Consider the following 64,934-nt stretch of genomic DNA (forward strand, 5'->3'; position numbering starts at 1 on the left):
TTTAAGCCCGACACGTGGCTAAATAAAGCGTAGATAGTTTTCACCGAGGACAGGTAAGCTGTATGTTAAAGCAGAAAAAGAAAAAAAAACACTCAAGCTGAACGCAACTGATAAAGGAGCTTAACAGTAAACAATGATTTCAAGAAGCACAGAATCCAAGTTAAGTCGCATATAAAGATGAAACGCTCAAAGAAATGTAGTCAAGAGCTTTAAGAAGCTAAAGGTTAACGTTTGCCAAGCTGAAGCTGAAGAGGCTGCAAGAGCTGCAGTTTGTAAAGGGAAGTCTTCAGAGTAAAGTCAACCCGTCTGAATAAATGTGAACATCTGTAGACATTAAAGCATCAAAAGAACTTGTAAAAGACAACTGAATTATTTATAGTAATGAGCAACATTTTGTTCTTATACAGAAATTTCTGTTGTTAATTTGTTTATAACAGCCTGTGAATTTGAGTGGTACAGCACCGTTAATGAATGCACACACACACAGAGCGTGCACACATGTAAACAGTTATCCAGGGGGCCTCTTATGTAAATGTACACAGTGCTGTGTACACACACAGCACACACACTCACACACACACGCGGAGCCATCTAATCGCTGCATCCTAAACGACTGAGCCAATCAAATTTGCCTAATGAGACATCTGGCATTCTGCCTGCATGTGGATGTCAAGCCCAGAAACAGCTGGACCTTTACACACACGCACACGTGCACGCACACAGACGCGCGCACACGCATAGACACACAAACACACACAAATACTTACATATTCTGTTTCTTTCCTACACTTTATAAGCACTAGAGCCTATTGAAGACTGACAAAATAATTTAGCTAATACACACAAAATAACATATTTATTGCTTGCATGTGCCTGTGCACATACACATACACACACACACACACACATGCATATACAGACCTATGTGCACACACTCAGAAAAGGAAAAATTTCATGTCTAGACTAAACTGACCAGAACATAATCTCACAAGCCGACTCTCCCACACGCAGTACTTTCACACTTGTGATATATTATGCATACATGAGTGTCTAACACACTCACCACAGCCATAAATTAGATATATAGGAGTGGTGACTGCTGTGGGGGAGGGGGTGCACGGAGAAGAGATGAGTGGATGTGAAATGAGGAGGGAAGGGGGGCACAGATGGCTGTGGCCTGAGGCGTTTGAGGTACTGCAGCAAAACACGGAGACTGCAACAAACATGCATAAATACTTAAGAATATGTGAGTGTGTGTGTGTGCTCTCATATACAAAAACATATTTATTAAATTAAAGACCTCTGTATATCAAGTTAAGGACTAAGATCATCTTATCTTGAGAAACAACAGAGTTGCAGCCGTTTTTATCAAATCTTGAAGATAATGTTGTGTGTGAACGCATGTGATATTGTGAGAAGTTAATCAGCTGTAGATGCACATCCACTGATTGCGCTCTGAAAGTTTCATTAAAATCTGTTCAGTGGTTGGTGAGATATTTTGCTAACACAACAGACAAGCTTAATTCCAACAGTTAATGCCGAAAACATAAGCAAAGATGTTGCACGATGTGTAGCGCTCAGAGTATGTATTGAGATTGATTTCCAGCTACCACCACACCAACTTTTAGCTTAATTTCTGTAAAAACTGACTGAGTTTGAGATATTTTTTGTGTTGGCCATGGTGACTTGGCTGTGGCGGCCATTTTAAATTGGATGAACTCCAAAAGTTGATCAGTTGTAAGACTACACTCAATGGTTACGTTCATGAGATATTTTGCTAACAGACAGTTTTAAACAAAGCTCTTGTGGAGTCAGGACGTTGTTAAAAGTATAATTTAAGGATGACTCTCAGCCACTACCATACCAAATCTTAGCCCAACATCTGTAAAACATCTGTAAAGCCATATTTATGACTGCTCAGGTTGCTTAACTGTGGCGGCCATCTTGAATCAGGTTGTCTCTAAAAGCTAATTAGTTGTATCTGTACATCCAATACATTCAGTGATTAATGAGTTATTTCGCTAACATGACAGACAAATGAACACTCACCCAGACATGCACAAAACCAAAATTGCCCTTTACGTATGTGTGTGTAGCAGAAACATGAAGAGGCATAATTTCCTTAGAGAGAACAAGTCTTGAGTCAATAAACTAATAAAACTAATTTTAAAAAAATCCTGCAGCAATTGACTAAGCATGAGATCTTCATCTGAAATCCACTCTCCTAACATTGTAAAGTGGAGTTCAAAAGTTGCTCTGATTTTCTGTCAGTCTAATGAGTTTAGTGTGTTAAAGACAAACTGAGCCAGAAATATAAAATGAACCATTTGTTTCAACTTTTTAATTAAGGTTAATTATGATATTTTGTTCAATTTTCGAGCAAAACGGTATTTTGCTGACGCTTGGCCACGTAAGACATTTGAACCTTCAGACTTTAGGTCTCGGTCTTCAGTGAGCTTCACCAACAGAGCAACAATCAGCGCTCGGAAACAGTAGAATAACAGATTTCTCCTCATTCAGTTCACCGAGAGACATCCAGTGTCCTGCCACATGATGGCATCGTCACTCACTGCTTCATAATAAAGATGCTCTGCTTGAGTAAAATCACCGGTAATGAAGGAATGGAGTGACAGGTGAAGACAGTAGTTCTGAAACTTTCACCCAAAAGGCCCCAAGTTTATAAACTCAAATACACGGTCCTTGTTTGAATTAAAGCGAGGGGACAAAGTGTCTCATTGTCCCACCTTCTGAAGGACCTGTGACCTGTCCAGGTGGATCCTGGGTCTTACAAAATGTTAGCTGGGAAATCCTCCAACCCTCTACAAACTGTAACGGACAGAAAAGGACTGAGAGGACAGAAGGACGACGCTGTAAATAATCAAAATACACTTTACTTGATTAAACTATATAAACATGTCAGACTTAGTTGCAGAAACGTTGCTCAACAACATTTGCGTGTCATTGTTCAGTTTCTCCTTGTAGATTTAGTCAGAAAACGCCTGATTAACTGAGTCACTGTTTTAAAGAACAAGAAGTTGATAAGTTTGGCAAAAATCTGTTACTTTTGGCTACAAGCCACAAAAAGCTACCAAACAAAATTTCACTCTACACCTGAAACGAGTGAAAATTGTTTTTCTGATTATTGTTTGATCTATACGTTTTATGTAATCAAACTACTTCTTTCTGCTGCTTTAACCATATCAAAACATGAGGCTCGATCACAATTAATATGCTGTGACTTTTGGTTTCTGTAACTTTTAATACTTTTAAAAATATTTACCTATATTAACAAAAACAAAAATGTCCCTATAGAAATACATAAAGATCTCTTCAGTTCCTTTAAAAACATTGTTCTCTAAAATTTACTTCAATGTACCTGCTCTACTTTTGCTCCTAGTGCTCAGCTCCTGTCTTGCTATTTTTAGTTTTTATCTGCAGTTTTTAGGTACCTTTTTTTGTTGCTAATTTTAGTTTGTAGCAACAGTTTAGTTAATTTTAGTTTTCACCTGATTTCAGCTTTTGTTCTGTTTTGTTTAATTTGTCAACAAATTCTGTTAAAACCATTCAGCTCTCAGCAGCCACTCTGCATTTTTTTTTTCAGAAAATATCAATTCTCAGGTTTGTTTTCAGACAAAAATGTAGAAACATTAAGTGTGGTGAAAACTTTTTTTCTTTCAAGAACTCAAACTTTTTTTGGAAACAAAACAAGAAACACTACTAAGCTTTTCCACAGGACTGTCTGCTGTTAATTGTTTGTTCTGAGTCGCTCCGCAAAGCCCTGCTCTGTCTCACTCTCAGCTCAGAAACGCTCCTAAATCAGTGTAGATGACATGAAGAGTTTGGTTGCATCTTTACTACCCTGCCCTGCTTTGTTCCCGTGTGTCCCTCGCCCTCTGTGCTACATGTTTGTGTTTTTGTCTTTGCAGGGACCTTTCAGAGTCTGTCACCCTCCAGCAGCCTGCCTCTGTCACGGGTCGTTCACACGCCAACAATTAAACTTTCTCTTTTTCTTCTCAGTCCTCCTTAAGCTCCTACATTCCCTCTAAAGTCATTCCTCCCTGAGTTCTTCCTCCTTTCTCCTCTGCATTCCTCTGTTCATTTCTCTCTCCCTCCCCCTCTCCCTCTGTTCCTCCTCCCCTCTCTCTCACTTGTCTGAACTCTGACAGGTGTGTAATCGAATGATTAATGACCACCAGAGTAACCCTCCTCCCACACACACACACACACACACACATACACGTTCATTTTGCCTCAGTAGTCTGAACAGTCAGAGGCAGCAGGAGTCTTGAAATGACGGAAACATTATAAGGACTGTTGCAGCGAGTTCAGTGTAAAATATACCGAGACATGTTGCAAAGAGACCACACACAGAGAATCTTTTTTTTTTTTTTAATCTTGTAGAACAGTTTTCTTTCCATTGAGTTTTATAAAAATCTAAAATGTTTCTTTTTCACACCTAAGAATATGGCTTTTATCTTTGATTTGTTCAATGAGGTAACATGTACCGCAGGGCTGCACATCTCGTGCTTGAAAAAAATTAAGTAATGAATAATAAAAAATAATGTAAATCACTGAAAATAATGTTTGGAAATATTATCTTGTGGCAAATAGACAAAACTGCATTAAACTCACAGGCTCCACTTGAAAGTTTTTCTCCTGGAATTTTAGTTCATTGAAGGGGAAACAAACTTTGCTGCAAATACGTTACCAGTGGTAATTAATGCTCTTTCAGGGAGACTGCTGCTGTTTGTACTAGAGCTACTTCAGTTCTTCTTCTACACAGTAGATGTCACCACTGAGATAGTAGTTCCACCAGGAATAGCACCAGAAGAAGACTTGAACAGGAGATACAGCATCAATATACATGTGAAAAACTAGATGTTCTGTCCACACCTCTTGTTGTTGGGACTTGCAGAACCTGGTTTGAGGGAGCTGCCATGTTGCATTTTTGAAACCAGAGTCTGCTCACTAGATGTGGGGCTTTAAGTCCCGCCTTCTTTCCCCCTTGTGACACAGTCACTGTGTCATATAACTTTCTTTTGAGCATGAAACAAGTAATTACAACTAATTACTGCAGAGATATATGCCAGCAGCCTTGAGATTCTGTTACTTTGTGTTCCCATTCACATAAATTATTGATCTGGACCCCCATACAAGATCCTGGAAGTTGAAGCTGGAAGGGGAACAGTGTCCCCATAGGCTGGTCCCAGTATAAATAACAAGGCATTGCCCTTATCAAGAAAACAGACAAACAAACAAAGCAAACAAATGAACACCTCAGATAGTTTTTTTTTTCTTGTTGATACGCACAGTTCTTATCTTGCTGTTGTATGTTCATATATTTATTTTTAATATGTTTAGTTGTAATTAGTTATTTCATATTTTTAAAAAATGTCATGTGACACCATGAATATGTGCAGGAAGGGTAGGCAAGACTTAAAGATCTACATCACTTGTGAGCAGACTCTGGTTCCAAAAATACAACATGGCAGCTCTCATAGACTGGGTCCTGCTGGCTTCAAGTCCCAACAACAAGAGAAGATGGAGACACTTAGTCAAGTATAATAATACTTTTCTGTGACCAGTAGGGTTTAATGATTGTTGTGCTCAGTAACCAGACTAACTACGATTAGCAATATAATCCAATAACAATGAATCTCTCTGCACCCTAAGCATTCAAACACAGTAGCAACACATTCACTTTCAGAGGCTGTTCAGTATTATGTTTGTGACTGAATTACTGAGATACAAACTAACTGAAATCTAATTAAAATGTTTATCCCTGCAGCTATCACAACTTTTACTAAAAAAGGTGATCATGTTGGGTTATGAGGTCAGGGCCAGAAAGGAATTTCTGACATTTCAAGCATGAATCCTGACTTTTGGGGGGCGTTCCAGCTGATTTATCTGTCTTGGAACTCAGAAATTCCTACTTGAGTAAAATGGAATGTGGCACGTCTTCACACACGAACGTCTAATCTACTCACATATTTGACTTATCAGCTTTTAGGCAGATGTTTGTAGATCGACCATGCTTGCAGACTCATAATATTTAAAGACCTTCAATTTTAAAGACATAGACAAACTTTTACTTCCAGATTTAATCTCCGAACTGTAACTATCCATGGCTGCTCTTTCGATACAGCCACTTTAGTCACATGCACATCTGTAACCCAACCAAATAATGGACAACTGATGAACGAATGTTCAGGTTCACATTATGAACACATTTATAAATTAACAATAAACCGATTATTTACAAAACCTTCCACACGTAAATATGTATGAATTAATTATAAGCCCTTCTTTAAGAATTACAGATGAAGAGTCCATAAACGATCAATAAATAATTTATTGGTTACCATTACTTACAACCTTACAAGCACAAAAACATAATCACAATCAAGCTGCTTTAAAATAAACAGTCACTGATTTGTTTAAAATCAATAAACATGTATAAATAATTTACAATCATGGACGGGTGGATTTGGTGGGTCTCCTCACCTGCAGCTGAACAAGTTTAACCCTCCGTGTGTCGCAAAGCTTCTCATCCACCTACAGGAGCATCATGTTCCTCACCAATGACGAGTCACTGTGAGCGTCAGTCATTGACAGAACCTTCTGGAAGTTTTTAATTCTGTCTGAAGCAAAACTTTTCTTACATATAATTTTTTTAAAAATATAATCTTTGAATTAAAATGAATCTTTCCATTCAGTGTTACTATAAACAAACACTGCCATTTAACTGCTGCAAAATACAATGTTTTTCATCTGACAAACGTTTTGCAGGTAACATAAATAAAAAAGATTTTGTTGTCTTCAAAATTATAAATTTAACTGCATTCATCATAAAACAGACAAATAAATGACATTTTCGAAACCTCTTTGTTGGCTAAACAACATGCAGCGTCAATTAGACTGCAAACCTTCAAGTGATATATTATTATAATATATAATGTTCCACATCCTTTCATTGTTGAAATTTCAAGACAGAAGATCCCGTTTACGTTCACTGCCATGTTCTACTTTAGGAACTAGAGTCTGAGTACAAGAGATGTGGGGCTTTAATTCTCATCTATTCCCCGATGCCCATTCATGGTGTCAAATGACCTTTCTTTTGAGCATAGAATAATTATTTACAGCTAATTACAGCTACACCTATAGAAAAATGAATACAGTACCTATAAAAGTATTCACCCCCTTGGATGGTTTATGCTTTTATTGCTGTCATAAATCAATCATGGTCAAAATAAATTGGCCTTCTTTAAAAAAAAACCCAACAACAAACAATTAAAACTTTAAAACCATTTTTAAATGTCAAAGTGAGATCCAACTTCTACAGAGCAATACCAATTAAATAAAAATATGCAATGTAAAATAAGTGATTGCATAAAATTCTTAATTGACTGTCCTAATTAACCTCAGAGAAAAGATTATTGTAATATACAAGTCTTGGAATGGATAGACCTAAACATCCCCAGGAGTTCTGTTAAATCCATCATCAAGAGATGGAAGGAATATGGAACATCTGTAAATGTACCAAGAGCAGGCCGTCCTCACAAACTGAGTGACCGTGAAGAAGGAGAAAAAGTCAGAGAGACCACCAAGATGTGACTCTGAAGGAGCTTCAAGCTCCAGCAGGTGAGATGGAGAGACTGAGCTACAGCACAGTTTCATTTTCATTGTAGCCTCTATCTTTACAAGCCTTCTAGGACCAAGAGCCAAGAAGCACTTGACCATGGGGCCTTCCAAATAACTTTTGGCAAATTCTAGTCTAGATTTAATCTGAGTTTTCTTTAACAGTGTATTTTTCTTTGCCACTCTCCCATCTGGGCATTAGTTGTTGTAGCTCAGTCTCTCACATCTCACCTGTTGAATCTTGGAACTCCTTCAGAGTTATGTGGAATTCTGTTGTTTATTGAGCGTTAATAGCAGCAGCAACAAGCTGTAGCACTTCCGGTGCAGTCTTGGGAAATAAAACATTCCTTGTGTGACTTAAAACTGATGTGGATGTAAAGTTTAAAAATTAGCATTTGCATAAACTTATTTGAAATTTGAAAAATGAGTCTTTACAAGATGCAAAATCTGCTTTGGAAGTGGGTCTGCTCAAACCCACAACAGGTAAGATACTGATAGTTTCTAATATTTTCACAAAATCGCACAAAAGAGCAGATTTACATTGTACATATTGACCTATTAAAATTTGTATGTTACTATTTTTCATTTTAGTTTGAGTAAGCATTGCAATGGTTGTTTTTTGTATTATTTTAATTTGACACATTCCGAATGTAGACGATATGCACAGTATGTGAAGTGTTCACAAAATTGTCTAATTTGTGGAATGAGTGAGTTATTTTATCATGGTGGACTTTTGGCCTAAAACTAATGAAAGGTAAAGATAATTTCCCTCCTTTTCCCACAAGAAGCTTCGCCTTGTTCTCCGAGGTCAGACTGAAACAAAACCTGCGCTGCTTTACATGACAGAGCGGGGAAAAAGATGAGCGGACAAACAAGAGGAGGAAAAGTAAAAGTGTGGCCAATGTGGTCGAGGGGTGAGCGTGTGAAGGGACAAAGAAAAGAAAAGGAGAGGGGCGCTGAGGTCAGGACCTGGGTACCACAGAGAACAGCCATTTCCTGTTGACCTTCGTCTGAACTCTGGCCCCTGACCTCCTTCCTGCTCCAGGCCGAATGGGGGCAGGGAGAGGGTGTGGTGTTTAGTGTTTGTTGTTTGGTAGTGGATGGATGGAAAAAAAGTGGAATTGCGTTCTGAATGCTTGATGATGAAATGAGTGGAAGAGCGGTAAAGACATCTACCATCTACCGTGCAAAACCTGAAACGATTAAACATAAAAAGGCAGAGGAGGTTCAGAACCAGAAAAAGACTGAGTTTAGAGCATTTGAAGGTATCTGACTGGTTTTCACTCTGTGATAATCCAGCCTGTGTGACAGATCACTGCAGCTGCAGCCTGAGGCCTCCATCAGAGATAAAACACACAGCCACAGAGGGCGCAGTGACATGACTTATCACTGCACAAAAGGAGGAAGATCACACTATTTTTCAGGAAGAGGTCCCTTTGAAGTGAATGTTTAAATCTCAACATTTTCCAAGCAGCAGAGTAAATCAGGAGCACATCGGAAAGAAGTCTGTTTCTACAGCATTTCTATTAGTTCTTCTATAAAAGGCACTACGTTTCTTGTCCACACCTGCTATCTTTATAGTGCAGCTTATAAATCATAATTCCTAACAGACTGTAGATCCTCCCTGCAAATCTCACCCATCAAGCTGCTGGTCAGTTTTTAAGTGCCCGAGACGGAGAACAGATCTTAAATCGAAGTGGAGAGAGCCAGTTCAGAACCAGAAGATGTTTGAAATCATTAAAGGTTATTTGCTGAGCACGGGGCAAGCATTTTACAATCACCTGTCAGCGCTGTGCTTTTCTAAAAAAGATTCACACCCACATGCAGATCATTTAGGCTCCAACTCCTTCAGTGCAATAAGACAGGAACTAAATCGATGTTCACTGTAAAAGCTGATAAATCTGCCTTAGATCAAATCTCTCCACAAAATCCTGAGAGTCCAAACTCAACCAGTGTTAATAATCCACAATCCAAATAATCCAAATTAAAACGTTTACGTCTAATTCAGCTGGATGGATTTGAAGTTTTATTTTGAGTTTGTCAGCTAAACTATACAATTGCTTCTAAGACTAACTCTGTAAGAACCAAAGGAGGCTGGAAGAAAAGGCAAGAGGAAAAACTCTCCACATTTGGTGCAAGTTTTTTTTTTTTGCTTTCGTTTTTGTTTTCAGGAGTGGTAGAGGATATATTCTCAAAGAGTTTTCTTTCCTTCTCTTGTTGTTCTCAGGTTTTTGTTGCTTGACTACAAGGTTGTGCAAAGACGGGAACCTACAGAGATGCTGCAGAAAATGCTTTGTTTTTACTTTTCATTTTTAAGATGGTGGGTTATTGCTTTTACAGTACATCTTTTTTGATTTATTACATACTGTTTGACAAATTAGGCAAACATCACTTCTATGATTCAATTTTATACTAAACATTACGGCAGAATCTTGAATACCCTTTCTGTGCAGTTTGCAGTATTTTTGCACATATCTTTTTGTGGAGGATATACAGTTTAGCAACTGTTTTAATGACATTAGACAAAGCAAACACATGTGGCATGGAACAGTGTTCATTTTAAATACGTTATGTTGTTTAAAAGTGTTCAAGAACATCAATGAGCAGCAGGTGGACTCACGCCAAACGACAAGCAATTTCATATGCAGCAAAAATAGGTTTGGCTCAATGTGAGAAATGTTATCATTGCAGTGGGGCAGTAAAATAGTTATAATATTTAAAATAAAATATAGTCATTTACTAGATGGTCCATTTTTAATATCAATTAAATTAATCAAAAATATTTCAACCTAATGCATTACCCTTCAAAAACCTGATTAATGTAAACTCACTGACAAAAATTGTAAGTTCCCAGACAAAGTGGAGGAGATGAAATGAACCTGTGCATGGTGAAAGCTCATGTGACTGTGTTACAATGATTTTAATATCAAATCAAATGGAGAACAGAGTTGGCAGGTCGGCCCACAGCTGCTTTAACTCAAGACTCAGCAGATCAGCACTGGGATGGGGTGAAAGACCAAGCTGGCCTTACAGAAAAAACCTACAAGAACTTCACACAGTGAAACATGTTCAATTACCATAAGACACATGTAAAACATATGTGAAACAAATTTTTCTCGTGTGGATTTGGGGCAGAAGACTCCATAACTTCCCATGATTGTTAACTGAACATGTTAGCACATATTTCAGCATGATCTTGTGATCACAGGTGTCTTGTTGAATGATTGTACCAGGGTGATGCTTAACGTGTCTATGAGGCGTCCTTTGTGTCTGCTGACCTTCACTGACTGTTTTTAATGATTGTTGGACATTCGGGAAATGGCCTGATAAAACTATTGCTCCACCTGAGATGCCACCACCTAATGTTCTCTGGTTCCTGTTCTACATGTTCCTGCTTCTTTACAGTACACACATATCACTGATCTGCACATGGACCAATGCATCTTTCATTTTAAGTGCCTTTTTTCTGTCAGTCAGTGCATTTATTTTTCGTGGCAAAGAATGAATTTAATTTTTTTGTTTCACTCTCTGAGTCTGGAAATAGTTTTAAGTTTTGGTAGGTTAGTACCACAGTGCATGTTGCAGTAAATGCTGGGTATCTTAGCTGCTGGGAGCCATTTTTCATTTAATTTAACTGAGAATGCTTCAGTTGTAGCTGTGCTACTTGTTGGTGAAGTAGTTTTCATGATATTCCATTGAAATCCTCTTTCTTTTCTTTTCCCTTTAGATGTAGTCAGACAGCAAAGATAATGAGTGGCTAACTTGACCCACACATCCTCAGTTTGACTGTGTTGACATCAGATAAAAAAAATAAAAAAAATTTAAAAAAGGGAGAGAAACCAAATTCAAATCTGAATCATCTGTGGAGTAAGGCACAGCAGCACCCAAGATCACCAAACACACAAAGAGAAGACAAGTGACAAGTCTTACAAAAAACATTTTAATACTTTAACTGTTTCATCATCATCATCATCATCATCATTATCATCATTCAGAAATATTTCAGCGGTCCGAGTAGAGTAGAGGGGGAGCCGAATGTTTAGAGTCCTTTGGCTGCAGCTCCCCTCTCACCCGGCTGTGACACTCAACAATGTACTAGAAATGCTCAGAGAAGTCTGTAAGTGTATGTGTGTGTGTGTGTGTGTGTGTGCAGGAAAGGCGTCTTCAGGAGGTCGGTGGTACGACGGCGAGGCAGAGTGGAAGTCATTCAGAGCGTTTTGCTTCATGCTGAGGAAGAGCACTAACGTTTCAACAAGCTTACTTGAAGCTGCATCTGCCTGGAGTGGCACACATAAATATAAAAATAGAAAACAAACAAACAAACAAAAAAGGCTTTAAATAAAGTTTGTGTGAACGGTTATGCATGTGTGTGAACGTGTGTGTTTCTGCAGGAAGACCAAGAGCGGTTCACAGGATCAAGTCCCATTCAGTAACATCCGTGTGTGCTGAGGAATAAAATATCTGTGGATTTATCTGTCATCCTGTCATCCTGCGCTTCGTCAGGCATGATGGGAAATGTTGTTTAAAGCATGTGTCTCGCCCACAGAACACAGTGGAGACATATAAAGAGGAGGAAGCACTTCTACTTAGAGAGAGGTATGGCTTACACCTGTGGGTCCAGACTGAAGTGTGTGAAGGCAAATGTTTATGTCTGTGTGTGTGTGTGTGTGTGTGTCTTAGTAAGTAGAGCTACATCGAGGTCAGTGTCCATCAGTGGGGAATGTAAACTTTCTGAGCCATTTGTCTTTAAATAGTGTACCATATGAGTCATTACACAACCCCACACACAACCATGAGCACGCACACACACACTCTCATACAGTAAATTTTCCTCACACTCATTCACACCCCCACCCACCCCCCTCCACACAGCTAGTGGGCGTGTATGTCCAGTCCTTGGGTGAGGAGCGGCTCTGCGGGGTGTGCGTGTGGGGCCGGGTGAAGCAGCATGGCGGGGTGAGCGTGCGGGCCGGGGTACGAGTGGAGGGACGGTCCTGGGTGGGGAGGGTATCCAGGCTGGGACAGCAGAGTGCTGGGATAGTCCCCCTGCAGGGAGGACATTCCCTGAAGACCTGCTGGGGAGAAAAGCAACAGGAATGAGGAATCACTTTTATCACGTGGCTCCTGCGACGTGTAGATTTAAACCACTGGCTGTCTGTCTGCACAACGTCAGCATCAGCTGTGAGTCTTTGTTAAATCCGTGCTTTCACCTGATTAAATGACCTGCTGCACAGAGCTGAGACTTCACTGGTTTTGCCACATGTGTGTTATGCTCAAAAACACAAAATGAATCCACCTAAATAATAGTTTGAGACGAAGATATTCAGCAGACTAAAGGTTTTACTTTCTGTGTCTATTATTTTATGCAGAATTTCTACAAATAAGTGATCAACAATCTCTTAAAAGCTGCTGCATTTAGGAGATTTTTAAGTAATTTCATTAAATATACAGTTTTGTTCTTTTCTTTACATTGAAATTGCAGATTGCTTCCTTAAAACTTCATCATCATTAAGAGCATGCTGATTGGTTGACTAATCGTAGCATTGAATGAAAAAAAATAGGAGTTTATTAGTTATATGTTATATGTAATTCTTTGAAAAAATGTTATACTCTCACCTCACAGCCATATCATTTGTAGGTGTTATATTTTTGTCTTTAGCTAATCTGTGGCATGTAGCTCCAAGCCAAACCGGCTCCTACTGGGAACTAAAGTTGTAAAAATGTATTTTTAGTTAAGAAAATAAAAGTAAAAACAACGTCTTGGAACATTTAAGTCACTGCAGTTTCTCACAAACAGGAGTGAATAGTGCGCATGTCGGGGACTATTTTCAGCGGCAGCTAATCTCCCGGTCTGTGGTCTGGACAGTATTTTTAGTCATGATGGTGTTTTTATTTTCCTTTATTTGAGAGGGGGTCTGAGACGCAGGAAACGATAGTGTTTGTGTTTGTAAATATCACATGCGGCCGAAGCCGAAGGCAAAATGATAATGAGCAATGTCTGTGTGCGTGTGCTCATTTGTCTGTTGTGTTAGCAAAACATCTCATGAACCACAGGACAGACTTTAATAAAAACTCCCAGAAAGTAATCACTGAGTGAACATCTACGACTGATTCAGTGCATTTCAGGTTAGTGTGGTCTGGATCAGCAGACCTCCTGCTCTCAGGCTACTGTACCTGCTGTCCGAAGCCCGAGGTGGGCCTGCCCGTCGAGCCCGTAGCCCCCGAGAGCTGCTCCCTCTGGACTGTAGGGACCCCCCTGACCTGTGAGACCACACACAACTTCAACTACACACCCAAAAACACACTGCCATACAGTATGGAGCGAAAGTTTCTGGTTTTTCTTTGTGTGTCCTAAAGAACGGTGATGCCTGACCTGAGCGGTTTGACTGGTCAATCATCGGCTGAACTATTCTCCTCCTGGCGTTGATGAACCTACATGGGGTGGGTGGGAGCGAGGGACATAAAGAAAGTGTTCAGAGAGTAGCAGAGAGAGAGAGAGAGAGGCGGAAAAGGCCAAGCGTTAATGGAGAAAAAGCCTGAGCGGGAGACTATTAACCTTTTCCCTTTTACAACCACTTAACCCTTTCAAGGGGCAGAGTAAATCAACGTTAGGGCAGAGCGTGTATCGATCGGCCCCGTGATAATTGATTGATCTGCATTGATCCTGTAGCTCTGCGTGTGCTGCTGCAGAGTCGCAGATAAAGATGTGTAAGCGATAAAACGATCAAATCATCTGTTAAACATGAGGCACAGAAACAAGCTGTGACGTACCGAAAACCGCTCGTGAAGGAGTTATTCAGAAAGCAGCACGAAAGGTTTCCGTTTCTGTTCTTCAGGCTGACATGTGCTCCGAGAGTAAAACAGGAATTGGGCGGCAGTAAATAATCTGATTATTGGATATTGATTTGCAGTTCTGTTTTATGGAGCAACAGATTTTACTGCTGCAGCCTCAGAAAAAAAAAAGCCTGGCAGGACATTTTTCTCCCCACCATAAAATATGCTCCAATAAACTAGATTATAATCTTCTCTGAGACTCTTGTAAAAGTGTGATCCCTTTTTTAATTCACACTGAACGTGCACAGTAAAAAGCAGTTTATGAAGGTAGTAAAGTACGGACGGGGTGAATGTCAGCGACGGACGATCGCACCGATGTCTCATTGACACGGCTGCAGCCACGTTGTTCATTTAAAAGTTGATGCTTTACATTTAAGCAAGACAGTTTAATTGATTATTGATAATCCAGGGGGCTGAAATTAGTGTATTGACTTAAGGAGAGCACTGACCAGTTGTTGACCTGCAAGATGGTCAACCCTGTGTCCTGCGACAGCTGCTTCTTCTGCTCCTCTGACGGGTACGGGTGCTGGAAATATCCACAAAGATGAGAGGGGGGGTAAGAATGGGGTGGTAGCAATAAATAGAAAATTTCTGAATGTTAAAGAATGCTAATAAAGGTACTGCCCGAAATTCCAACATTCATCAACTTTCTTTTCTAAAGCCCAGCAGTAATTTGGGATTTAATTTTGTAATAGTCTAGGCGGACGAAATGTCTACGTTTTGTAGAAGAGAACTAAGGTCAAATATGTAAGCTGCTGCCAGTGTCATCATAGAAACCTACACCTGTGTCCGTCACTACCTGACAGCACTCCCAATAAGACAGGCAGACGTAACGCTGAGCAGAAATTAAGCCTCACACAAGCAGTCGCTGAGTGAAGATGGCTATCGGCTTAGTGAGAGACAAACGGGGTGAAAGAAAACAAAAATGTCCAAGTTTTGATGTATAAAATATACATGAAGTGTAAAGAGTGTAGAAAAGAGAAGTTTGTATGTTTGCAAAACTTTGCAAAGTTTTTAACAGCCCAAATGTTAGGGTGACCATCACACAAGTTAAACACTTTGTGGTAAAATGTCCAAAAATCATGAAACTTAAGCTTTGATTGTGTTAAAACCATTAAAGATACTAAAACGTTGGTTTGTTTTTGTGAAGTTCAGCTTTCTGTGACCCGTTCACACTTTGAATGATGTTTCTATTGTAAAAGACGTCTGCGCTTCAGAGCTCCAAAGAAAGCTCTGTTTGCTCACTGCTTTAACCAAAATGCTATTGTTGTCAGTTTTATTTTTTATTTTTTAATGAATTTCATCAATGTTGAAAAATGTACTGCTACTCTTGTGCTAAGTCATAGCACACAAGTCTCAATCAAGCTGCAAGTTTCTTTCAAAAACTGTGGGCGGCGTTGCACATTAAAAATCCTGACGAAAATGAAAGAATGGGCTGTTAAAGGCTGCTTGGATGCTTCAAGATCTGCAATAAGAAAGTTTAAGTTTGATCTGAAACCCTGACTAAAATATGCGTGTGAGCTCTGCAGACCCTCCATCTGAATTCCCATCTGATACTTAAAGCCTCACTAACCCCCCCCTCTCTGTTCGCCTTCCCCACACACACACACACACCACTGTAAGAACTGCAGCGGAGCAACATTTGACCTGCCTCATTTAGCTGCTAATTACTGATCTAACCACCTCACCAACAATTACACACTCCATTTCTATCACTTCCACAATTATTCATCAGCGAGCATATTCTCATAATCACTTAATCCTCCATTTTTTCATTTAATTTAATTGACCTCCATTTTACACTCGCTTCCCCTCTTTGTCTGCTCTTGTACTTGACGTTTTTCCCACACTAACTTCTCCTTATCTGTAACTTTTCTCTCAACCCTGAACACAGGCTGTCTTTGTTTGGGTCCACACCTGCAGGGTGAAATGGGCCTGATTCATTTATTGTACGGGTGATGTTTGACTTTGGTGAAGGAGGAAGCTCACTGTGAGGTGCTGGAAGAGCCACGCTCTCATGATGTTCGTGGCCACTTTAGGGAAGATGCCTCTCTTCTTGTTGTTCCTCCTGTCTCTGTCACACTCGTCCTCCTCGCCTGTGCTGGGGGAGGCTACTCCTCCATCAAGACCATCGCCTGCAGGAAGACACGGAGACGATGCATTCAAGTGAATGAACATAAAACTTCATATTTATTATTTAACACATCAGAAACTGATTGATCTGCTGTTTATTGGCGAATGAGTCAAAAGGTGAAATGCAGGCGATAATGTTTCAACACTTTTTGTCTGTTAGCAAAATATCTCAAGAACTACTGAATGGATTTCATACATCTGCAATTGATCCACTGTTGAAACCAACCCAATTCAAAATGGCCAACTGATTTAATAAAATGCAAACGTTGCTATAGTTTGGTCCATTCTACTGATATTGTGCTAAATTTTGATGTGAGTATTCCCCAAAAGGTACTCCAAAAGCTACTTATTGCATTAAATCTTTGCCATAAAGTTTTGCACTAACTGCTGGAGTCAAACTTTGTCAGATAGCAAAAATATTTAATGAAGCAGTTGGCGGATTTTAATTAAACTTTCAGAAAGTAATCCTTGGATATATATTTACAGCTCTTTAGTTTTTGGAGTCAATCTAATTTAGGTTGGCCGCCACAGCTAACTAACATTAGCCAACAGAAAACCGGTTTTAACTCAGACAATTTTATAAATACTGAGCTTAACGCTGATGTGGTAGTAGCTGAGAGTGTTTGTTAACATACACTCTGACCTTTAGTTATTTGAGAAAGGCTCAAATGGCTCAAAGTTATTCCCAAAACTGAGAAGAAAAAAAACTGCTATTTAAAGCTATTTTGTTTTTTGTTATATTGTTTTTGAATGAAAATAAAAAGAAGAGATGAGTTTCTTTAATTATTTATGCTGTAGACAAAGACAGACATGACTCTGGTAATTCAGAGGGATACCTTCTAATTACAGCAATAATATCTCTGTCTTGACCTTTTTTTAGTTCTGGGGTATAACACTGAACCTCGAGTTTCATCCGGCAGCAGCTCTGTTGCTGCTACTGAGTGATTTGGTGAATGAAAAACCCTTTTAAAACATCTCATGCAACCACAAAGGTTAAAAGTTGCCACATAAATGTAAACCAAACACTTTACAGGACTTAGCAGCTGTGTAAAACGTTTACAGCATGTGTGGTCGCACCGTCTTTCCCCTGTACAAGTCCTTCCTCTGCAGTGTAACACTATTTTTGACCCGAGCACATGTTTCCGCGTGTCCGTACCTGCGTCACTGCAGTTGTCGCCTGTGCCGTGTGAAGGCAGCCCACAGGTGCCTGGTGTTCCCAGAGGGGTGGTGGCACATTCATCCGGCTCGCGTAACCACGATGCATTCTGGAGGGGAGGGTGGAGAAAGAGACGTGGAATTACAGAGGATATCCCAAAACACGATTAGGTTTGTCTTGTCCAGAGACCGACCTGCTCTGACAGACTGGTGCAGGATCCACCAAAGTCCTCCATGTCGGACTTGGAGCCCCCCTCCCGCTCATCCAGGACCAGATCTGTCGGCATTTTCCCCTTCAGGCAGGTGATGTAGCGATGGCAAAAATTATCACACAGGTCGTGCACCTTCAGAAACAAAGTTACACTCGTCAGTCAGTGCCTTAAAGGGACATTTTAACCATTCTGGAATAGGGTTCTGTGTAAAAGATATGAATAATTAATACCTAACCTGGTGTAGCTGGCTTTTTGAACGTCCTCAGTTTGGAGATATAACACAGAGTTTAAATTTGACCAGATTGACAAGTTCATAATGACTCCAAATGAGCCATTAGCAAAGTGGATCACTGACATCTTATAACAGCTCTAAGCTCACATATTTAATAGCATTTCATGCAGGCCCTGTTTCATAAACATTTACTTTTAGTCAGTTTCACATTTGTTATTTACACTGAATTCAATGATTATTGCAAATAGCAGCAGCAGGTCGCTATAGCCCTTCCTCTGCAATCTGAGGTCACTTCATGCAGGAATATTACAATATTTCTGGAAAAAATAAAATAACTGTGTAATGTGAAATACAATGCAATATTAAGGTTTAAAAAAAAAACGTTTGCATGACTGCTACACATTTTTGGAGAATGGGTATTTTTCAAGATGGCATTTTGTTTGATCTATACCAAGTTTGGGCTAGCTGTTAGCATGTCAGTCCTGTTAGAGGTAAACTCTGTTTCTCCAAACTGAGGCCGTTCGAGGAGCTATCTACAACAGGTAAGATATCAATTGTTCATGACTGTTACACAAAGCCCCACAACAAATGGGCCAATATACCGTTTTGCCAACTCATAAAATAATAGTTTTATTGGGTTCTTGTCACTTGGTTGTGAAATTTTAACATTTGTTTTTGTTTTCTTTACATTTGCCAGTTTTTACTTTAACCAACTATGGAAATAACTCAGCAAAGAAAAGATATTTTAAAACAAACAAACCAAATGATTTTTTTAAAGATCCTGATCAGTTTTATCACATCTTAAAACTGGAAATATAAATATTTTTTCAAAGTGACTTAACATAAATATTTGTAAAAAAAAAAAAAAAATAAAAGTACAAAAATGGTAAATAAGTGACACAATTAAACTAGAAAGGCCTGAATAAAAACACATTGGGATCTCACCAACCTTCTCCAATTCCAGTAAATGAAAACGAAGAACCTGTATGGCCTGGATCATCTAAGGGAGATAAGATGATGAATAATTACACAGGTGTATCCCACAGTGCATTGTGGCAAAAGTAAAGGTTTGCATTTTAACACAGTGTTGTTTGGTGCGTCCTACCAAGTTATCCAGCTCAGGGTTGGAAGAAAAAATGGGTTTCTCTGAGCGAATCTGCAACACAAATTCATCTGTCAGAAACCCTCGAAGCGTCGCCATCATCTGACACCTGTTTTCTGATTGGTCCTTACGCTCGTCGCCCACCTGCTTTGCGAAAGCGGCGATGTCGTCGTTGAAGGACTCTGAGGAGCAGACGTCGCTGTGACTGGCCATGCCGGGGAGGTGGGAGGGGACGGACAGGGAGGAGGAGGGGTCTCGAGGGGAGCAGGTGGCCAGCTCGCACTTCTCAAACACTAAGGCCAGCAGTGGAAAGAGTGGGTGACTGCACACACACACACACACATAAACAGTTAACATACTGAACATAAACACAGTAACAGTTGGTACAGAGTACACCTGATACATTTACAGGATATGACACAGCGGAACATGAATCTACGAAGCAGACGGCTGTAAACACTCCTCGTGTATTTTCACATTCAGCACAAACACTAAATATAATCCGGGGACACACAGTTTGCTTTCCGCGCCACATCAATCACCCAAACGTACCCGTAGATTTGGTCTTTGTGGTGTTTGAGGGAGTCGGGGATGGCAGGGCCGTACTGCGGGGGAGGAAGCGCCCTGACATCGTCCCCGTACCCCCCCACCGACATGCCCTCCGACCCTGAGTACTGCACCAGCTCTTCATACTGAAACGCAATTAGGTGGAGAGACAGAAAACATGAGACACGTTGGACATCTGCGGCTGTCTGACATCAAATCTTACAGTGATTTTATTAGGAGCTGCTGTAGAGGGGGAGGTGGGGGTGGGCCTCCAGCTACACACCCTGCACTGGACCGACTCACGGTCACCTGATGGGGTTTTGTAATTTAGCAGTTTGTGTGACCGTGCTGCTGTGGAGGACTTGGAGCTGCCGTTTGATCAAAAATTAACTATTGTCGCTTCTGGTTTTTTGTTTTTTGTGTATGTGTGTGTGTGTGTGTGTGTGTGTGTGTGTGTGATTTTTTTAGACTTTCTTGATACATTTTTTTCCCACTTTAGCTGAAGAATGTGACGCTTTCCTCACTTTAAAGTGCAACAAAGCCTTTCAAAAGCAGCAGCAGATGCGTGCGTTGAAGTCTTTGGTTCCTGAAAAGTCTCCTGCGTTTGATGCTCTGAAGGAGCACAGAGGAAGAGACGAGATCTGTGGAGGGAGAACGCAGCCCGGAGCTGCAAACTTGGTCTCCTCCCTCCTAAACTCAGACTAGACAGGAGCCATGCTGAGACATCCCTCACCCTGCTGTGACAGCCTGCTCCCACACACACACACACACACACTGACACAATGAATCAGACACACATATGCTCACAGACAAATGTCTCACACAAACCCTCTTTTTTTTTAACAGAAAATACATTTCAGACTGAGGCTGCCCGTGTGTGTTTTGGAGCTGCTGCTTCAGTCTGTGAGGTCAGCAGATCTGGTTCTGTTTCTGCTGGATTAAAGAAAACCTCTGGACTCGGTCCCGGCGGGCCATGAGGATCACAGAGACAAGCAGCTCCTGCAGCGTGGCCTCGCCCGCACACCTTCCACTCCACTCCAAACCATGAAAGGTACGATGTGTTCAGGCTACAACAAGCTGCACCGAGCAGATTGTGGGGATTTACAACAAAAAATGTCACACAGCTACTTTATTTTTTGTCCTTTTTGGTTACATTACATCAGTTCATCTAGATTTAAAGTGAAAACCCAACATGGCTCTCAAGCAGCAACAAATACGTCCAGTTTTTGTTCATTTCTGGTGTTTCTGTGGACAGCAAAGCTATTTAAACTGTATAAAGCGAGGTAAACTATTTTTTATATTTTTCATTCAAAATACTCCCTTCCTTGTGTGTTCACTCCTCTTCAGGAGGACCCCACTTTGGGAACTGCTGTCCTCCTAAATGGCTGATCAAATTGTTGTGTTTCAGAGTCCCATATGGCCCCAGAGAGCACCTGCTCTGAGGCCCCGTCCCGGGACACCTTCTAGTTTTTATGGAGGCCGGGCCGGCTATTAAAACAATCACCGCTATCAGATGGCACGTCTCGTTTTACGCACGGCCCCTGACCGGGTTTCTGTGCGTCAAAGCGGATCAAAGCGCGCGACTTCACTTGCCGAAATTCCCCAATCCCCCCCCCGTTTGTTTTTTTTTTAAAGTCATGAATCTGACAAACAGGCTTCAGATGGCAGAATTGAGGGGTTTTTGTGTGTTTTTTTTAACAAGTTTAAACTTTGTTCATCCAACCGGAAAGGTGTCACAAGCAGAAATAAGTTGGATCGGGCTGCGGTTTGACGCAGGGGCCTGGTCCTGGATCTGAGTCAAACAGAAAATAAAAAGGACGACTGGAAAAAAAAAAAAACAGTCTTTTTGCTCTGTTTAATGTCTGGAGTTTACTGGAGGTGGAGCTGATTTAACAAGACTTTCTAACAGAGACTGTTGAACTTTACAATCTAAATTGTGTTGTTTTATAAACAAATATTTCTCCCTCCTGTTAAAGTTAAAAACCACAGAAACTTTTTTGTTATATTTCAGGGTATTATGAAAAATTAAAACTATATAATTTTTAACAGTTTGAGGTAAAAACATTACATAAAGAATTTATTCAAATTCACACTAAAATTAACAACTTTTATGTCCTTTCATTAGAACCAAAAGATTAAAAACCACCACATCAAACTACCAAACATATATTCAAATGTAGCTGGACACTTGGAAACATTTTCAATGAAATCCTCTCCTTTTCTCTGAATGAACAGACCTAAATTATTCAACCAGTGTTCGAATAACAAATCACATGTCTCCTGAGTGTCTAAACAACCAAACCTTTTGATTCTGAATCAGTCATTCACATCCAGATGACAGGAACAGCGTTACACTAACCTATAACTGTAAGATCACCTCTTCATTCAGAATATCCACCTGATTATTCTCCAGGTCTCTATAGGTGTGGAAAATTCAGTTTTTCTGTTACCGTGTGATGATTCTGGGCGTCCTCTCTGCTGTGATTTTCTGTCTGCACATCCCTAATTGCTCTCTTCTTAAAGGGAAGAGGGTTCAGTCTGCCTGCTGCCCATCAGCCTCTTCCTCCTCCTCCTCCTCTTCGCCACCAAGCCTCTGGTTCACTGTAGCAAAAACACTGACCTACTTACCAAGTTGGAGAGCTGCATCCCCCCTGCCTCTTGACTCTCTAGCCCTTAACTGGCATCAACCCTCACCTCCCAGAGTCTGTTATCTTAGGGAGAGGATGGACATTTGTGTCATTCTGCAGGTCATCCATGCTCAGAACTGGACTACATCTCAACTTATGCATGAATGAAAAGGGAGACTTATAAGTTGCTGTCCATTGCTCCATTAGGAAACTTCAAAATGTCCAAACAAACCTCAGAACATAAAGAAATAAAACTGCCCTGCGCTGTTTGCCCCCTGAACACGAAGTCCATCCCAGTAACATACTGGTCACTTACTGGGCCTTGTGTTTGTGTGGCAGCTGCAAACCGGGATCACACATGTGCTTCGTTCGTGTTTTACTGATTATACAACCGGTATAAGCAGGTGGTTGTGGATAACACTCAAAACAACAACAACAACAACAATAATAATAATAATAATCATAGCCTACCCTCTTCTCCATGCGACTCGCCAGCCAGGTCTACGCCGGAGATGATGATGCGCTGCTCGGCTACAGTCCTGCGATCCTGCCCTCCCTGCCTCTGCCTCCTCCGGGGCTCCTGGAAATGAGAGTGGATTCGTTTTTTTGTTTGTTTGTTTGTTTGTTTTTGTTTTCGTTTGAATGCGCATCAGTAATCAAGTTTTGAGCAACACGGAGACAGAAACAGCCCGCGAGGGATCAACAAAAAAAAAAAAAAAAAAAAAACAAGATGTGGTGACTTCCAACGGCTGCCACCGGGAGTCAGATGATGGCTGTTTTCTTTTTTTTCCTTTTTTTGCTGCTTTGCTAATGTCAAGGACTACATGCAAAAAGAAATGAAAAAAAAAAAAAAAAAAAAAAGAAAGAAAGAGAAAACACGAGCAGCGGAGAGGAGCTGCTCCCGTGTTTTGACTCCCCTGCGCGTCCGCCGCGTCTTATGTTACATTTTAATGATGCTTTTCTGCTCGGATGGGAATCCGTAAAGGGTGCCTCTGTCTGCCAGGCTTTTAATACTTCCCTGACGGGCTGGGGAGGGAGGAAACGCTTTAAGTAATAATAATCAGCATTAAGCGCTGCAGCCGGAGGAGGAAAAAACGTCCCACCGAGAAGATCCAGTCCCGTTCGGCTCGCGTCCGGCAGCGGCTTCCTGCAGCGCCTCGCCTCCGCCTGCTGCGCCTCTCGCTCCGGGTAGGGGCGTCGGGGATGCTCGGTGCTGTGGACGGAGGATCCCCCCACCCTCTCTCCTTCTCTCTCTCTCTCTCTCTCTCTCGCTTCTTCTTCTTCTTCTTCTCTGCCTTTTTGGCTCTCTGCGCTCGCTGTCCGCGCGCAGCGCACGGCGACAGGCAGGAAAATGTCACGGCCCGGGATGAGCGATGGTGTTTTCAGCCTCCAGAGAGGGGAGAAGAAGAAGGAGGAGGAGGAGGAGGAGGAGGAGAGGAAGATGGTGATGATGATGAGGAGGAGTGACTCTGGTGGTGGTGGCTAGGCGGGTTGCGGAGAGGTTTCTGGGGGTCAAAACGCGACGGGATCCCCCCCCTCCGCCTACACCCCACCCATCACTCCCTCCCTCCCTCCCTTCCATTCTGCCTCCTCCTCTTCCTCCTCCTCCTCCTCCTACTTATCACACACACAAAACACAGGCGAAGATCACTGCTCGACTGTTTTCTTTTCTTTTTAATCTCTCCCTTCGCCATCCGTCCTTCCTCCCCTCCCTGCAGCTGGGAGATATTCCTGTTTGGAGAGGGGAGAGTCCTAATAACTCACCCTCTGGAGCTCGTTGTTCTGGAGAACCTTTGAAAATTTGGACCGTCATAATCCTACATTTAGCTATTAAGAAAAATTGTATTTCTAATATTTTTTAGGTTTAATTGTTTTATAACAGCCTATTTAAATGCTGAGAGGTCCCATTTCGGTTAATTTTCAGGCTTATTGTGCTTTAATGGCCTCATCTTTGGGTCATAAATAAGTTTGAAGCGTGCTCAGAGACTGGTGCGTATTGTTTTTTGTTTGTTTTTGTTTTGTTTTTTGTTTTGTTTTTTTGGGGGGGGGGGGTTCAGCCTTTTGATTTTAAAGCCCGAACCCTTTGGTCCTCCTGTTGATTGGGAAATAAAAGAAGGGAAAACAAAACCCCCGCAAAGTGGGAAAGTTTCATTTTAACCAAAGAGCCAGCGAGGAAATAAAGCCTTTCACATGTTAGTGCTGAACTCCCGGGCTTGTGTTGTAAATGACACCTCAGTAACATAATAATTATCCCGAACGCTCCCTCCGTGGCGGGGCCCCGCTGTGAGGGGCCAACAGGCGGCCGCACTTCAATCAGCGGGCCGGGCCAGGGCTCTCCGTGGGCCCGCCTGGGTGCTGGCCCCGCACCGTCCCTGCAGACGGGGGGCCTTTTAACTCTGCTGGGTGCGGGGTTCCTGCGGGGGGGGGGGATCACAGCGCTCAGCCCCCCCCTCCCCCGCACTGAGCCTGAATCCAGCCGTGGAGCTGCGTCAATGGGCTGGAAAAGGCTTCGGCAGGTTGAATGAGAGGGATTAACACTGAAGTGTGCAACATCCAAAGGAATCTGCAGGATTTACATTAACCCCGAGTGTCAACTTCTGTGTGACAAACAGAGTCTTTTCTTGCCCCTGATTGATTGTCTTTATTGAGATGAATTGGACCATAAATCTTCAGGCTTTACAGCATTTGTCTAACAAGCTATTATCTAAACATATAGATTACTCTCATTAGCATCAAAACCACCCAAAGCAGCACTCATTCTCATCATATCCACTGTTGAATACAGGGTGACACAGCAACATGTACCTGTTTCCTTGGAAAAATAGTTGAATTTTTGTAACCACACAAAGTAAAATGAGATCAATCATTTTTAATTAGTATAATTCATTTCCTCAGTCGTTCTTCTACAACAGGTAATAGAGTTTTTTTTAAAATAAGTTTATTATGAGTATTTCCTGTGAGATATAAAATAATATATGAATCAGAGTATTAGTATCTGAATAGAAGTAGGAAGAAGTATAAACCTGCCTCATTAATTCACCATAAATCTTTTAATAAGTGCATTTGTGTATTTACATATAAACTTTCATCTCTCCCTATTTGTTCAACACGGGCGGTTCATTTTCACTTCAAGCTCAGGTCCTCTACCAGAGGCCTGGGAGGGTTCTCTTCAGTATCTTAATTGTTCCTAGGACTGCTCTCTCTGCACAGAGATCTCTGAGGTTGTTCCTGGGATCTGTTGGAGCCACTCTTCCAGTTTGGGGGTCTCAGCATCAAATGCTCTGATTACCACTGGCAGCACTGAGGCCTTGACTCTCCACAACTTCTCTATTTCCTCTTTCAGCTCTTGGTGTTTCTCTGCTTTTCGTGCTCCTTCTTCTTGATGTTACAGTCGCTTTGGACTGCTACATCTATCACCACTGCTCTCTTCTGTATCTCATCTATCACCACAATGTCTGGTTGGTCAGCCATCACCTGTTTGTCATTCTGGATCTGAAAGTCCCACAGTATCTTAGCCCTGCCATTCTCAGAAAAATATAAAAATATTATATATACATTATGGCTTACTTAGAAAGTGATCAGAATATGTCTACACCTGAATAATTTTTGGAGTCACCCCAGTTCAAGATGCCTGCCACAGCTATAACTCTGTCAGCTGTGCAGGCACTGAGTTAAAAGTTTGTGTGGTAGTGGCTGAGAGTCATTTCTAACCCATGCTGCACTTTGCGCACTGACAGATTGCATAACATCTTTGTGTAAAACTTTGGCATGCACAGCAATGGGCGATATGCATTCCTTCAAGAAATTCTACTTTATTTTAAACGTTTGGACATTCTTGTAGTTCAGCTGTAGGGGTATTTTATAGTCTAAGCCCACTAAAAGAAACAGAAAACGTTGTCATCATTGTTCAAACCTTTAAAAAATACATTTAAACCTTCCTCTAAATCAGCGGTGCCCCAATCCTGGTCCTGGAGGGCCTATATCCTGCATGTTTTAGTTGTTTCCCTGCTCTTCAGCAGGTCTCAAGTTCTACAGGTCCTGTTAATCACTTAGTCAATGACAATGTCTCAAGTGGCATCCAATCCTGGCCCTCTAGCCTCTCTAAGTATAACCCCCTTCTCCATCTGTAAACAGTTCCTGTATATTACCTGCAGCAGGTTGTGTGTATCTTATACAAGGCTTGTTCAGTTTGATATTTTTTGAGATCCTTGAAATTTAATAAACATGAACACAAAACTCTTTTGACGTGTTCATTATGGCTGTAAAGAACCTTTGTAACTGTTGCCCACACACAACTAGACAATAACTTTAATATGATGAAGTAAGTGAGCAACAAAGTGAAGTGAGTCCTGATTTAAAATGTACCTGAGATCCTTCTTAATGTTTCTGATTGGATGTTTTTAATTTGAAGTTTCCAGCAGATTTTGTTACCCATTATTTGTTCAAAAACAAGTGTTTTCAGTCTTTTTTTTACATGAACATATTAAAACCTTCAACCTTTTGTTTGGTTACCATCACCCTGAACATTTAAGGCTTGTTATTTATGATGAGGAAATGACCGTAAACTTATAACTGTATGGCATTTCTACTGGTCTCTTTAGATAGAGTGCTGTATTTCCTGGAAGTTAAGCACCTTTAATGTCAAGCCAAGTCAAATTTATTTATATAGCACTTTTCAGCAGCAAGGCGATTCAAAGTGCTTTACAACACGTGAATACAAAAATACAGAGTCATAAAACACAACAATATCTAAAATATGAGCTTAGGTAATCTAAATGGAATCATGAAACTAAACATATGTAAAACGTGAGACACTAAATAAGACACAAAAGTACAGAGTAAACCAAAGATAAGCTGAGGAGAACCAAACTATGATATAACATAAACTCAACTAGGATTTAAAAACCTCAGCCGAACGAATCCGACATGATAAGAGATAAACTACTAAACTAAAATAAGTTTAAACAAGCAAAGGCAGGATAAAATTGATTAAGTCATACTAAAGTAAACTGGGGTAAAACCAAACTAAGGTATAATTATATTAACATAAAGTAAACTTCGATTTAAAGACCTCAGCAGGACACACTAAGATAAATTATGATAAACTATACCTTTGCTAAAGCTAATTCAACTAAAGTTTCAGATAATTCAGCTGTGCTAATGCTGATTCAGTTATAGGTTAAGCTAATTAATAAAAATGTCTGGATAAATAAATGACAAATACCTTACATCAATTTAATCAGAGTGTTTTACTGAAAATAGTAAAGCTGCTGATTAATAACAAACCATCAAAACTGTCATAAATGCAAAACATGGCTAAATAGACTTTGCCCACCGTGCAATCAGAAAGTAAGTGATTCAAATGAATTATTCAAACTAAATTAGAGAATAATTGTATTTATTTTGGCCTGAATTAGGCACTGACCTGTAACTGGTTTCTGTGTCACGGTGGTGAAGAAGAACACCAGTTCCAAGGGCTCCAATCACGAAAGATCTCAAAGTTCCTGTTTCATCAGCTGTGGCGATATCACAGGCTGTTCCAGTAAATATGTATGAGAACATTTTCAGGAACTGGCACTTAGAAGAAACCTATAAATAGTCGCCAAAGTCAGTGAAAAGTTGGTGTTAATTATGTTCAGAAGTCATGAAGAGTCTGAGGCGGATGTGGAGCACAATACGCTGCACACTCAAGTTCAAAGAGGACATTAATATTGTAAGGAGGCCATAAAAACTGATGTTTGTAAACACGACCAGAGTCTTTAAAGAACAATGTGGGCTGAGGAAATCAAAAGTCCAGTTCTGATGGTGCAACAAGTCAGCTTAAAGCCAGCTGTTAAAGAGTTAACCTGGTGTAAAACATGGAGGAGGTTTTATCATAACATGGGCCCAGTTTCCTCATATCAGATCATGTCAAAATCAAAAGGCTGATAAATCATTTCATAAAGAGATGTGTCCGCCATTATTTAAACAAACACACACATGGTTTAAGGGTTGCGATTCACAGCATCAGTAGGAGCTGAAAAGAGTAAGTACAATAAGTCTTGTATAAAACCTCTTTAATAAAACTTGAGGAAGAGCTGTAATCTGCTCTTCCAACAAATAAACAAACAAAAAGGAGGCTCCTGTAATCTGTAAAAACGTGAACACTGCAGAAGTAGACTAGACAAACTATTATATCTGATATCCTCCAGTGAGCCCTGGGTCAAGCTAGGAGGTGAGACTAGGTAACTAGTGAGCATTAAAACCATCACAGGTGAAACAATCAACAAAAATTCTGCCTACTAGTTAGTTAGTGACTGTCAAATGTGCACATTGGTTGAACAGTGCGACCAGGAATTTAAACTATTAAAGAGCAAAATTATCACTAGTCAAGTTGTTAAAGCTTTTCTGGTCATGTAAAATGTCAACTCATCAACAAGTGTGTCTAATGTATTGACTAGTTTATTAGTAATGTCCAGATTTAGTGGCTCTGCTTAACTAATGGATATTTTGAACTGAAAAAGTCTAAATTGAAGATCTTGGATGTCCAAAATAAGCCTACATTTTTATGGCCAGAATAAAAAGTTCAGTGTTTTTGATGGCAGAACTATTTATAAAGGTACAAACTGTATTGATAAAAATGCTTAAAAAAATCATCATAATCATTTTTTTTAGCTGTAATAAATATTTTGTCCCAAGTTCCAATTCAAACAAAGAATGTCTGATATTCAAAGAGTGTACTGCTATGTTCAGGGAGACTACAACTCATCCTTATAGAAATGAGAAGAAAAAGCCTGGAAGTGTCTTCCACATTTTCTGTCTGGAAGATTTTTTTTTCTTCCAGCTCAAAGCTGATTGTTTTAATTAAGTCAATGTGACTCTCAAAGGTTGCAAATTTACAACCTTTACAGTACAATTACTGGCTTTTATGTATTGTTTTCTATAAAATATTCACAATTCTGTATTTGTAGTTTAGTTCTGGTTCCAGACCAGAATTCCTCTGGTACAGCCCATTGCTCCTAGATGTTCAGTCTGTATTTCTTTATTTTGTGTGGATTTTACTTTCTTGACGTTACAGATGAGTGAAAACCGCCTGACTCTAAGAAGAAGCAGATTCATGTCTCAGAGCAAACCTACAGGTAATACAGCTTTTCGTGATTACCTTGTGTTGTGGAGACCTCCTGTAAAAAATGGGCTCATTTTCTGCTCCGCAGACTTGGATATATCAGTCAGGCAGGTTCTCTGTGCGGGGGCCATTCTGCATGTCAGGGCTGCTGCAGTTATTTGTCACTCCCTGTCAAGGCCCGAGCGCTCGCTGCTCTGCACCACCAAGGCCAGGTGAATGTGAGTGTGTGTGTGCTCATATTAGCATGAATGTGTGTTCATGACAGCAGACTAAGAAATGCATGAACTGTCTTTGGGTAAGTGTGTGTGTGGGTCAGTGTCTCGGTTACTTTCTAAGTTGGGCGTCACTGCAGGCGATACCTAGGGCTAGAAAACAGGCCGAGCACAGAAGTGTGTGTAGATGCTCCAGTGTTTTAACATTCCTCTCATTAAACAAATGTTTGGCTCTATTCATATCAAGCTCTTACGTGAAAACTTTTCCCGTCTTCAACACTTTCTTGTCCTCTGTAGAGTCATATCCACGCAGTGCTGGAGCCACCCCCTCTGCCAGCTGTTTGCCACCCTCTGCAGTTCGATCATTTTGCCACAAAGCTCTAGTTTTACTTGACTTCAGAAGGCCACCCAGCCTTGTTGACTTCAGTGACTCAGCCATTAAGGAAATCTGGTCGCTTTGACCTCTGGCAACGACACACAACCGCCCAAAACATCAGAGAACAGTGAACCTGCTTCAGAGAGAAGGATCAGGGTGATGAAGGGGGGTAAGAGAAGACGGGGAAGGAAATGGGGGGTGGCCGTGCCTCTCTAGTTTCTGTGTAGCCTGGCTGTGTAGGTATAAATTTTTTCACTCCCTCCGTCTCCCCTGTTCTCCTCTTGCTACCCGGTCAGACAAATCCACCCTTATCGACCTGCTCCTGCCGCCTGTTTGCAAACTTTCCCCTCCAGTTTCTTTTCTTCCAGCCACCTGGGTCATTCATCTTCTGCTTCTACCTGGCGAGGCAGAAAACGTGACCAATTTTCCTCCTCTCCTTCCTCCCTCCTTTTTTTTCCCTTTTTGTTTTCAGTATTATTTTCTTCTCTTCCATTCCTCCTCCTCCTCCTCTCCTCTGGTCCCACCACCACCACCACCAGCTCCATAGATGGAGATTAACTGGGGAGTGCAGCACCATCCGTCCTCATGACTGTTTGTTGTTAAGGAGATGGATGGAGGCTCCCTCTGCCAGCCCCAACGCAGCCGCAATTACACCAGCCGCCATGATGGATGGAATGGAGGGGAAAAGGGGGGGAGAAGATGGAGAGAGGGAGATACAGAGAGGGGCATTTATCACACCCCTTAATCTACCTATCACTGCACAGGCCAGGATGGAGAGGGTGGGGGAAGAAGGGAGCCGGCTTTACCTTGACTCCTGGTCACAGGTTCCTTTTTTTTCAGAGGGGGGGGGGGGTTCCGACCAGATTTGTTTCATTGCTTCAGTATAGAATTAAGCTCGCCACGACTGGATGTATTAAATGTTGTGAACTTTCCAATTCATTCTCCAGAGCTGATTGGATTTGGTTGAGTATACTGAGCATGTTTGTGTATTTTGGGCAGGAATCAACAAGTAAGACATAGCTAGATACATTGTTTTTACTGAAACACCTATGTAGCATAACTCTGCTTTAAAACTCTGATGTTAAACAGGTGACCAGCACACACACACAGCACATGAAGCTATTGTGTGTTCAGACTCAGAAGTACTGAAGTACCTTTATTGCTCTCTTTCTTCTGTTTCGTCACATTTTTTTGTTTTGCTACTCCTTTCTCAGCTTTGGAAAAACTCATGCAAAGAATACATCAAGTCACGAGGCTCAGAATACTGAGCTATGAGTTCTGCTAGCAGCACACTGTGTGTCGTAGATGAAGTTCATGAAGAATTGCAAAAATAAATTTCCACATACCAATGGGATTTTATGTGCAAAAAAAAAAAAAAAAGAGTGAGAAAACCAGCCCTCCTTGGAGCTCAGGCGTACTTCACAGTAGAAACATCTTTCAGAGTTTAAATGAGTCGCAGAAAGTTGGACTTTATGTGACTGAACTGACATTTGTTGTCTTTAATGGTTTTTTACACAATCGCAGTTGAAGTTTTTACGAGTTCAGAAAGCTTTTTCCACTGAATTTTCAACTTCGAGTCTAATGATGTCACACTCTAACTTTTGAGCTGTCGAAACTTTCCGAAAACTTTTTCGCAAACTCTTCTTATTCCCACAAACTTTACACTTCTTACACACTTCTTCCAGCAAAACAGGCATTTCTGTCCTCTTTCTCTGAGTGTGTATCTCACTGCTATAGGACTTGTGTTTTGTTTTATTTCTCAATTCCCCCTCAGTGCAGACTGCACACATTCAGACTCTCATTGACTTTCATTGTATCTGAAAATTGAAAAATGGGAACATGTCATATCTCCTACATAAAACATTGTAGGCACACAGAAATCTGCACGTGTAATGTCCAGACAAGTAAAAACCAGCCATGGGGTACTTTCTGTGTCCTTTTGGTGCTGGTTCTAAGCTCGGATTACATCAGGAAGAGCATCCAGCGTGAAACTTGTACCAAAACAAGCATGCAGATCAGCAAATGTCCTACTGGGTCGAACAACAACCTTACCAGGTTGCTCAGCAGGGTGACGGTGGAAGTTGGACTTGCAGAGGATCTGCTGTGGCAACCCCTGATAGGGGAGCAGCCAAAAGTCAAAAAAGAATGACCCGACATGTCTGCCACTAATGGTTCAAGAAATCTTTCAATATTACTAATGTTTTTTTCCGCAGTAAAATAGCCCCAAATTACCATTGGGCTTCAGACAAGAAAGTTGATGGATGTTGGAATTATTGTATAAATCATAGTCTTCCATTATTTTCCAGAAACGTTTCAGTTCATCGCCCATCTGAACCTATAACGTCTCTGTGTTTCAGCTGCTCACCTCAGCTCCTCCTCAGACCTGTTGAACACTGCGCACAGCACCTGCCACGCCTCATCATCCTCTCCCACCGTTCCTGCAGGAATGTTATGAAAAGTAATCTGAGGCCTCCCACCCTCCTCTTCCTCATCCTCCCCCGGTCCACGTGCTTTTCTCCTCCACCTACTCATCTGTCCACCGGAGTGAGAGATGGGATGGGGGGATTAATACTCTTCCGCCCAAACCAAGCCTGGGAATGATGGATGGGCAGATGCAGGAATGGAAAGGAGGAGGAGAGGTAGATTAAAGGAGAGAAGTCTGGGGGTTCATAAATCCAAAATGGGGGGTGGGGTGGGGAGAGTGTTGGTGGTGGGGGACCTGCACCACATCAGGCTCTAATAAGATCTGCAAGAAATCTATGAGGAGGGAGACAGAGGTGCAGTGGAGAGGAGGGAGAGAGATGGGAGCGGTGTAATAGCATTAGATGTAATCTAATCATGGCAATAAGATGTGAATGGATGAGTGCAAGCATGGTGATTATGCAGAAGAGCGATGGTGGCGCGCTGATGAAGCTCTGAAGTGTGAGGACAGGCCACAGAGTTGGACATTAGATCAGCAGAGCTAAAGTCCTCAAGGGGGAGCGTTCTGCAGCAGAGAAAACATGAATGATTGGACTTTTTGTCAGATCTGGTCACTTTATCACAGCCGTTGGTGCAAAACAATCTGGTTTATGTATAAAAGAAAATGTGTTGATTTACGGAAGTCACTCTGTCATGGGGTGTCAGAGCCCCTTGGTGCACCGCCACGTGGAGGCCATCGCCGTGGTAAGTGCTGGTGTGCAGCCGTGACCTGACTCGGATCAGATAGAGTGCTCCTTCACCTCCCTCCTCTTCTTCACCTCCGCTTACACCTCATCCCCCTCCCAACCCCAAACTCCCCTCCATCCACTGGGGCCACATTTTTCATGGCCCAGCTGTCAGAGGGCCGTGATTGGTTGGCTCAGCAGACAGATACCCGATAGGCTCTGATTAATAGTTGAGGCCCAAGAACTTCCTCATTGATCAACAGGACAGGCTGCAGAAAGAGGAGGAGGAGGAGGAGGAGGGAGCAGTGGAGGGAGAAAAAGCATACCCTGTCGCTCTGCAAGTACTGGCTGATAATCCAGATAAGAGCTTTTGGTGTTTGTAGAAGTGTGTGTGTGTGTGTGTGGGTGTTTATGAGTGTGTTTGTTTACATGAGTAAGGAGATAAAAGTTGTCAGAGTTAAAGGCCTAGCATTTCTTGAAAGAATTAACCACTACCTTATATGCCAGAGTTTTAGACTGAGATCATCTTATGATAAGAATGAGTTGTAGCTGTTTTGGTCAAACCTTGAAAATAGTGTCATGCGTGATCTCATGCAATACTGCAAGATCTGTTAACGCTCAGAGTATGTGCTGAGGAGAACTCTCCGCTATTCCCACACCAAACTTGAGCTCAGTATTAATTGACTGAGTTACAGCCATTTTTCCATCCATCCATTTTTTTTACCTGCTTCTCCTTTTTGGATCCCGGGGAGCTGGTTCCTATTAGTTGAGATGCCCATATTGAATTGGGTTGTCCCCAGTTGAAGATGTACATACAGTAATTACCTGCTGAGAGTTTAATTAAAATCCATCCAGTGGTACATGAGATATTTTGTTAACAGACAGCGTTAACTCTAATATTTAATGCAAAAGTTCTAGGCAAAAATGATGTGCAATGTGTAGCATTTGGTTTATGCGTTGTGAATAACTCTCAGTCACCACAACACCAAGCTTTAGCTCAGTGTCTGTAAAAGTGACTCAGTTTTAGCCATTTATGTGTCCCAATGTCAAGTGATTGTTGCAGCCATCTTAAAATGGGTTGACTTCAAAAATTATTGACTTGTAGATGCTATCATCACTTTCAAAGAGTTTCATTAAAGTCCATCCAGTGGTTCATGAGATATTTTGCTTACAGACAAAAATAGATGACTTCAATAATTAATGGTTAAGTTTTCACAACAGACCATGTGCAATCAGTTACCATTTGGAGTATTAGGTGGGGATAAGTGTCCGCCACTACCAAACCACATTTTAGATCAGCATCTGTAAAACTGATTGTGTTATCATTTGTGTTTGTTAAGGTTGCTTAGCTGTAGCAGCCATCTTGAATGGGATTAACTCCAAAAGTTAATGTAATGACTTGTAGATGTACATCCAAATATTATTTTAGGAAAGTTTCATTAAAATCCCTCCTGTGGTTCATGAGATATTTTGCTAACACACACACACCCACATACACAGAGACGAAAGCATTGTCACCATTTTTCCTTTAGCGGCGGCCAATATAAAGGACGCAAATGGCTGTAAAAAAAGTGCTTCAGGTATCACCTTTTCTCCTGCCCCAGCTTCTCCCTGTGCAGAGGTGTGAGTTTCCAATGAGTGCCCTTTTAGTCTCAAAGTAAACAGACACATCATTCATTTCATCAGCAGCAAACGTCCTGAGTGTGTTATCAGAAACTCCACTATATCATATCTGGATTCTAGGAGAAATTTCTGCTCTGACGCCATAATGACGTAACTCATTTATTCAAATGTGCTTTTAATGTGATCAGTACCACATGCTTCTTTCTTAGATATGCGTGTGTGTGTGTGTGTGTTACAGTATTTATGTGTTTCTGTGTGTGTCCCCTCCTGCTGCTCTGTCCAGCCTCCAGTTGATTGATGATCTCCACTCCCACAGGGTCAGCAGGGTCATGACCTCCCACTTTTGACCCCCATGCTGAGAGGTTTACGCATAAACGTGCGCGCACAAACACACACACACACACACACACACGCACACACACACACACACAGAAACAGATGGCCTTGTGGACAACTGGTGCTCCTTCACCTTTCTCCCACAAACACATCCCATATCTTCATGATTTTTCTCACTGGTAAAATTACAACAACACAACTACGTCACATCCATGAACAAACCATGACAAAAGAAAAAAAAAGAAAAAACATTTTCCCTTTGGAAGAAAGCAAGTACAAAATAAAAAGAAATGTTCTGAATAGACTGTTTTATTGTTTTTAATTAAAAACAGAAGAATGACGCCTGTGAACTTTGGTTTTGAGTGTTTGAGGAGCAGGTTTCCTGCTGGTGCTGCAACATCACACCCTAGTGATAAGACAAGGGAACGACAGCTGATAAATGTGACATAAAAGAATGACTATCAGCTCCAAAAGATTAGTGAGCTGGAAGCAGACCCAAAACAATGTTATGTTTAGTGTTTAAGCAAAGAATCAACCAGTTCACACCTCAGAAATCTCTCCAGCTAAATCCACACATATTAACTGTTATTGATGAAACACAAAAAGTGGAAAAAGGAGGAAATGGAAAACGGAGAGAAGCATAAAGCGGAGGACAGATTATTAACTACATCTTATCGGTTTTAGAGGGCCTTGATAAGAGCTGATCAGGTTTTAAAGGAACTGGCTTGTTTCTTCTTCCCCAGAGCTGCTGTCCTCAACCAGCTGGCAACATGTTGCTCAATCTCCTGAGACGCAGAAAGACAGGAAAACAGTATTTAAAATCTCCAGAGATACCAGCTTTCGTTTGGTGTAGCGACTCATTTGTTGGCTTTAAAAGCCGAATTTACTGTAAGCAATTAATTCTTCCAGGGTTCCACAATTTCCTTGTTATTCCAGACTCAGCATTTTACATTTTCCTGTCAATGTTTTGGTCATTTCTGATGACTAGGTACAAATATTTACTGGTAATATTTATCATAAATTTACATTTTCTGTAAATTTACAAAAATCTTTACATTAGGGTCAGATTGTTATTATTTCTGTGCTCCAAAGGTTTTTTTAGAAACTGCATATAAAACATAGAAGGGTAAAAATGAGGCTCATTGTCTTAATAACAGTACTCAGGTCTTCTAATTGTTGCAGAAATTGTTATACAGATTATAACTGACAGTATACTTATTTATAAATTTCTAAATAATTGGAGAAAACACCACACTTTTAAAATGTTTAATTGGGAACTATACGATCATTTTGCTTTTATATTCTGTACATTTACACATTTAAAAGCTAAATCACTTTACAAAAAGTCTTTGTTCTGTGCATTCTTCCTTTAAATTTGGTTTATTCGTGCGTCTCTGAACGTTAATTCTTCCAAACCTTTGTTTTTCCGCAACAAGTAACTATTTATTACCTTTTGCTTATTCTGTTCCAACAGCAGCATCTTTATTTAAAGGAGTTTAAGGATTGTTTTTTGTTTTTAAATAAGGACAAAGTCAGTTATAATGGGCTCACATTAGCTGTGGCTGAACGTGAAAATGTATTTCTGAAGAGAACAGTGACATTTGCTGTTGTCTCATCTGTTCATTACACTAAAGCTATATTAGAAGAGCACTTTTTTAAATACAGTTTATGCACAGAGAGGCAGACAATAACAAATATTCAGACCTAATAGGGCTGAACTATATATCAAAAGTTATTCACATAATAATATTGCAAAGGGTTGCTTGATCTGCAATATGTGGCCTGTCAATATATTATATATTATTATCACAAGTGATGATCCAATGTTGGTATGATGTAGAAAATGTTAAGCCTCTCCTTCCAGTGATCATGCAGACTCACAGGCTGACAGGCTGACCCCGCTCCATGAGGGACATGTACAAACCTGTCTTGCTGTCCTGAGTGAGCGGCGGTCTGTGAGTCTCGGGCTCGACATGTCAGCACAGTGTGCAGTGTCCTTAATGAAAACTGTCCGCACCTCGTCTCCCTCCTCACTCCTGTCCCGGACCACTGACAGCTCCTTCCACGGGTCCACTCCTCCTGCGGGGATGGTGACACACACTTTAATAGTCCTGCTTTGCTGTTCTAGTTTCTGGCCATGTTACAATAAACAGCTCTCTTGTAGTTTTTGGCAGCTCAGAAAATAAAGGATTAAAGCTAAAGCCTGGTGTTTGATCTGCTTTCTGTTTAATCTCGTGTTTTTTGTGTCCGGTGAAACAAGTCCTACCGTTGACATAAAGAACCCTGCGAGTGCGTGGGTCGTCTCCTCCGTAGTAGCTGTTTGTGAAGGTGATGCGTGCAGGCAGGGAATGCTGGGAAATCCCAAACACCTTGGCACAGAGCTGAGTCTGAGTTTGCAGGGTTAACATCCCAGAGAATGGACAGGTTGTGGCCTCACAAGTCTGGTCTACAAACACACACGAAGGGAAGTTAGAGACGGTTTAATGAGTGTGTTTTGCTCTGTGTGTGTGTGTGTGTGTGTGTGTGTGTGTGTGTGTGTGTGTGTGTGTGTGTGTGTGTGTGCTGTACAGAAGCCAAACTCAGTGCAGGTCTGGTAGGTCCACTGTCTCTCAGCTCTTCTGCCGGAGTGGAGAGACGTGTCCATAAGATCTTTCACGGTTTTCTCATGAGAAACGTCCAGACATGGCTCATCAGTGGTGGAGCGGTAAATCTGCACAAATTTACACGTTAAAGAGGATCGAGAAGACACTTAACCCGAGAGGTACACCACTTTGCTTGAAAAGAGCCAGGTGCAGGGGGAGCAAAAGCCCTGTGGGAAATGGCTCGGTGGTGACATCTGGTGGTGATTCATGAACATTTCCAAAATGGAAAACGTCCAGGAGGGGTTTTCATACCTTTGACAGTTTAACAAGGTGACTATAGGCACCCATCTCTGCTTCATTTTCACCACTAGAGTTGGTCATAACATCACAGAGCTCACTGATAGACATGAGCACCCCCTCTTCATTATACTGCACTGTTCCCATTATGATGTCGGCCAAGTTTTGCATCAACTCCATCTGAGAAAGTGTGGTGACAGTGTTACGTTACACAAGATGTACTGATCTGCATTCTGTATCAGAACGGAATATATTAATAACGAGTCAAATGACATTAAATATTACAATATTAAAGAACAGGATGAAACTATAATTACTAAGTGAAAAAAAGACAGAGACAGACAGACAGACAGACAGACAGACAGACAGACAGATAGACAGACAGATAGACAGACAGACAGATAGACAGATAGATAGATAGATAGATAGATAGATAGATAGATAGATAGATAGATAGATAGATAGATAGATAGATAGATAGATAGATAGATAGATAGATAGATAGATAGATAGATAGATAGATAGATAGATAGATAGATAGATAGATAGATAGATAGATAGATAGATAGACAGATAGTGATTGTGACCAAACTGAGCAACCAACAGTAACCAAAAACAAAGAAAGCGTTCAACAAATAGCACCTAGTCGTGTATACTTAGTCTAAACTGAAACATAATCTGTGTAATATGTTCTGAGAGTCGATGTCTAAAACCTGTGGAGGTTTTGGAGAGATATAAATGCTCCAACATTCTTGGCCTATTTAGCTGATCTCATCCTGTGATTTTATCCAAAATATTCAGAAAAATAAGTTCCTGCAGCCATCGCTCTATTTTCTAAATGAAACTTCAAAGTCGTTTGTGTAATCATCCATGAACAGCAAAGGAGCATTTCAGACAATTTGAAGTGAAGTTTGGTGTAAAAGTTATGAACTATTAATGTCTTACCTGTTGTAGATAGCTTTTTGAACAACATTTTTGAGAAAAAGAAAGAAAAAGAGTTTCAGTCTGACAGGACTGACGAGGTAACAGCTAAGCCCGAAGTGGGTTGCTGTCATCTTAAACAGCTCCAATCTCAAATTTAATATGATTCACACAAACACTATTTTAAAAAACCTTTTCTGAAGTTACTCACAGCACACTTACAAATAACCACGAATTCCATGTAAATAACCATGCAATGCAAAAATGATATTTTTGTGACAGGTAAGATATTACAGGTTCATGACGTTTCCACAGAATCTCACTTCAAAATGACTGAACGATGCCTTTGAGTTCAAGCTCAACGTGCTTCTAAACTTAGCCTTGATCTAAAAACTAGTTATTTTTTAAAGTATAAAAGCCAGAGCTGTAACCTGATCATCAGGATTCTTAGGGTTCTGACAGCAACCAAAGTCTTTGGCCAGCTGGCTGGAGTTTCCACTCATCAGCGCTGCTTCAACAGCAGCAAATGCCTCCTGCACTTTAGCTCGACACTGGAGGAGGAGGACGAAATGGATGTTAGGACCAAAATACAGAGAATGTCAATGGATCATATAGGAAGCACCGTCAGGAAGCAGCTGTCACACCTTCTCTGATCCGCCAACCTCCTCGTTCATCAGACTCAAACCGACGACCTGCAGCAGAGGGGAAGACAATGAGTGAGGAGGGAACTCTAATTTATTAAGCATATCACCACTTGTGCTGCATGCACAAGGGAGAACACAGACGTCAAGCTCTTGAAATTATAATTGGAGAGTTTGTTCAAAGCTTAAAGACTTGTTACCACGTGAACACGGGCTGCATGCTTACATTGGTGTATGCAGAGAAGTCCAGCTTCGCCTCGACCGGAGCCGAAGAGGCCACGGCTCCGTACACCAGACTGGGAAACTGCAGATGGAGGCAGGGACAAAGGGTCACCAGTGAGCTAAAAATAAATCCACACACAGCATGTCGCACTCATGTTAAAACTGATGTCTGGTCTAATTTCTCACATGTGAAGTACCACTCAAAACCTTCTGAATTTATTAAAAAATATATATATTTTCTAAAATCTACAATGCTTTCTTTTTCTTTAAAAAAATAAAATGGCATTTGTTGGATTGATTGTCGGCAGAAAGCAGAGAACCACGTACAAAAACCGAAAACCTCTGTCTGTTTTTGATCTTTTCAGACTGGCAAAACGTCATTTTTATGAAGACAAGGCAAATCTGAGAAATCTGAGAAAACAGTTTCAATCGATGACCTGTGAGGAGAGCTAAATGAGTGTCTTACGTTGGCTGGAAGATAAATACCCACCAATCAGAGACAGACATCATATTGTTAAACATAAATCATTGTTATAAAGCTGCATGTATTTAAAATTAAAGTTACATGACTTTTTTAAGCATCATATAATAAATACAACTAGCTTTCTGAGAAAATGAATATTTGACTATACAGCAGTAAATAAGAAATATATGAATTAATAATGGTCAACACCTGGAAAAACATTTAGGAGGTGGATTTTTGTTAATTTCTTTTTATAGTTTTCCTTTCAGACTTCTCATATGGAGTCTAATAATTTAATGCATGTCTATGGTTTAAATTTAAACCACACGCTCAGTTGAAACAATTCTAAGTTGTAAAGAATTTAAGTTTGTTGTGATCTTCTCATAAAATATTGTCTTTCTACAGAAACAGATGATTGAGATCGTGGTGCCTCCTCATCCTCTCTTACCTATAACAAAGTTTCATTTCATTTTCCGGCACTGTTTTACGATGAATCTAATTTATTTTGCTCACCGCTGAGGGCAAAAGGATGATGGTTTTGCGAGTGTTTGTCTGTCTGTTAGCAAAATATCTCATGAACCACTGGAAAGATTTGAAGCGAATTCTCAGAGGGTAATCACTGGATGTACATCTACAGCTGGTTGACTTTTGGAGACACCGTAATTTAAAAAGTCCGCTACAGCTTAGCAACTGAAGCAAACACAAGATTGGCTAAAGTGCAGATATTTTACAGATATTGATTAAAAATTTGGTGAGGTAATAGCTGAGATCAATCCCCAACTTATACACCAAGCTCCAATTGTCCAATATCTGGTTGAAAAAAATTGTGATTAATTATCCATGTCAACTCTATCTGTCTGTGAGCAAAAAAATACCACAAACCACTTGACAAGTTTTAATGACACAGAAAGTAATTATAATGGGCTGTACCTCTACAACTGATTAACTTTTAAAGTTGACACAATTAAAGATGGCTGCGCCAACCAACTGATATTAGGAAACCCCAAAATAGCCGTGACTCCGCCAGTTTTACTTTACTTAGCTGAAGTTTGGTGTGGTAGTAGCTGAGAGTCATTCCTGATACATACTCTGAGCGCTAACACATCTCGAGATACTGCATGAGATCGTGCATACTGGTTTTTACAACCAAAACGAGTATAAAATTAGTTGTAAACAAAGAACAAAACGAGGCGTTCCTTCAAGGAATACTTTAACTATGTTGTCTTTTGTCTTTTATCATCCTGGCTTTAGGCGCGTGAAGCAGCACGTGTTTAGTGCAACACTGAATAACTCGAGGCATTCATGTACAAAGCCTCTGCCCCGCACCTTTCCTCTGAACCAGGCCGACAGGGCTCCAGAGTACGAGCCTCCAAAGCTGATCCAGGTGTTCCCGCCGCTCAGGTTGAAGCTCTGGCTGATGTACCGGTGAAATCCCGCCAAGTCAGCGAGCCTGAGGAAAAGGGGGCCAGGTAGTAGAAGTGTTCAGCGCATTCACAAACTGCAGATGGAAGAATCCACAAAATGTAGCGATAAAAAACGCTGAGGCGTGCATTAAAAAAAGAAAATTAAAACCGTGCGAAAGCTGCACGAGCAGAAGTGATTAATGAGAGAGAAGAGAGGAGGAACAGACTGACACGTTTATTAAGCCTCACAACTGTCTTCATTACGGCAAACACATGGACCACGAAGAAATAAAACTATAAACTGGAGTTAGCGTACAAAAGCACAACAAATGATACACTGGATAAAAAAAAACAACAACGATCGGACAAAAAAAGCTGCATGCAAGAAACATCTGCACACACACACACTAAGGCAGAGAGAACACTAACGCTTGCTGACTGCTCAGGTCAGCCAGGTTCTCCGTTTTTAGTCCATCAAGGTTGATGCTGTTGCCATAGAAACGATGTTCCACAGCCAGCAGCAGAGCGCCGTGTTCTTTAGCCATGGTAACATGATGACCTGGAAACATGTTTTTACCTCTGATATGATTTCAATGCACCAAGTGTGAGTATTCTCCACGAGAAGCACACGGGACAGGATTAGCTGTCGAATGTGCCTTGAGGTGACGACCAACACTTCCTACTTTAAGAAAAATCAGCAGTGCAGATGATTTCAATCCTTTTTTTTAATTTCATGTGCCACAGATCCCCCCCCCCACCCCTTACATGTTTGTATTAATTGAAATCAAATTTGAAAACAAGGATTAGACAACAGCCTGAAAAGGTTTCAGATGACATTTGACGATTTTAAATGATGTTTAAAGAATGAAAAATGATTTATTTATTCATGTTCTGCCAAATACCTGTCTTGTTATTTATTTTATGAGCTGCAATGTGCTGATGAAACACTAGCTGTGCTTGTCAGTGGATGGAAGTACAGATTACTGTAGCCGGTGTCGGAGATCTTCTGAAAATGGGCCTTACAGCAGACATGCAGTAAACTAACTGTCTGAAACATTAAATATAAACCTACAAACTACATTTTTTCTTAGTTTAGTCCAAATGAATTAGTATACAGGTTTAAATATGATGTGCTGTTGGTAATATGAGCGTGTGTATGTCTAATGGTTATCGGGTTGTTTTGGGTAATTGGTACTTAGTTTCTCATTCTGTCTTTTGTTCATATTTTAGATCGTTTTCAGTTATAGTTAATAGTTCATCTATTTCTGTTCATTTTTAGCTCTCTCTCCCTCATTGTTGTTCTTCTTTTGGTGTTTATAAGGCAGCTGGCAATTCAAGGTAAAGGTGAATCATCACCACCTACTGGACTGTGGTGTGGGACAGGAACCCACAGTTTTTCCTCAGTTTTCAGCTACATTCTCGCCTGTCTGCAATCTTTAATCAACCCACCTGCCATGCATTCATCTATCACCTTCCCAGTACTTCTACTCTTTGATTTTCTCAGTTCATCGTTAGGTCCTGACACGTCAGTCTGTTCCGTCTTGGTGTTTTGTCACGCGCACTTTTTTTTTTTTGCTTCATTAAATAATTTGCTGAATTATACCTGCCTGTTTCCCAACAACTGCTGCATATTTTAAAGCTGTTCCGATACGTTTTACCTGTAAATCAATGAAAGGTGACCTTACGTTTTTCCGTTTGTCTGTGTTGTTTCTCAAGCTTGAACTTTTGTTTCACAGCTTTCTGCTAGCGTGTTTTAGCACGTTGTCACTTCCATCTGATCACATGTTAACACTTTGTCAGAAGGCCTTAAAGGTAACGATTTAACCTAGACTACAACAGATGAAATTGACATTTGTATTTTGTGATGAAATGTTTTAGTTTAGTTTGGGGATCCCTTTTTTGGGTTTATGTACTGTTCAATTGGGTCCAGACAAACATGACCTATGAGGTTAGAACAAAATGAGTTTAAATCCCCTTTTTGAAAACTACATCAGAATCCACACTGCCCTTATCTACCAGGTTTGAGTCTTGAAATGTCACCCACTGAGAACATTTGGCAACAATCTCATAGGACGCACTGGGATTCACTGACTACCTCGCAAATGGCTCAAATAAGGTGTAAAATGTGGTGGTTGTGGTGACAGGTGTAAATGCAAAGCATGTCGTTTTGAAAGCACTGTATGAGGAGGTGAAGCCACATGTGCACAACGCTGCATTTCACTGTACCTGTCAGAACATCAAACTCATAGATGGGCCCTTCTCCACCAATGAAGAGAAACACTGGACCATCGGGACGCTGCCAGTATGCCTCATTCACGAAGAATCTCTGAATTACAGACAGACGTGGTCAGAAAAAGACTTTTAACTTTCAGGTGAAATAAAAACTAATCTGTCAACACTGATGGGCACCAGTCTACACAGCTGTAACGAGACTGTCTTATTTCTTTACATGTGTTCCTGCTTTTCTCATGTCTTTTGGATCGACTTAATTTCTATGTTTTTATGTGAAGAAAGTTTAGTTTTATTGATGACTTTAGTTTAAAAAAAAAACAACCAAAAAACAAGGACTTGGTTTGTAAAAGAGCCTTTACAGAGACAGCCTCAGTATAAAGTAACGGCGCCATTGTTCTAACATGCACCATTGGTTTTTGTGCTGTCCTTGTTAAATAAATCTAAACTATCTGAACCATGATGGACACATTTCACATTTTGTTTCCCATATCTTTCTTTAAAAGAGCAAACTGAAGCTGCATTTTCAGGTTTGCACTGATGGGAAATGGTGATAATCAGTCAAGATTTTTTTTTCACCCCTTCCCCAAGAGTTGCAGTAGTTAATTATAATTGTTTTAATGTGGCCTCCTTTGTGATTTGTGCTCCAAAAACAGTTTATAATGTACGCGCTTCTTTTCCCACGTCACTGTATAAGATGGCTTACTCGTCTGTACCTGAGGGAAGGTGTTCATGTCCTGCCGGTTGAAGTGGTCGAGCGGCTGATAGATACGGGCCTCCCTCACATGTTGGAGAGGCTGATGACCCCTGGCCTCGAGAGTCAGGAGAAACTTCTTGTTGTTCTCCAGCTGGAAATCACGAACGCGCTCTTTGATTTTCTGCAAAATCCGCCCGGCTGACAAAAAAAAAAAAGAGAAAAAGAGGCAAAGACACAAAGAAAAGTGAGCTAAATGGTTTGAAGTCAACAAATCAAGGCATAAACTGTACCATGGCATGAGTTTCTCATGTTAATCTACTCACCGGAATCATCAAGAAGCAGAAGAACAAGACACCAGCTTTGTAAGAGAAGCATCTTTAACCTCATCACAATGCTTCAATTCAGATTTGCATTTGTAGTGAGTGAGACTCTGGAGGATTGGGTCCTTATCTAGCTGCTGAAAGGGGGCAGCTCTCCACCTTCACTGTAACTGGAGCTGTGTACCGCCAAGATCTGCAAATCACACTTCATTTAAACTGAGTGAAACAGCATGTGTTTGGAGTCTGTTTCTGCGTGTCTGAAACAGAAAGAGTGAATGAGCTGCTCAGCATAACAGAGCATCAACTCGATGATGCAATTAGATATTCTTGCTTTCTAATGGCTTTTATTTGGGGGGTAGTGTTTAGTTACGAGACCAGCCCGGGCTATTCCCGCTTCTCCATCTGCCTCGGTGTATACCTGCTCTAAGAGACACTGTCCTCTAACACAGTGTTTCCAAACTTTTCACCTTTTGTCCAACAAAATAAAAACTAGAGAACCTTGATCTCTACCATTGCTGGTTCAACGACAAACCATTTAACAGAGAGCCTCGCCAACATTATATCATTATTTTTTCATTTATATTGCTCTTTTTATCACCTTGTAACAGTTAACGCTGAATATGACATCATCAGTTATTACCTCCGCCAAGGAGGTTTTGTCTTCAGTAGATTATGTCTGTTTGTCTGTGTACAAGATTAATGCAAAAAGTTATGAACAGATTTTCATGAAATTTTCAAGAAACGTCAAACATGGAACAAGGAACAAGTGATTAAACTTTGGTGGTGATCTGGTCAACGTTCAGGGTCAAAGGTCAAAGTCATAGTCACAGATCAGCCCATGCTCTAACTCTGCAGCTGTACAACAGGAATGTTAAACTCTGGACACCTCATGGGTCACCACTGATTCCAAGTTCAGACAGGGTTCAAAGGTCAACAACACAGTTGGCCTAGTGCTCTAACTCTACAACAGTGTAATGTAAGCATGTCAGACTGCACAGCAGAGCACGTCATGGGTTAAAGATGATGCCTGTTAACGTCAAGGTTCATGGGGTCAAAGGTCAAGGTCACAGGTAACCCCTTTGTTAAAAGCATGTCTATTCTCCTACATGTGACCGTTTTGTTTCCTCCACCAAGGAAGTTCTGTTTTCAGTCGCATCCTTTGGTTTGTTTGTCTGTCTGTTAGCAAAGATCAGGTAAAAACCGATGAACAGATTTGGATGAAATGTTCAGAAAATGTTGGGGTTGTTACAAAAAAATTATGGATTAAATTTTGGTGCTTATCCAGATTATGATCCTGATTGCATTATTTTTAATCACACTGTGGCCTTGGTGGAGGTTTGCACTCTTCGAGTGCTTTTAGTCATTATTATTATTAATCATTCATCAATCATTTCTGTAGATCTTTTCAAGACCCCCAACTTGTTGACTTCCATACAACACCAGAATTTAAACAGTTTGTTTAATGTTTGTTGAATAGACAGGAAAGTCCAGCAGCGGTCCTGAACTAACTCTCAGGCTTTTCCACATTTTCCTAAAAGAGCACTTTGCTCTCAAACTGCAGGTTTACTTGTGGTTCCTAGAGTAAAAGTAGAACAGGAGGCAGAGCTTTCAATTATCAGGCTCCTCTCCTGAGGAACCAACTCCCAGTTTCTGTCTGTGAGGCTGACGCTCTAACTACTTCTAATGTGTGTTCATTAAAAGGTTAAAAAACTTTTTAATAAAAAAGAAATCAGGTGGTTTTGGTGAAAGACACTTTTTGGGCAGGTATGCTGTGGTGGGATAATCTTTTCATTTTCTAATAATGAATTAATATAAATGTTCAGAGTTTGAAATACTTTTTAGACTCAAACCCTGAACTGTACTTCTTCATATTTTTGTCTCTGACTTATGTGGAGAATTCCTTAGTCTTTATGCTGAGTCTTGCTTGGTGGTGCCCTTACTACTTACACAAAAACTAATCAAGGCAGAGTCTACTGCTGGCTAAAAGCTCAACACCCTGATGGAGGTTGTTAGGGGCAGAATGCTGGCTAAACTGCAGGAAATCATGAACTGTAACTTCTACCCCCTCAAAAAAACAAATAAAGACAGTCTTAGGAGATGCATCAGCAACAGACTCATCCACCCCAGATTCACAAAGGAATGGTGCCTGCTGTCTCCAGGCTTTAGAATTCATCCACCTCCATTAAACCAGGACTAAAACTGATCTGACTTAGGTCACCCAGTGAACCTTTGAATGGATTTTAACATATTTGGACACATGAAAATTAAATATCAATTTTAGCAATTCAGAAAGATTAAAGCCAGACTGGCAGAAGGCTAGAAAAATTGTCTCGCTGAATTTATTTCAGCGACAGGGCATAACACCTGCTACGTTCATGTCAAAAAATTAGGACACCCTGTCCCCTAATAGTATGTGTTACCCGTAAAATAAAATAAAATAACTTCAGTGAGACACTTCTTGTAGCCATACACCAGACTGGCTTTAATCTTTCTGTGTTGTTAAAATTGATATTTGATTTACATATGTCCAAATATGTTAAAAAAAAACACACAAACCTTCATAGGGTGTTCTAATTTTTCACATGACTATAGTTGCATCTAATTGTTTACCAGATGAATATGGCACCTTCAGGTATCTGTAAAGTGTTCCAAAGGCCAGAGGTGTGGAGGTCGACAATTCTCTTCCTGATATCTTGGCTGATTTTTTTAGGTTTTTGCATGATGCCAAATAAGAAGCAGAGTTTTTGAGGTGAGCCTTTAAATGCATCAATAGGTGTGCCTCCAGTTAACTTAAATGTTGTCAGCTAACCAATCAAAAGCTTCCAAAGCCATGACATCACTATCTGCTTAACTTCGTTTTCAGATCTATCTATCTATCTATCTATCTATCTATCTATCTATCTATCTATCTATCTATCTATCTATCTATCTATCTATCTATCTATCTATCTATCTATCTATCTATCTATCTATCTATCTATCTATCTATCTATCTATCTATCTATCTATCTATCTATCTATCTACCTATCTATCTATCGACATAGACTGAACTGCTGTTGACTCAGGGGGTTATCAGTTATGATGGCTTCCAGGGAGTTAAAACAAGTCTTACTCCTTCAATTATTTGGAGTGTTTTGTGTTCACCTTCAATGAGACAGTCCAGTGGGGGTAAAGGTTAAGTTACTGCACTTTACTGTATGAGTACAAGGAGGTACTAAAGTAGCAATGTCAAAACCAAGCATTTAAATTTGCTTGCAGCCTTTCACAAGGTCATATCTTCCTGTTTTGAGGGGAAAGTCTGTTTGGTTTTCTGTGGAATTGTTTTGCAACAATAACTGTCAATCAAACATGCATAAAGAAGTAAGCTGCAAATGCATGTAGGTTTTGAGATGATCTTTACGAAGCGCAGCGAGTTTCCTGTATGTAACCACAAAGAACACCTTTATCTGGAAGTACAGTCTCACGGGTTTGTGTGTCCTGATGATACTTGGATAATACTGGGTTAATCATCCTAAACCATTTATGCGACGTCTTTTTCGAAATATTCCAAATTGCACAAAACAAAAAACAACAACAAGTGACTTTGTTCCTGTGCAACAGCGAGAGCACAACTCAGATCTTGTCACGTAGGTTTCCTGTTACTTTCGACTCCTTCCCACCACACAAATTAAAATTCGAGAGGGGAACTTCCCAGACAGGAGCTTGGCTCACACATATCAGACACAGAAACATTTTTCTCTTCTTCTTCTTCGGGTGAGAAAAACTACAAGCAGCATCATGATTAGGCCTATTTATGCTGTGGTTTTTGGCTGTATTCTGGCGCTTGGCCTGCCTCTCAACGCCACGTCTCTCTGGATTCTGCTTCGCCACCACGGCCTCAAATCACCCAACGCTGTCCTCATGATCAACCTGGCGATCTCCGACCTGCTGCTGGTCATCTTCCTGCCTGTGAGAGTCTACCTGTATGCCACAGGCACCTGGCCTCTGGGGAAAACGACCTGTCTCCTGGTTACACTTCTCTTTCGCGACAACATCCGCTCAAGCTCCATCTTCATCACCTTCATCAGCGTGGACCGTCTGCTGGCTGTGGTTTACCCTCTGAGGTCACGCCACCTTCGCACTGCATCCAATGCCGTGAAAGGCGCTGCCCTCGTTTGGCTGTATGTGTTGGTGCTGAACATCCCGGAGGGTGTGAACATGTCGAGGCACTTACGCAGTCAAAATGAGACGACTTGCTTCGAATCTGCTCACTCTAAAAACCCAAGGAAATCAAATATCATCTACATTCATATCGTGGTAATGCTCGTCATGCTGGCGGTCAACATCTGGTGCACCGTCATGGTGCTGGGGACTCTGCACAGTCGTCTCAGTGCATCTGCAAGGGTCAACAACAAGGTGAATGTCATGGTGATTTTTGCCATGAACTTGGTGATTTTTATCATATGTTTCCTTCCTGTAACGCTCAGTTCAGTGTTAGATATTAATGGCTCTGATCTCACTCCGTTGATATGTCTGGCTACTGTCAACTGCTGTCTGGATCCACTGCTGTATTACTTTTCCCTCGATGCTTTCTGGAGGAAAAAAGAGGACGCCAATATGAGGCGGACAACAAGGACAAACGACACCGAACAGTGACACCAGTTTAAAAAAAATATCTGTAGTAGTGTAGACAAGGCCATAGAGAGGAAGTTGTACAAAAAAAGCTTTTAAAAAAAAAAATTCCTACACAAAAGAAACAAGGGGTTCGCCGCTAAATTGGCTCTGGTCAACGATGAAAGGGTTAAATCTATTAAACCATCTGGAACCAGGCGTGTTGTTGTGATATCAATACGCTCATATTTTCTCAGAAAAGATAAGAAAGATCTTGAAAATAAAATCTTATCTAACTTTTGTTGATTTAGCGCAGTAAACTGTTGAAAATAAAAAAAAGAAGTCAGTATGGTGTCATCACTGGTTCGTGTCACCTCATCCTGAAACTTCATTTTATGTTTCGCTGTCTTGAAACCAAACAAATGAGCCAAGGAGCTGACTGAGTTTCTGCTGATAGTATTTATGTCTAAAACATTCTGCGCAATAATGATGTGATGCAAATTACAGGTTTTTCGTAGCAAAGTCCTGTCAGCCTTTCTCTAAGCTGTGTCTATGATTATCTAATTGCAGCTTCATATTTGAGTGATATTAATGTAGTAAATTAGGCTCTCACGAAAGCAGCAGTGACATTTTTACATGTTTTCTGATTTGAATGTATTTGACAAAGTATGGGATTCATTGCAGATGCATAAATGCTTCAGACAAAATGGTTTAACTCTTGTGTATGTCATAAGTTCATTGTGCGACTCAAGCTGCTGTCTTTTGGAGGAGGGGGGGGGGTTGAATTTGAGTTTTGGTTTCACTGCAGGTGAAGGTAAACCCACTGCTTTAGTCCCACGTCCCCACCAGATGATGGGTGTCATCTCCTACAGCAGGAATAGATAGCTTTATACATAGATTTGAAATGATTCATAACAAAACCAGGTTATCAGAAATTTGTATTTTATGTTTCTTACAATTTTGCAAGTACAAATTGTTACCAGAGGCAGCAGAAATACAGCTGTGAAGGAATCGCAGCAGAGGAAACTCAAAAACACAGGCGCCACTCGAGCTACAGTGGAGCAGATGCACGGCTAAGACTGGTACAGAAAAACAAACTGTCTTTGTTCTAATATATATATATATATATATATATATATATATATATTTAAATAGATAGTTGAGGCATTTAAAGTAGAGTTCTGAAGAAATGTCATCAACAACAGGAAATGGTCCTCTGGTAGTGGTGTAATGGTTTATAAAAAACAAAACAATGAAACAACATCAAATGAATTGCTATGAAATTTTGGAAACAGGAGTTTTTTAAGACGACAGTGATCCACTTTGGGTTTGTTGGCATTTGAACTAGCCATTAGCTCATCAGTCCAATCAAACTTAAACTCTTCAAACTACTGCCATTAATTGTTAATAACATTTCTACAGAACCCCACTTCAAAATGGCTGAACGATCCATTTAAGACAGTGCTGCTATACTATTAAAAGCTATTTAATAGCTTTAGCTTCATGGCTATTAAACAAACTATTGATTATGTTTTCTGTAGCTTATAGTAGAAGGTGAGATTGATTTGGCAACAACGTTTTATCTTTGACAATGATGTGTTGGAGGCTGAAAATAGGGAGAAACAAGGATTGGTTGGGTTGATTAGAAAGTTGGATCATGTCCACAGCTGCAGCTGTTGTCAGATATTTCTGCTCTGCTGCAATCCAAAAATCATCCAAATGGAAGAAAAATAGGTCAATAATGTGTGACCAAGTGATAGTCTAGAGAACATGCTGAAAATAATCAAATAAAGTAAAGAAAAGAAACAAACTATGTAGGGCAAGCTGATGACAATAAAATACAAAGAAAAAAGATATCCAAAATGACAACTCGCAGCACAGTGTGTGGCCCCCATTTGCAGCCCGGCTGATAAAGCGGGTAAGCCGGCTGGGCTGAGCTTGTGCTCAGCCAAGTGCCTCGCTCAGATCCAGCAGCTAAATAGGCCTATGGTCCCTCTGACCATGTGACAGATGTAAACAAAGCATAGTTGTGCTGATGAATGAAGTCAGGTAGTTGCCTGAATATGATAAATTCCAGGCTCTGTGTTAATCAGTAAGTCAGTTTTGGTATTTTTATGTCTCTATCGCATGTTTATGTTGTCAGCTTTTAATGACATCGTAAGTTTAGATCACACTGATAGGTCATCCCCAATTTAAGGCGCCTCCTCTTCCCACAGGCGAACACTTTGCTCTGCGTTTATGGCAAAGCTCCTCCCGTCCCCACTTGTCACTTCCACCTGGGTCAACGCCTGGCTGACTCAAAAGGAGCGCACCCATCCTATTGCTCTCCTGACAGAGGCCCCACAATCAAAATGGACCATTCAGTTCATAAAAATACACTAAAGCCAGAACTGGGTCAAACTAATCTCTGATGGTGCCGTAAGAAGGAACACATCAACTAGTTTGACAAGTTGACTTGGCTTCATGTTATCCACACCTGCTGGCATGTGTTGGTCAAACGAGTCAAGTTCAGGAAGGACAACTCATGGAACCAAATGGATCTGCTACTGACAGCACACCTTCAGAAGTCCAGGCCTCGATGGATTTGGGTTGTTTTCAACATTTCATTAAATACAAAAACATAAGCAAACCTACCACATCCCTCCCTTCAGTTATTCTGGTATGTGTTAGAAAACCCTGAATCATTCTGCAGCTCAAGGCGTTTTGCACTGAAGGGAAATCAAAAATGTCATCCAAGCTGTTATTGATGCAAAGTTCCAGGAAGGAAATAGCTTTTTTTTTTAATTGTTTGAAATGATGTACAAACAGTCAGTTTTGTGTTGCGTATACATTATTACAAAATCATCCAATGTTCGCTGAAATGTTCAGTTCTTTCCATTAACGTGACCAGAAAAACAAAATGACAGCAACTTTTTGGCCTTCAGTATGACTCATTTCAGCTCAACTTAGTAAATTTTATCTTCAAGTCTTCTTCAGACATTAAGGCTTCTTTGTCACCATGTTGACTAAAGAATTTCATCAGTGTAAAATCCTGCAACAATTATGCTTGTGCTTTTGTTCCCATCGTGACTCTACAGGTGCCTAGAGAGGACAAACCCAACACTGAGTATATGGGCCGTTTGTTTTAAAACGTCTGTCGTATCAAACTCATTTATGTGGTTTTACAGCTAAACTCAAAACATTTCTGAGAAAAAATTTGAAGGGTGCAAATGCATCTAGTGTTTTATTCAGGAGTTATGAAAAAGTTAAAGACCTTTTTTTCCTCGCTTTGAAGAGAAAATTCTGAGCTCAGAAACAATGGGAGTCAATGGGAGTCTGGATGTGCTCCCTCTGCATTCTGGGAAAAAACGAAGTTCTGTAGCAATGAAAATCACTCTGAGTGACAGAAAAAAAAAGTGCCAACATTTTGATGCCTAAACTGTAGAAGAGTAAAGTTTATGGAAGTAAAAAATTGTTTGTTTGCAAAATTTTTAGAAAGTTTAAACAGTGTGTGCTAGGGGTTGTGAGATTATCACACTCCAAGTTAAACATTATGTAGTAAAATCTTCAAAAATTCTAAAACTTAAATTATGATTGTGTAAAAACATTACAGCAGGCCAGATTAGACATGCAAAGCCCAACTTTCTGTGACTTTAAATGTTTCTAATGTGAACCATGTCCGAGTCCTTTCATATTTTTATTTTTTGTGAATTTCATTAATCCTGCACCTCTTCCAAAGGTCCTAACTCCCTCTTTCCGACCAAATTGCGCATTTTGGGTTTTGTTATTTCTGTTGTTTTTGTATTCGTGTTTCCAAAGCTGAAGATTAGTGATTTCAAAACTGGGATGGAAACAGAATAATGACCTAAAAGTAATTAAGGGTGCTGATGCATTGAAGTGCCTGTAGGTTTTTAACTAAATTAAATGAAGAAGTTGAAGCTAAACACACGGGACTGAAACTTGCTGCTGCTACAGGCTTTTTAAGCACAACAGTAAAGGGTTAATAGCTGAGAGAAATGACTGCATGATTAAAAATAATGTCCAGAAACAAAAGGCACCAACAGCTTCTCAGTTTAGTCATTTTTATTTACTTCACATACAGGTGTCAATAGCAGACAAAATATACAGATTAAAGTTTTGTTGAGCTAACATATCAGATAATGTGCTCCCTTTGTGTTGACTTTAGCCCAGGCTGTAACTCTGGACTAAGGCTTTAATGTTTTATAAAGAAAGAAGGGAAAGAAAATTTAAAAATGAAAATGTCTGTTTCTGTTAAAGATGAGCACATGCGAAGTAAAACTCAGTCTACTGCAAAATGGTTCATGTATACACTCAGGGAAAAGCAAACAAGAGCAACAGAAAGAAATGGGTTTTAAAAGTAGCAAAATGTTACTTAATGAAAGCAGCCTAACTTCAACTTCGTGATGGGGCTTTGGAACAAGAATTTTTTTTTTAAAAAAGGCAGAAAGGAGAGCGAAGAAGCAACAAACAGGCAAGCGATAATGCAAGCAAGCAACTAGTCATCAGCAGTTACGTGTTTACATCACACACAACATAGAAAAACAGAAAGAACTTAGCCAGGTTTATCTAGAAATTTAAGTAAGCAAAGCAAGAGCTCATACTTTCCACAAATGACTTTAGTAAATCTAGAAAACACAAACGTACCCTCAGGACTGCAGAACAGAAAACAACCCAAAGCACAGTCACCTTGACAACACATGGAGACAGTAACCATCATACAGTACGAATCCCCCGAAGAGCAAGAGGAGAGATGCTGAAATGATCCTTCATTATTGGCTTTAAAGATTTGCTACATGGAAAAATCCTGTGACAGAACTAACAACTCCGTATTGCATCATCACTTCAGGGTGAGTACAACACATAATAAACAAACAAACAGGAAACAAAAAAAAAAGAAAAACAAAGTACATCAAATCACTAGTAAAGTGCAACTCAGATGTGATCAGATCCAAAGAGGTGGGTGCTACAGTGGCTGGGGCAGTGGGTGGAGATGTGCCTTCGGTCGGGCGTTCACGCTTCGTCACAGATGACCGTCTCCACCACGAAGGTGTTCTCAAAGTGGCGGATGTGATGGCAGTCCTTCGCGTCCCGCTTGTTGATGCCTGAAATGAAACGAGAGACTCAAACCGGCTCTCAGAGATCTGGCCCGGCCCGTACCGCGCCCCCTCCCACTCGTCCCTTCACGAGGTCGAACTCACGCCTGCGGGTGAGCCTGCGGGTCAGGCGGTACGTGTCCTTCCCGTTGCACAGGCGGTAGATGAAAGGTCCCAGCTGACGCATGTTGTGCACTTTGCCGCTCACCACCATCTCTTCGTGGATGATGTAAGTCTGAGGCAGGTATGTTCCCTTCTTCAAGAGGCAAACACAACAACAACAAGCTCGATGGGACACTTTTGTCATCGGGATCATATTTCAGCAGAGGGATGGAATACAGGACAAACCTACTTAGCCCGATATCATGAGATTAAAGTCGGAATTTTCATTTTAGGAAGCTAGCCATCTTTTCCCCCCCAGATTAAATCACCGTAGTTATGAAATCTAAATTATTATAACAAAAATGCTCAAACATCTGCAGGCATTTCAGACTAGAAGCAAAGTTTGCATTTGAATCCTCAGCTTGTCATTTAGTCTTAAAATTCCCATGACAGCTAAAAGATTCATTGGAGTTTGAAAAGTCAGATGGTAAAATTTGCATTGCTTGAGCCTGATTTTAACATAACACTTAAGCACCAAGAGGATAAATTTGAAGTTTAAATGAACTCTCTCCTTCACGGTTGGAACACAAGAGCTTCAACTGTATGCAGTAAAAATCCAGTGACGTTTCATACTTCTACAGGCTTTAGGTGGAGAACCACAGAGAAATGATGAGAGTAACGTCTTATTCAGAATGAGTCCTCTGTGTCACATCACTATGGTCAGTTCGGAGCAACCACGATTCACTGACTGAAGCTGCATGAATAACTAAATGTTGCATCAGCATTAAACATTATAAACATGTGTTATAATACAGTTTTTCCATTCCACACTCCAGTAGGTGGTGGTAGCGCATGTTTGTGTTGGTTTGCCAACTGCCAGTAAACCCAAAAGAAGAAGACTGTTGGTAACGTCAACACTAACACGAGTTACATTGTTTTCTATTAGCTATATTAGCATTTCCTTGTTTGTTTGACAAGATTAAGTGGTAAATAAAACCCACAACAACACACCGAGAAGAGTCAGGTTTAAAGTACGAAGCATTAGCTACACATTGTGTGGAAAAAAGTCAAATAAAAACTGCTGCGAAGGAAACAATAAAGAGAAACGTAAGTCTTGTGGTGAACTAAACCAAGCCATTTTATACCCAGGTTAACAAGCCTGGCGCGGGTTCTTGGAACTGTAACACAACTCCAGCTCCTTTAGGAAGATCCTTTTAAAAACACAGCGCTGTTCACAACTGCAGCGGCGCTACCTTGACGTTGATAAGAAGCTCCCAGAAGTTGCGTGGAGGCATCACAATGGTGGTGTTGAGCTCAATCACGTAGCATTTGTCCAGAGCAATGTCATGGTAGGCGGTCAGTCCCTGGAAAAACAAGAATAAAGGATTTGCAGCTCCAGCTCCGATTACTGAAAGTTTTTGTGCCGTTGTTTTACAGTTTGTGTTTTGTTGGCCGCATAAAATGGAGATATCAGATATTTAATAGGCCCAGGCAATAATATTTGAATATTCAAAACAGCCATTACAGCGTACACACTGAAATAGTTTACGTGACAGTTGTTTAGATCAGAAGTACCACAAGTTGGCAGTAATGGAAAGACTAAAGCGGAAACTGTGGCCGCAGGTGAGCGCCACCTTTACTGCTAAAACTTGGAAACGCATCGACCTACGAGGCTGGTGAAAATAAAATGCAAAAACACAAATATTCCTGACCAACAGAGTTATCAGGAACATACGTGTGCAGGCCCACAGCGCTTGTTCTATTAGAAAGGGTTCTCAGAGGTGGGATTTGAGGGAAATGGACTCGTTTCCAACGCTTGTTTTCATCCCGACCAAGTAGACAAACTGATTTAAAAACAAAACAAACAAAAAACAAAACATGAAATAAAAAAAAAAACTTTAATCCTTCTTCAGAGGAGTATGATAGATGTATCGTTCATGTAAGAGCTGCATTCCCTCAGATACGTTTGAGATTTCTCAGCGTTCAGAACAGCGTGATAATGGCCAAGTTCTGAAACTGAAACGGTGGTTGTGCTGACACTTTAAACACGAACAAAGAGTACTGTTCAAGTAGGGGGTGAAATAAACTTCTGAAATGAATTGCATGAACAGCCCAAGTTGTGTGTGTATTGATAATATTTGAAGAATAATTATCAGTGATATCAAAAATACTACTTTTGTTTCAAATACCCCTCCCTAATATCTTAGAGTTTGTTTTCTCTTGGGCACAAGGGGGAGGAGGCGGAGAAGAGGAAAGGTGTCAGCACAGACAATTACTGTCCGTTCGGTTCGAAATCTTAACTGGCCATGGCTTCACTGTGAAGGACAAAACCTTAATTTAGCAGCAAATAAGCACTGATGGAGAAAATGGGGGTTTCAATCCATTAAGCCTCTCCATCAGCGGTGCCTGGACTCGCGGACGTGATGAGCTCCGCAGGGCGCAGCCAGCTTTCCACTGATAACGCTTATATAATGAAAACAGGTACATTTGTTTAATTCGTCAAGTAGTCTGTGTTTAAGAACTCCTAATGGATTGTGTGAGCCACTGTGGTGCGTCATGATGATTAGCTCCACCTGTTGATCCATGAGGAAAGAAATCTGCGCCACAGTAGGGCTTCATTTTGTCTGCTTGTTCGAAACATTGTAGGATATTTTATTATATTTGGCTGTTATCTGTTAATTGCCTTATAGCCTAAATTCGGGTATAAAAAGCGCATATTACCATAGGGCGAAGCTGCATTATTGAGTGATTGTGTGTGTCCTTAATTTTATGCGTTGGTTCATCTTAAAATGATGAATCAAGAGCTACGTGAGCCGTTAAGTAGCAGCCTTCTCTTGAGCAACATAGAGATCGTTGTTCTTGTTTTGTTTTTTCCTTCGTTCTTGACAGCCTAAGTTACAATAAATAGATCTTTGCCGACAGGAATAAAATGCCTTATCACAGCGGCTCAGCCTGCTGTCTGGTGTCTGACACTGGGCTGGGCCGACACCTGACCAAGCCAGAGCCATCACCATCAGGTGTATTACAGCGTGTTCCTGTTTTGATTTAATTTGTACATTCATTTACAAGTCAAAACTCTTGAAAGGGAAGGTTAACTTGGCTAAAATAAGGTGGAAAATATCGTTCGACCACATTATTGTCCAAAAACCTACCACCAAAACACCAATAGACTCCAGTTACTGATATATTTGTTCAATTGTCTAACCTTGTGTCAAGCTCATGATGGCATTGATTTTATACCTTTAATATACTTATGATATGTAATGTGCAAGTCTGTGCTGTAAAAAACGAAAGCATTGGACTCGGGCTCAGTATTGACAAATAATCTTAAATGACTCATATCTGTATTGTGGAAAAAAAATGGTAAAAATGGTTTTGTTTTGAAATTTTGATTTATACCTGAAATATCTGGAATTCTCACAACATTTCTGGCGCTCGGCTAATTAAAAATAAAGAAAATCATAAAGGTCATTTTGCCTAAAAACTAAACAGTGATAGGAAATCAAGACAACTGGTAACTGGACAACAACAAATATATAAAAGGGCATTTTTAACACGCTCTTCAAAATGAACACTTTGTTGGTGTGCATCTCTTCGTGCTGACCTTGTGGAAATCGTGGATGATATCAGCGGGGTCGCTGCCTCGAAAGTGAGGGACGGGAACGCTGATCCTCTCGTAGTTGTCGGCGAGGTAGATGCCAACGTTCTCCTCCAGCTCCTGGTGCCCGCGGAGCGAGGCGTACGCAGAGTCGTCATAGCGAACCCTGCAGTGGAACAGGTTCTCCTCCGGGATCTGCACACACACACACACACACACAATCACGTATTCAGATCAACAAATCGGGTCTCCACCAGAAACATCTGAACTGAAGAGTAACTGCAGGATGAAACCAACAAGCCGATGAGCTCTCACATGAGGTATAAAGTAGTAGCGGTAGACGTAGATGGAGGCCAGAACCAGACCAGCCATGAAGACTACCAGTCCGAAGGTCAGGCAGCACAGCCCGTTGAGGGGCGACTTCTTGGGGCGCAGCGGCAGAACCAGCTCATCTTCATCCTGGAAAATAAACGAGCCACATTTTTACACTCATAAGGCAAAAAAAGGGGGGAAATAAATAAATCTATCCAGCCTACTCATCTTTATCACAACCAGCCACTGATAATAATCTGAATAAATACAGCTGAAATAGAAACTCACACTACAGCTTTCTGAGCAGGCATTCTCAGCACCTAGCCCAGCCAGACGAGCGGATGTCTGCTAAACGAAAACCTGACTGGGGATGGCGAGAAACCCGCCAACGCGCCTCCAGTCTCGCGGGCCCATCTGCCGGTGCCACGCGCCCCAACCTGTGTGGGCAGAGTGGCACTACACACAGATAGTAGCCGCTCGGCGTGGGCCTCCATTTACAAGTTCTGATGACTAACGGAGAGGCAGCTTGGCTCTTTGTGGAGATGCTCTGCTGAGTGACTGAGGCAGGGGAGATCATCTCGACAGGGAACGACAAAAACGACGCTACTCTTAACTAGGAGAAACGACAAAGGAAATAACAACCGTGCTGCTCTGAGGACTGTCATCACTTGCTTTTGAAGTTTTGCTCTGTGTGTGTGTGTGCCTTGACTAAAAACAAAGGCTTCAAAGCAGAGGCTCGGTTTCAGAGAGTTTGGCACATTGTCCTTCGTGGAAACGTTTGGAGACAGAGGGCGCAAACGGACAAGAACACAGCAGTGGATGTGCAAAGACACTTTCCTTTGAGTTCTTTGTGTTCCTTCAGTCCCACGGAGGGAGACAGAGGCTCTTTCACACCAGCTGACAGCGTGACACACCATGAGGGCCCGTCTATTCTCCCTTCCACACAAACGCAGCCACATCCTCCAGTGAGGTGCTGCACATCCCAAACACGGGTTATCGTCTTCAGCTGTTGTCTCCGTCTCACTGACAAGGGGTGATGCAAGGATGCTGTCACAGCAAAGTTCAGGATCCCTCCCTACATACCCCCTCCCCCCTCCTGTTCTCCCTGCAGGAGCTGCTGGGACAAATAATCCTGCATGCACTGCAAACTCCAGCATCCCATCTGCCATTTTGTCAGCCAGGGCAAGGCTTTTCTTGGATTGCATTCCCTTTCAGAGCTTAGGATTTACCTAAAACAGCGTTGATCGCATAAAATAAATAATTCGATTAAGGTCATATTGTTGATGTTGACATCTGTGATCCAAGAGGTAAAAAAAAACACAGTTATTTGTTTGTTTGTTTTTTTCAGTAATCCACTGCGCAGCCCTGAACAAAGAGCAGGCATTTGCACATTCCAGTAACTTGCATGAAGCTGAAAGTGGCGCAAACAGCAGAGGTTTTGTTTCCTATGGGGGAGAAAAAAATGGCGATGTGTGCTGTTTCGATAAATAAATAAATATATAAATCAAATGACCGTGCAGGTGCAGGCAGCGGGCTTCACGTAGATATATATATAATCGCTGATAAAAACCACGGACACGCTGTTCATCACCTTAAAAACAAACAATGAGAATGAAAATGAGCCGAGGAGCGAGCCTGCTCACCACGGGATGAGGGATGAGGATTTCCGTCTTGTCGCCGTCCGCCTCCTTCTCCACCTTCTGCCCTGCGACGGGCTGGAAGCTGATCTTCACCATGGCTCGGTGTCGACGGTTGCCTCTCCGCTGCAGGTGTCCTCACCCTCCTGGACGATGGTGGACAGTCCTTCCCCTCCCCTTGACCTGACTCAGACAGACACAGACGCGGCCGTCCTCCAGCCTCTCTCTGCTGCTCCTCGCACGGTCGGTGGGCTCGCTCGCCTGTTTTTGTCCCTGTCCACCGGAAATGCGCGGGGTTGCCTTTTTTTTTTTTTTTTCCATCCCCTCAATCAATTTAGGACTCTTAAAGGAGCAGCTGTCCTGAAACCGACACTGAACACTTAACAAAACAAACACATGTTAATGTACGATTTAATGTGGCTATAATCATGTTATACAAGCAGTTTATTAGTAAAACCTAAAAAAAAAGAGCTAGCTGTAGCTCGCTTTAGCTTTTTAAAAAAATACCATCTCGCATCAGCTTTATCAGCAGCTTGTTTCATTATTAAAAATAAAAACCACCTCTGTTTTAAAATATTTTGCAACCAAGAAGTCAGACTATAAATTAGCAAGACAGAGTAATTATGTGTGAATGAGAGGAAGGCAGGAGAAGCAGGGAGGCTACAAGGAGGTCAGAGGTCACAAAGATGGAGGACTTCAAGGACTTAGAGTCCACTGTCCAGGAAAACAGGGAGTGTGGTAAAGAGGTGAAGAAGAGTTCAGGCAGGATGGAGTAGATGGAGAAAAGTTTCAGGACTGATTTGTGACAAAAGGGTGGCAGCAAAGGTCAAAGGAAAAGTTTATAAGACAGTGGTGAGAGCAGCTGTTTGGTTTGGAGACAGTGGGACGGACAAAAAGACAGGAGACAGAACAGGAAGTGGCAGAGCTGAAGATGTTGAGGTTCTCCTTGGGAGGGACGAGGATGGACAGGATTAGGAATGAGGTCATCAGAGGTCCAGCACAGGTTGAAGGACTGGGAGATAAAGTTAGAGAGGACAGACTGAGATATTATTTATAACTATTTTTTTTACCTTCCTTAATTGTTTAGAAGGTAATGAGAAGACTCAAACATTATTTGAAAAAATAGTGTTTTAAAGATGTATGTCCACTACAGTGGACGTCAGAGCACCATCCATCCATTTTCTTTAACTTTCTTTCCATGCAGAGATTGAGGGGAGCTGGTGTCTGTCTCCAGCAGTCACTGGGAGGGGCAGGGGACACCTGGACAGGTTGAAATTTGTCTATGCTCCTTTTAGAGTACAAAAAGACTTTGCTCAGTGGTGGGAGATATTCCATTTCACAAATGCCCACCATAGAGGACAAATTTCAACTACAGGTAGCCAGAAGAAAGGGATATCCAATAACATACGTATCCACAAGTGTTATAAAATATTTAAATAAACTACTTGCAGGCATTCTTTGAAGGAAATGTGTTAGCTCTCAGAATATACCACGGGGAAGACAATCAGCTACACCCACATCAAACTTTACCTCATATCTGTAAAACCGAGTTGTGTGTTGGTTAATGTCAATTAGCTGTGGTGGCCATCTTGAATTGGGTTGACTTCAAATGTTAACGACTTGTAGAGGTACAGGCACTGATTTATTTGAGCGTTTCACCGAAATCTGTTCAGTGGTTCAAGAATTTCGGCAACGTTACAGACGAACAGAGACAAGCAGAAACATTATCGCTCCCGTTCAATTTCAGGTGATATTTATGAAATGCTTCAAGTTCAGCATTTTCAAGATTCTACTGCTGATACTGATCAGACGGAAGCCCAAAAAGTAAATAAGGTCAAACATTTAGGACTCACCTTAAGTTCAAGGCTCATATCAGATAAATAACATAACTCTCAACAGATTTGAAACAGTTTGCCAACTAAACTGTTAACTAATGTTAAAGTTTTTAATCAATCAGGTGAAACCAAACCAAATCTGAACACTGGTGTACACCAACCTTCAATTTTAAAAGCCTAAACTTCAGATTGAAGTTTAGTATTTGGCTACAAAACCTATGTGCATTACTTGATTAAAACAACAACAAAAAAAAAAATCAGTTCAATTCAATTAGCTGGCTGATGTGTTTTTTTTTGCATCCACAAAGAAACTGACAACAGTTTGATTTAGTCTCAAATGTTTTTTTTATTATTTTAATAGTTAGGCCCAGGCCTTTGACACATCTGAAAGCACCCACACGCTCTTTTGCTGAAACTGGAGTCAAAGTCAGCATACAGCCACAGCCAAGACTTCTATATGCTAGTTCAATGTTTTTTTTTTATGCTTGGAGGGTAAACAGAAACAATTCCAGTACAATATTTTTAGTATAGCATCATGCACAGTCAGTAGAGCAACATGCCTGATGAATGTGGGAGGAACACTGGGCTCTTAGAGTAGTGTCGTCTGCACTCAGATGGTTTGAAATTTTATTAAAGCAACACGTCGCTCTGCACTGAGAATGAAGAAAATCTCATCAGTTTTATTATCGTTTATTTTTAAAAAAATCAGCCTCATAGGGGAGGATCTGACACACTCCTAGCACTCTGCTACCCACAATGCTTTACACTCACCATTGTACTGGAATTACAAACCCTCTGAAGAAGGCTCAAATGCAACAGAAGGTTCACGGTAAAGATAATAGTGGATTTTGTCAATTTCTCGAAATCATAATCAGGTCCCACCTAAAGCACACAAACTGTGGGGCTACATGGCACTCTGAAGTCACTAACCAGTGTGGTGGGACTGAGTGGGGGGGTAAACAACTGAAAACCTGGGAAAACTTCTCGCCACAAGTCGGGTGAAACCAATCACCCGGCACCTCACAAAGTGCAAACACACGGGCGTTAATGTTTGAGTTACTGCTCCGGCACTCCCTTCCCACTGCTCCCCTGCACATTTTCAGCAGACTGAGATACTCAAAGTGTAAGATGCATTAGGAAGAGACGATTAACAGATCCAGAGCTATTATTACGATGACATTCCTCCGCTGTACAAATTGTTAATATTCCTATAGGTTAGCTAAACGAGAGCCGGCGCTTTTAAGTTATGTACAAACAAACCCACCAGCGATCACTTCAGCAGTAAATGAAATGCAAAAACAGTTTCACTTTTCCTATAGTTTTGAAAGTAACTTGATTACTTTAACCAAAAACATGTTGTTTAAGGTAATATATATAATATATATTCATATGTCAAAGTTAAACAAAAATCTACAAAGCAAAATGAAAAAAAAAGAAAAGAAAAAAAAGGCATTATGTACATGTTCACCCTGTCCCAGAAAATAAAAAAAAAACAAAAATCAAAACAAAAAGACCCAAATCCTGTTTGTTTTTAAACTAATACCTTACAATCCTCCCTCCTCTCATGTGTGCTTCAAGTGGTGCCTCGTAACAAAGCACGGAGGAGCGTCCGAGAGCTTTTCTCTGGGGGGGAAAAAAAACAAAACAATTACCGCCGAAATGGGGTCCAAAACGCAAACTACGGCGGTCGCTGTGATGCGCAGAAGTTTTCGAGTCTGTGGCACAGAGGTGGGAGCCAGACTCGCCATGAGAGCGCCCACGCTGGGCACGGCCATGGGTCTGTCATGTTTCACAGCGCGCAACAACCGGACCGCTGTTCGCTGTGCTCGTACCATTTCCATCGCAACGTCCTACGTGACATTCCTGCAGTGTGCGCACGGATGGATTTTTTTTTGTTTGTTTTGTGGAGCACTCGGGTGAATGCTCGTTGCATCCGAGCCCGTCTTAATTCAACGCGTGGAGATTTCCCTTTTTCACAATGTTTGATGGACTGTTGTGTTAAAATAATATACCTTTAATGTCTTGATGTGCAAGAAAGCAGCAGGCAACTACTATTTTTTTGATTTCTTTCAAAGTAAACACTGAGGGGGGAAAGAAAACAGAGGAGCTGGCGGGCGTCCTGGTGAGTTGATGAGAGTAGTTTTGTTTTTTTCTTTGTTCCTCAGTTTTTGTTCGAAAAGCAGAACTGCGGCTGCTGATGGGTCCGTTAAGTACACATTTGTCTGGGTGTTGTCCAGACCTGGTCCTGATGGCTCTGTCCTGCACATGTACGCTCGCTTTCTCTCAGGCCTCCTGGGGCACAGGCCTCTTCAGGTCCCTGATCTGTTTGATTAGGTAAGTCTTTTCGTCGTTGAACTGTTCGTCCTCTGTTCTGTCGTTCTGGAACTTGCTGAGAAACTCGATGAGCTTGGTCTGGTTCTTCAGCAGGATGTCCAGGATGGGCTGCGTCTTCTGGGGGTTGGCCACAAACACCTGGCAGAAAATAGAAAAGTTTATACATTAGATTTTTTGTTGACAACATCTTTATTATCGCCAAGAGGCAGTCAATGTTTCTGCCTCGTGAACAACTCGGAACAATTTTATTCAGGGGTGGAAATTAGCACCCGCCACCCGCCAAATGCGGGTAAATATTTGAAGTGGCGGGTGAATTTGATCAACACACACGCCACTGTGGCGGGTTGGCAATTTGAACAGAAAAGGTGTTATTTGTCCTC

At 41.0% G+C, this 64,934-nt stretch overlaps 5 protein-coding genes across 6 annotated transcripts in view; 1 reads left to right on the plus strand and 4 right to left on the minus strand.

The window, feature by feature from the left end:
* Window positions 1-11,562: 11,562 nt before the first annotated feature.
* Window positions 11,563-23,893, minus strand: meis3 (myeloid ecotropic viral integration site 3). Of its 2 annotated transcripts, none has more exons than XM_017440236.3 (13): window positions 23,583-23,893; window positions 22,951-23,059; window positions 19,859-19,998; window positions 19,451-19,628; window positions 19,310-19,360; window positions 19,154-19,204; window positions 17,955-18,104; window positions 17,762-17,870; window positions 16,462-16,607; window positions 14,922-14,998; window positions 14,012-14,070; window positions 13,813-13,899; window positions 11,563-12,710 (listed from the first exon to the last, which is right to left on the minus strand). In XM_017440236.3, the coding sequence occupies exons 2-13, from the start codon at window positions 22,960-22,962 to the stop codon at window positions 12,511-12,513; spliced, it is 1,260 nt and encodes a 419-aa protein (XP_017295725.1). In that variant the 5' UTR covers window positions 22,963-23,059; window positions 23,583-23,893; the 3' UTR covers window positions 11,563-12,510. The 2 variants fall into 2 exon arrangements, with proteins under 2 accessions (XP_017295725.1, XP_017295723.1); XM_017440234.3 differs by having other exon boundaries at window positions 11,563-12,713.
* A 10,998-nt stretch (window positions 23,894-34,891) lies between these two features.
* LOC108250370 (thymus-specific serine protease) lies at window positions 34,892-45,399 on the minus strand. Its single transcript, XM_017440225.3, has 13 exons — window positions 45,056-45,399; window positions 44,752-44,930; window positions 44,033-44,132; window positions 42,236-42,365; window positions 41,730-41,853; window positions 39,945-40,022; window positions 39,722-39,769; window positions 39,509-39,628; window positions 38,172-38,336; window positions 37,846-37,987; window positions 37,544-37,723; window positions 37,202-37,356; window positions 34,892-36,062 (listed from the first exon to the last, which is right to left on the minus strand). Exons 1-13 carry the CDS (start codon window positions 45,117-45,119, stop codon window positions 35,982-35,984), a joined length of 1,566 nt encoding a protein of 521 aa, XP_017295714.1. The 5' UTR covers window positions 45,120-45,399; the 3' UTR covers window positions 34,892-35,981.
* Window positions 45,400-48,670: 3,271 nt separating this feature from the next.
* Window positions 48,671-50,338, plus strand: lpar5b (lysophosphatidic acid receptor 5b). Its single transcript, XM_017440227.3, has one exon. It carries the CDS (start codon window positions 48,831-48,833, stop codon window positions 49,686-49,688), a length of 858 nt encoding a protein of 285 aa, XP_017295716.1. The 5' UTR covers window positions 48,671-48,830; the 3' UTR covers window positions 49,689-50,338.
* Window positions 50,339-53,690: 3,352 nt separating this feature from the next.
* On the minus strand, window positions 53,691-60,678 carry itm2ca (integral membrane protein 2Ca). The gene is made up of 6 exons (XM_017440228.3): window positions 60,392-60,678; window positions 58,752-58,895; window positions 58,443-58,631; window positions 56,092-56,202; window positions 54,842-54,992; window positions 53,691-54,745 (listed from the first exon to the last, which is right to left on the minus strand). The coding sequence occupies exons 1-6, from the start codon at window positions 60,482-60,484 to the stop codon at window positions 54,654-54,656; spliced, it is 780 nt and encodes a 259-aa protein (XP_017295717.1). The 5' UTR covers window positions 60,485-60,678; the 3' UTR covers window positions 53,691-54,653.
* A 1,868-nt stretch (window positions 60,679-62,546) lies between these two features.
* Window positions 62,547-64,934, minus strand: part of cab39 (calcium binding protein 39) — an 18,300-nt gene continuing 15,912 nt past the window's right edge. Inside the window, exon 9 of the mRNA XM_017440237.3 lies at window positions 62,547-64,692. Within this exon, the coding sequence (XP_017295726.1) occupies window positions 64,504-64,692 (189 nt within the window). The 3' untranslated portion in view covers window positions 62,547-64,503. The remainder of the gene's footprint in view (window positions 64,693-64,934) is intronic.

Source organism: Kryptolebias marmoratus, linkage group LG2, assembly GCF_001649575.2.
Source record: "Kryptolebias marmoratus isolate JLee-2015 linkage group LG2, ASM164957v2, whole genome shotgun sequence".
Lineage (NCBI taxonomy): Eukaryota > Metazoa > Chordata > Actinopteri > Cyprinodontiformes > Rivulidae > Kryptolebias > Kryptolebias marmoratus.

Bases quoted from the DNA above. Each gene is read 5' to 3' on its own strand.
- meis3 (XM_017440234.3), bottom strand. The intron at 19,205-19,309 runs GTAGGACGCACC...TATCTCCCTTAG, and splicing joins ACCCTGAGCTGGATAACTTG to ATGATCCAGGCCATACAGGT. The intron at 14,071-14,921 runs GTCAGTGCTCTC...CACCCCATGTAG, and splicing joins ATCTTGCAGGTCAACAACTG to GTTCATCAACGCCAGGAGGA.
- LOC108250370 (XM_017440225.3), bottom strand. From the start codon at position 45,119: ATGAGGTTAAAGATGCTTCTCTTACAAAGCTGGTGTCTTGTTCTTCTG. The intron at 41,854-42,235 runs GTTAGTGTTCTC...CCTTTTCCTCAG, and splicing joins GACCTGAGCAGTCAGCAAGC to GCTCGCTGACTTGGCGGGAT. The intron at 37,357-37,543 runs GTAGGACTTGTT...CCATCCCCGCAG, and splicing joins CAGGGTTCTTTATGTCAACG to GAGGAGTGGACCCGTGGAAG.
- lpar5b (XM_017440227.3), top strand. From the start codon at position 48,831: ATGATTAGGCCTATTTATGCTGTGGTTTTTGGCTGTATTCTGGCGCTT.
- itm2ca (XM_017440228.3), bottom strand. From the start codon at position 60,484: ATGGTGAAGATCAGCTTCCAGCCCGTCGCAGGGCAGAAGGTGGAGAAG. The intron at 54,993-56,091 runs GTAGCGCCGCTG...TGCCTCTTGAAG, and splicing joins AGCTTCTTATCAACGTCAAG to AAGGGAACATACCTGCCTCA. The intron at 54,746-54,841 runs GTGAGTTCGACC...GTTTCATTTCAG, and splicing joins CCGCAGGCTCACCCGCAGGC to GCATCAACAAGCGGGACGCG.